The following is a 53,539-nucleotide window of genomic DNA, read 5'->3' on the forward strand; positions in this document are numbered from 1 at the left end:
TTTAAGCTTTTTTTATTTTTCTCTCTCTTCATGCCCACCCAAAATGGGCAACCATTGGCTATACTCTAAGTGTTTGATTAGTATAGGAGAAGTTGACCTTGGTGGTGGAAGAGTATCTTGAACTATGAAGACTTGAAGAGACCTTAGTGGAAAGTTAAACAAGATAGAAGAAGAGTTCTCTAACAAGAACTGAACTCCTTGACAGGAATGTTTCCTAACAGGAACTTGGAAGTTGTAAGCTGAAGAAAGTAAGTTCCATAAGGAACTTAGGCTGCGAAGTTCCAGTTGAGGACTGGAGATCAAGTGACAGCAGGAACTTGTTCATGGTCTGCGTAAAGCCCAAGTAATTCGAGTTTATAGAAACGCGGCACAACAATAGTAATTTAGTTAAGATTTTATTTCTAGATTTATTGTTAAATATGTTAAGTAGATATGCATGAAATCTATTAGAAGCGTGACAAGATAAATTGGCAAATTTGATAAAATCGGAAAAGGTAAAAAGATAGATTTTAGAAAAAGATTTTATTTTAATTTGTTTCTTAAAATCAATTTTGTTAAAAAGATATTATTCTTTTTAACTATATCTTTCTTTGTTTTCCGGAAAAGATTTTCTCCAAAGAAGATTTACTTAAACCGTGTTTTTAAGATAAGGCAAGTTAACCTCTTTATCTTTTAGAAAACCTACTTGCTATACAAGTTGTACTTGTATAAATAGTAGAGATCGAATTGTTTTAGGTTTTTGTGAGTTTATGCGTGAAGAAATCTTAAGAGCTTAATTCGTGTAAGTTTGTCAAGCTTTATCTTATCATATTAGTTTCGGATTTTATGCATTGCTTGCCTAACATATTCTAGGTGTTATATTTTCTGTAATTGGTTGGGTTATTGAGTGTGAGTGTATGAAATCTACATTGCATACAAGTGAGACAACTTTGTGTTCAAAGGCCGTGATTGTACTGTGAGGGTACGAGTGAATTTAAGTCAGGGGACTTGAATTGGGTAGGATAGAGTCCTACTGTGTAGCAAGTTCTAGTTGGAACTTGTGAGTAAAGGTCTGTCTTATAATAGGTTTGTAACTTGGTGTTTTCCCTATTATAGTGGATTGGTTTTTGTGTTGAAATCCCTTAGAAGGGTCGAGATTTTACTTCCAGTTGGGCCTTGGAAGGTTTCCTCGTAAAATCTTGTGTGCACTGCTAAGTTCCTTTTATGTTCTGTTTATAATTTGCAAAAGTAGTCACTAGGAACTCAACTACACACTAGTAGAAAAATACAAAAAGGCAACCCCCAAAAGGCACCGGTTCAGGCCAAATCGGTGCCAAAAACCTGCCTAAAAATGGGCGGAATTTCAGACCAAGAGCAATGGCACCGGTTCAGCTCAAACCGGTGCCAAAAATACAAAGGGCACCGGTTTGAACCGGTGCCACTAAACCGGTTCATCTATATAATTAAAAAAAACCCGCCCCATATAAACCCAAATAAAACCCTAACTCTCCCTCACTTCCTCAGCCGCTCCTCCTCTCTTTCTCTCTCCTCCTTCTATCTCTCTTCTCTGTTCGCCTTCTTTCTCCTTCTTGGCCATCAGTTTCCTTCGATCTCATCTCCTTCTCTCTCTCTTTCTCTTTCTCTTTCGTTCTTCGCAGATTATCCTCCCCTTCTCACTCGTTTCCACCACCAAAGGCCACCATCGAAGAGGCGAAGACCACCACCAAGACCAACACCCAAGACCACCAAGAACACCGATTCTAGATACATGCATGTGTTTTTTGGGTGTTTTTTTTTATTTTTCTTTATTTTGAGATTTCTGGGTTTAATTAATCGAGTTTTGGGTTTAATTGGATTTTTCCGGGTTTAATTAATCGATTTAAATCGATTTTTGGATTTTAATTCTATTGATCTGGGTTTCATTAATCGATTTAAATCTATTTTCGGATTTTATTTCGATTTTTCTTGGGTTAATTTTCGATTAAAATAATCGTTTTTTGGGCTAATTAATCGAGTTCTGGGTTAATTTTCGATTTTATTTTCGATTTTTGTTGGTTAATTAATCGAGTTATGGGTTATGGCTAGCATTTCAATTTTTCTTGGTTAATTTTCGATTAAAATAATCGTTTTTTTGGGTTCATGCATGCGTTTTTGGGGTTGTTTTCTGGGTTTTGTTTTTAGATTTTGAATTTTTTTTCGATTTCAAGTTTTTTTTCTGTGTTTTTTCGATTTCAATTTTTTCTGGGTTTGAATTTTTTTTTAATTTTTGGGATTAAATTCTGGGTTTTTTGTTCAAAGCTTAATTATATTAATGGATTTTTTTTAATTGGTGCAGGTATGTTATTTAGATCTGAAATCAAAGAAGCAAGATATAAGAATGAATGGGGTTTTTGTTTTTGTTTTTTTATTTATATTGTAATTTTTTTTAAAATTTATATTGTAATTTTTTTTTGTATTTATATGTTGTAATTTTTTTTTGATTATGTATTGCAAATTTTCGATGATATTGATGTTGCAAATTTTCGATGATATTGATGTTGTTTTAATCGATATTCGCTTTATGTTATGTTTTGATGTTTTTATGTATTTTAGTCTATTTAATTTTTAAGTGGAAAAAAAAAATTATATATTTTTTGGCAATTTTGGCATCGGTTAACCGGTGCCAAAAAATGAATCATAAAATTTTTTGGTACTTTTTGGCACCGGTTAACCGGTGCCAATTTCAAGTTTTGGCACCGGTTTGAACCGGTGCCTTTTTAAACCCCTTTTTGGCACCCCCCCACATTGGCACCGGTTCAAACCGGTGCCTTAGGCCGGGTTTGAACCGGTGCCAAATTCTTTTTTCACGTAGTGACAATTCACCCCCCCTCTTGTAGTGTTCGTTTCAACTAACAACTTGGAGATGCCCGACCCAATTGTAACCCGTAAATTATTAACCTGAACCGAACCCTACTTAAACCGAAATTGACTCAAAACCGTTTTAACCCGTCAAAATTAAACCCGAATTTAACCCGGCTTGTTACAAATCTGACCAGAATTCAACCCAATTCAACCCTTTCCTAACCCAACCCGAATTTAAACTAACCTGTTACAAACCCCACCCGAAATCAACCCGACTTGTTATTGACCTGACCCAAATTCAACCCGACTTGTTATTGACCCGACCTGAATTTTACCGGACCTATTACTAACCCAACCCAAAAATTCAACACGATCTGTAACTAACCCAACTCAAAATCAACACGACTTGTTATTGACTCAACCCAATTGTTCCCGACCCGATTTCAAATCACCCTAAATGCAATTTAGACCACCTTATCATTGTTGATCAAAACATTTTGTCTAGGGGGACCAAGTCAATCTAGGACAGCAAAAGAAAAGAGCATCATCCTCAAATTTAAGAGTTAAATATAGTATATATTTGTTGTATGGTCAAAGGAGATAATTATCTTCCTAAATTATAGACTATAGTTCCCTAGTATATTGTCATATACTTCGTATATTATAGTCAAAGGAAATAATTAGCTTAATAAAAATGATACTTATCTATTTATAATTAGTTGAACCCGAATATGACCTGACTTGGAAATAACCCGACCTGATTGTAACCTGCAAATTATGGACTTGAACATAACTCGACTTGAATCTCAGAATGACCCGACTTGGAAATGACCCAACCTGATTATAACCCGCAAATTATTGACTTGAACCGGACCCGACTAAAAACCCAAGAATGACTCGACTTGAAAATGACCTGACCTGATTATAACTCACAAATTATTGACTTGAATCAAACCCAACTCAAACCTGAGAATGACCCGACGTGATTATAACCCGCAAATTATTGACTTTAACCGAACCCGACTCAAACCCGAGAATTACCCTAACCCGTGAAAACCCGAATTAAACCCGACCTATTGTTCACCCGACCCGAATGTAAACCCACCTGTTATTAACCCGACCTATAAGCCCAACCCAAACCCGATAAGAAGTATCATCGACGTGACCCGACTCAAGCATGACCCAACCCAAACTCGACCCGCATTGGTTATGGAATTAATCCGAATTGAGCCGATCTGAGTTGACCTGACCCACTCTTACCGACCTAAACCTAACCCGTTTACCCGAATCGACAGCTTTACCCGAAACCTCCAAAATTTCTCAAAAAGCGTGGATATTGGCCTTCAATTTTGGGAAATTTTTGACTTATTTTCACCCGGAAATAAAAATTGCTGAAACGTTTACCATGATCCCTAATACCCTCCGGGAGTCCAATTGGCTGGGTGGAACCATCCAATTTGCCTTTAACCGAACAATTTAACAGTTTACAACTTGCACCGATTTATTATTAACTCACACCTACCACAAACATTTATAACAACATATAATGATCATATATGGTTCCAAACTGCATTATATGACCCCGAAATGTATCCCCTAAAATCATAATGCTTTTCGACACCGCGCCCCGAAACATTCGAAATTTCTCAAAAAGCATGGATATTAACCTTCAATTTTAGAATTTTTTGACTTTTTTTCATCCGGATATAAAAATTGCTAAAATGTTAATAAGGTCCCTAATACCCTCCAAGAGTCCAATTGGGTGGGTGGAACCATCCAATTTGCCTTTAAACGACCAATTTATCGGCTTACAACTTGCACCGATTTTATTAATTCAAGCCTACCACGAACATTTATGACAACAAATAATGATCATATATGGTTCCAAACTTCATTTGATGACCACGAGATTTATTCCCTAGAATTTCAAGACTTTTCGACACCTGGCCCCGAAAACTCCAAAATTTCTCAAAAAGCGTGGATATAGCCTTCAATTTATAAATTTATGACTTTTTTCGCCCGAAAATAAAAATTGCCGAAATGTTTACCATGGTCTCTAATAATACCCTCCGCGAGTCCAATTGGGTGGGTGGAACCATCTAATTTGCCTTTAAACGACCAATTTATCGGTTTACAACTTGCTTCGATTTCATTAATTCAAGTCTACCACAAACATTTATGACAACATATAATGATCATATATGGTTCCAAACGGAATTATATGACCCTGAGATGTATCTCCTATAATCTAAGGGTTTTCGACATCGGGCCCTGAAACCTCCAAAATTTTTAAAAGCATGGATATTAGCCTTTAATATTGGAATTTTTTGACTTTTTTCGCCCGGAAATAAAAATTTCCAAAATTTTTACCATGGTCCCTAATACCCTCCGGGAGTCCAATTGGGTGGGTGGAATCATCCAATTTGTCTTTAAACAGCCAATTTACCGATTTACAACTAACACCGATTTCATTAACTCAAGCCAACCACGAACATATATGACAACATATAATGATCATTTATGGTTCATAACGGAATTATATGACCCCAAGATGTATCCCCTAAAATCTTATTTCTTTTCGACACCGGGTCCCGAAACCTTTAAAATTTCTCAAAAACCATGGATATTAGCCTTCAATTTTAAAATTTTTTGACTTTTTTTCGCACGGAAATAAAAATTGTTGAAATGTTTATTATGGTCCCTATTACCCCCAGGGGGTCCAATTGGGTGGGTGGAACCACCGAACCATCCAATTTGTCTTTAAACAACCAATTTACCGGTTTACGACTTGCATCGATTTCATTAATTCAAGCCTACCACAAACATTTATGACAACAAATAATGATCATATATGGGTCCAAACAACATTATATGACCAGGAAAAGTATTCCCTAAAATTTCAAGACTTTTAGACACCATGCCCTAAGACACCAAAATTTCTCAAAAAGTGTGGATATTAGCCTTCAATTTTTGAATTTTTGGACTTTTTTTCGACCGAAAATAAAAATTGCCGAAATGTTTACCATGGTCCATAATATCATCCGGCAGTGCAACTGGGTAGGTGGAATCAACTAATTTGCCTTTAAACGGCCAATTTAGTGATTTACAACTTGCACCGATTTTATTAATTCAAGCCTACCATGAACATTTATGATGACATATAATGATTATATATGGTTCCAAATGGCATTATATGACCCCGAGATGTATCCCCTAAAATCTCAAGACTTTTCGTCAACGGGCCCCGAAACCTCCAAAATTTCTCAAAAAGCGTGGATATTAGACTTCAATTTTGGAATATTTTTACTTTTTTTCGCACGTAAATAAAAATTTCCGAAATGTTTCCCATGATCCCTAATACTGTCCGGGAATCCCATTGGGTGGGTGGAACCATCCAATTTGCCTTTAAACATCCAATTTACCGGTTTACAACTTGCACCAATTTCATTAATTCAAGCCTACCACGAACATGTATGACAATAAATAATGATCATAAATGGTTCCAAACGGCATTATATGACCCTGAGATGTATCCCCTAAAATTTCAAGATTTTTCGACACCGAACCTCCAAAATTTCTCAAAAAGCGTGGATATTAACCTTCAATTTTAGATTTTTTTGGCTTTTTTTCTTCCGAAAATAAAAATTGCCGAAATGTTTACCATTGTCCCTAATACCCTCAAGGAGTCCAATTGGGTTGGTAGAACTATCCAATTGGATTTTAAACGGCCAATTTACCGGTTTACAACTTGGACGAATTTCATAAACTCAAGCCTACAACGAACATTTACGACAACATATGATGATTATATATGGTTCTACACTGCATTATATGACCCTGAGATGTATCCCCTAAAATATCAAGAATTTTCTACACTGGGTCCCGAAACCTTCGAAATTTCTCAAAAAACGTGGATATTAGTCTTCAAATTTGAAATTTTTTGATTTTTTTCGCCCGGAAATATAATTGCCTAAATGTTTACCATGGTCCCTAATACCCTCTGGGAGTCCAATTGGATGGGTGGAACCGTGCAATTTTTCCTTTAAACAACCAATTTACCGGTTTACAACTTGCTCCGATTTCATTAACTCAAGCCTACCACGAACATTCATACAAATAATGATTACATATGGTTCTAAACGACATTATAGGACCCCGGGATGTATTCCTCAGAATTTCAAGACTATTAAAATCGGGCTCCGAAGACTCCAAAATTTCTCAAAAAGGTGGATATTAGCCTTCAATTTTTGAATTTTTTGACTTTTTTTTCACTTGAATATAAAAATTGCCGAAATGTTTATCATGGTCCCTAATATCCTCCGGGAGTCCAATTGGATGGATTGAACCATCTAATTTTCCTTTAAACGGCCAATTTACTGGTTTACAACTTGCACGGATTTCAATAACTCAAGTATATTACGAACATTTATGACAACATATAATGATCATATATATTGTGTCAAAAAAAAATTATAATGATCATATATGGTTCCAAAAAACATTATATGACCCCGAGATGTATCCCCTAAAATATCAAGACTTTTCTACACTGGACCCCGAAACCTCCTAAATTTTTCAAAAAACGAAGATATTTGCCTTCAATTTTGGAATTTTTTGACTTTTTTCGTACGCAAACAAAAATTGCCGAAATGTTTACCATTGTCCCTAATACCCTCCGGGAGTCCAATTAGGTGGGTGGAACAATTCAATTTGCCTTTAAACGACCAATTTACCGATTTACAGCTTGTACGGATTTTATTAACTCAAGCCTAATACGAACATCTATGACCACATATAATGATCATATATGGTTCCAAACGACATTATATGACCTCCAGATGTATTCCCTAAAATCTCAAGACTTTGCGACAACGGGCTCTGAAACCTCCAAAATTTCTCAAAAAGCGTGGATATTAGCCTTCAATTTAATTTTAAATAATTAGCTTGATAAAAATGATAATTATTTATTTATAGTTAGTTGAACCCGAATATGATCTGACTTGGAAATGACCCAACCTGATTTTAACCACCAAATTATTGACTTGAACATAACCCGCTTGGAAATGGCCCGACCTGATTTTAACCACCAAATTATTGACTTGAACATAACACGACTTGAATCCGAGAATGACCCGATTTGGAAATGACCCAACCTGATTATAACCCGCAAATTGTTGACTTGAACCGAACCCGACTTAAACCCGAAAAATGACCTTACCTATTTAAAATCTGCAAATTATTGACTTGAACCGAACCCGACTCAAACCCGAGAATCACCCGACCTGATTCTAACCTGTAAATCATTGACTTGAACCGAACCCGAGAATTACCTAACCCGTTTTAACCTGTGATAACCCGAATTAAACCCGACCTATTGTTCACCCGACTCGAATGTAAACCGACCTAAACCCGAACCAAACCCGATAAGAAGTATGACCCGACGTGACCCAACTCAAGCATGACCCAACCCAAACCCGACCCGTATAGGTTATGGAATTAATCCGAATTGACCCGACTCGACCCGAGTTGAGCCGAACCACTCTTACCGACCCAAAGCCGACCCATTTACCCAAATTGACAGCTCTATTTTAAGCTTCCTCTGTTTTTTTTTTAAGTTGCAACATTTTTTTTCACGCTTGTCGATGCATGTTTTAAATCGTTAATATCTTTAATTACCAATATGTAAAAATTATAAACTTTAGATCTTAAAATTATATAGATCGAGATGGATCTAACAAGATCCCACATGACTATATTTTTACTTAGGTATAAATCGTCAAAGTTAGTCTAAGTGAAACACATAAATAGTGTAAAAGTCAAACTGTTGTAACTATTAAAAAAACGGAGAAAGTATTTCGTAATATGCATTTATCTAACAATTGTCATTTTCAGCCTAAAAGTAAAAGAAAAGGTATTCGATTTCCACCAAGTACAAAATAGATAGAATATGAGAGAGACAAATTATAAGATGCACCATGGATTAGAATGAATAGGTTACACTATGGATAGATTTAGGTCGGCCCATGGGCTCAAACCGCAAGTCTAAAACCTTCATGGGTTCGACCCATAAGTCTAAAGGCGTCATTATATTATGTTAAAGGTGGTAATCCAAATTTTAATTTAGCGATCTTTATTATTCATATTGACCCGTATATTAATATTTTTATTTTTAAAAGTTTAACCTCTTACAAGCATCATAATTACACATTAACTTTTATTTTAACAAAGTGATTTTTTTTCTTAATAAAGTAATAATAGTGTTTTTAAGACTCTACGGTCCCGTTCACTTAACCTTACTGAACTGAATTTACCGAACATAAATTATTTTTACTGAACTAAAATTAATTTTATTGAATTAAAATTATATGAGCTAAAATTATTTTCACTGATTTTGTATTATATTTCTTTTTTATCTTAATTGAATTTATTTTTACAGAAATGAAATTATTTTTGCTGAAATGAAAGTATTTTAATTAAATATATATTTTTTTTAAAGTGAAGTGAATAGGGTCTAAGTGATTCACAATAAATGAATGTGAACTAGATCTGTCTAAGAGTTTGTAGCCACTATAGTTAGAAAATAAGCAAACGATTATGATGGGCAATGATAATGTTAGCAACAGGAGATATTCACCGGAAGATAGAGATATATGCACGCAATGAGATATTTTGTTCGTTGATATGCACCTTCCTTTCTTGTTTAAAAAAGAGATAATCTTTTTTGGTACCTTTTAAAATTTCTAAATTCTTATTACCAAATAAAAACAACGCTGCTTCTCTCTCTAAAACAGAAACACTCCTCCTTCTCTCTAAAAACAAAAACAGAGCCCCCTCAAACCACCCTTGCCGGCGGCGGCCAGAGCACCAGTGCTCAACCAAGGTCGTCGGCGATCATTTCTTGACGACCTAGGCGACTATTCAAGTGCGGTTCCTCCTAGCTAACCCAAACATTCTAACTTTCTTGGAGAAAAGTTAGGGTTAGGGTTTCAAATTTCGATTTTGGGGGAACTTTTTTCGATCTTCTACCTTTCCAGATCGAAGGACTAGTGATTGGTTGCAATACCACTGTTGTTCGGGGTGGTGTAGGTGCTGCTAACGGCGCATCTGACGGGGTTCTGCGGCTCTGCCAAGGTGTTCTTGATAATGGTCTCTCTGGTATGTCTTGTTTGGTTATGGAGAAGCTTGTTTTCTCTTTGTTTATCAGTTTGAACCTTAGTTTCTAGTTGTTTGGTATTTAAAGCTTGTCTTAGTTTTAAGTTTTTATGGAAAAGTTTGAAGAACTTAGGGGGATTTTGTGTATTGCTCATGTTGAAGAAGATGATATATCTTCACATAAACTAGAGCTTTTAGTTGGAAAGTTGGAGAATCCTTATGGTATTCTGGAATTTGTTAGGGGTTTGAAAGATGAAGGTAATGCCTTCTACAAACAGTGTAATATGGGATTAGCGCTTACTAAATACTCTCTTGCACTCAAGCTATTATCTTTTGTTACGGTGGGTAATGATGAAGATAAATAAGTTTTTTCGAGCCTAGCTGTGTCTCTTAATCTGAACTTGGGTGCTTGTTATGTCAAAGAGGAAAACTTTGACAAGGTGGGTCAGTTGTGTTCTGCAGTTTTGTGTTATGACACTTCTAATGTGAAAGCTTATTTTAGAAGGGCGGTGGCAGCTTTAGGGCTCAATAAACCCGAATTAGCTTTCATGGATCTTGCACAAGCAATTAGGATTGATCCGACCAACAAAGAGTTTCAACAAAAACTCAATGAGGTAATATCTTTATTGGGTTGGTCCTCAGATTTTGTTAATGAGGCACTTGCAATTACAAGAGAGGATAAAATGTTTAGAGATTATGCTAAAATTGGGAAAGAAGAAGAAAAGAGGAAGTTAGGGAAAAAAGGGAAAAGAAAGAAAAGAGATGGTAGTGGAGATGGTTGTTTTCGTAGGTGTATTGGTGTAAAAGATGTCACCAAAAAGGAAAAGGATGTTGCTGGCAAATCTTTGAATTCGGAGGAGGGTAAAGTTAACCCTATCGATCAAGATCGAAGGCCCAACATTATTGATAACAATTCTGATCTGAAGTCAACTTCAGAAACAAAAAACCCAAATCTTACAGGGTCAAGTTATCGGTTTTGTAACCGAAAACGTATTGATTCCTATTTGCATCTCACTCCAACAATGTATGGAGCGATTTCTAAAGGACGGACACTACACTACTATTGCTCTTCGAGGAAGGATTTTATTAGCATCCGAGTACTCGATCCTCCAAAGAAGATGGATTGTGTTGAAACTCAAGAAGTTTTTACACCGATGGAGATTAGTCCCCCCCCCTGTGAAAGGGCATGATAGGTGTGAAGCAACTCCAATTTTGGCACAAGATGATCCGACCATAGGTATGGTTGATCAAGTGTCATCGTGTGAAAGTACGTCGGTGCCCCTTCCAGTGGCGTTGAAGTCTGCTGCAAGCCCCAACAACTCCTCTTCTCAGAATTTGAAGTTATTGGTTTCTATTTGTCGTTCTAGAGCTAGAAGGAAAAGTCAATATCTAAGAAGTTTAACTTCTTCTATCTTTACTAACCCTTTGTTTTGCAGGATGAGTGGTTCGAAAAGGAAAGCGTCTTATCCCACAGAACTCCTATGGCTTCCGAATAGAAAGTTGTTATATGGTTCTACCCCTAATGTTCTAGTGTGTTCTTTAGTTTATGATTAATTTAGGGTTTTACTGTTGTCAAAAAAAAAAAAAAAAAAAAAATTCTAAATTCGATGCATATTGATCAACATCAGAAAAAACATAGTAGTACTACGTTATAAAAGAGAGTCTATTATCAATATGCAATTCTGCATTAAACTCTCTTATTACCTCCTATTGAGTATTTTTCTTTTCACGTGTATTACATTTTTCATATAAAAGTTTGGAAATGCAACTAAATGATTATCTTCACTTAAATGAAAAGTTTTAATGTTTAATTTGGTCTGGTTCAACATTTTATGAATTAATATGATCTGATTTGATATTCTGATTTAATATAATTGTGATTGTATTCCTACATTAATACAAAATTAAAGATTTTATTAGTACATAAACACATTGTGTGTTGAGCCTATGAACAAACTCATAAGCGAAAGTGTTGTCGCATATGAAACAAGTGATAAGAATTGAAAGTGTCTTTTATAAAACTAAGGAGCTAGATTTTGAGGTGACACCTCAAGAGATTTCATCTCATTTTATATTTTTATACGAAGTATCAATTATTTCCGTCTCTGTTCATTTATACTCCCTTCCTCCCTTGTTCACACTCAACTACCGAACAACAATACCAAAATTCTTTCCTACCATTACTATTGAATTATGACGTGTGAAGAAAAAGTGCAAGGAAAGTGATTGCCATGGGAAATAACCATCACACCTCAAACCAATTGACAAATGATAAATTAAAGAGAGGATAATCTTATCACTTGTTGAGGCACTTTTTGACTGAGTCAATACCCGGTTTGTTGTTTTTGTGAAAACATATTGGGGATTCAGCGTATAATTGTCGTTTTAATTAGAGGAGTTTTGATCTTACTTTTTTCTTTTTATTTGTAATAAAAGAGTATTTTATGTAATAAAAAAAAAGTATTTTAAAGACATAAAAAAAATCATTTGTAAATAGAAGAAACAAAGTTATTGAATATATGTATATAAAACTTTGAACTTAAAAATTCACCCAAAACTTTTAGTTTTACGATGGCCTGATGACAGAAACACTAATCTATATTAATATCACAAGGATACCTTGTGAAAATAAAAATCAACGAAAATATGATATAGATGATTAAAGTTAGTAACATAATTGCAAATTAAACTATCTAGGTTTACTTTCCCTCACTTTTCCAAAAATCCTAAAATGTATCAATTGAATTAAAAGGCCGGAATAAAGAAAATACTCTCGAGTCAAGCTCATATCCTAAAATGACCTCGCTAGCCTTAATTTAAATAAGGGACTCTGAGTCAAGCTCAAACAACAAAAAAACTAAAAAGAGCCAAGCTTGAACTATCAATTTAAATCTTGGTTAAGCTCGACTTGAATTGAGCTCAATCTCAGAAACTTCTTATCAAGCCCGCCGGCCTTAATAATTAGCTTATTTTCACATTATACAAATACATTTTTTTTTAAAAGCAAATAATGCTGATAAACGAGCATGGGTCACACTCGTCACAACTGTCCACTTTATACAACCTAGGAGGTTCCCCTTAGCCTTATAAAGTGGACACAACTTTCTTATATCTTAAATGTGGGATACACATCCCAATACAAACTCACTTATAAACTCAACAAATGTGGGACAACACACCACTCACATGTGGGTTTTCTCATGGAATCAACATATATTCTATCATATGCAAATCATAACAACTCATAACTTAACATGATTATCATAGCTTCACATATTCCTATCTTAACAACTTTGCATTTGAACTTTTTCATACAAAATTATAAACTTATTGGTTGGAACTTGAAATTGGACAAGTAAAATAGGACTAGTAGGAGTGATAATTTGGACTTACTACTGAATATATATATAATATATATTGTTTTCGGAAAAAAAAAATAATTGTTTTTCTCAATCGCACAACAAATTCTTACAAACCAATAAAATTCAATTGTAAAAATTAAGTCCTAAGTTAATAAATTAAAGCTTATATTTTGTTGCAATCAAGTAAGCATTATTAATTTCAACTATACAATACTGATCGTAACTGTCTGAGATATCCTTTTATCCATAAACCATTCCACAAGCTATCAAGTGGCACAACAAATTAAATTAAAACTCCAACTTAAATTTAAGCTTAACTCGACTCATTATCACCCATACAAGTAAAACATCTATTGGTTTAGAATAATTTTACGTGTGAAAAATTAAACGTATAGGATGATGAGTTTCAAACTTGATCATGACTTTTCCATATAGTGCAAAAAATAGGTCGAATCAATATTGAGTAACCTCATTTAGACCCCACGTGTCCACACCACATCCTATCATATAAGAGACTCTTAATCTAGCCAATAAATCTTACTATCCTAGGAATGAATTATGTTGCATTGAACATTTTACATGTGCCTGCAGATGTACTGGCTATTGTTGCAAGCAACTTGCCAAAGGTATCTTTCTAGTACTATAAATAACGTATGCCCACATTCCAAATGTATGTAACCAAAAACCTCTCATTCAACAATATAGTTGATCAACTTAGTTTGAAGAGAAAGAGAGAGAAAAAATAAAAAAATAAAAAAAGTATCTCTTTTTTTTTCCTAAAATGAGCAAAGTTTGTAGCCTTCAGTCTTCTATTCTTGTATCCAAAAATAAAATGTGTAACAATAAAAAAAAGGGAAGAAAAATGGTTAAATATGCTACTCCTTTTAACTCACTTAATTGTTCATTATCAATGAACTACACTAGTAGTACTGGAAAATTTGGGAAATTTGGTGGGAAATATGTGCCTGAACTTTTAGTAACATGCTTGAACGACCTTGAAGATGAATTCTACAAGGCCCTTAATGATGTCGAGTTTCAGGTTAGTTTTTCGTTTAATTGAATAAAAGGTGGTATGTACGTAATAATTACAACCATCGTTGGTATATACAAGTATATTTTAAACCGCCTTTATAACATCAACTGTTCAATACAAAATGACTGAATGATGATATTTTAGTTTTTCATTCCAATCCAAATTTAAAAATACTACGAATACGTTGTTAGCTTGTTACCAATATTTGTGCATTTAGATGTAACCTTTTTCTTTAATTTTTCGAGTGTTTGGCAATAATATTATTTCTTTCATTTCAGGAGGAGCTAAGGAGGGCTCTAAGGGACTATGTAGGACGCGAAACACCCTTGTACCACGCACAAAGGTTATCGGAACACTACAAGGACAAAGACGGGCGTGGACCGGAAATATACCTAAAAAGGGAGGATCTAAACCACGGAGGTGCTCACAAGATCAACAACGCCCTTGCGCAAGCCATGCTGGCTAAACGTATGGGACGTATGAGCATTGTCACGGCTACAGGTGCCGGGCAGCATGGTGTGGCCACTGCTGCCGTGTGCGCCAAGCTCGGTCTCTCTTGTACCATTATCATGGGTAGATTGGATATTGAGAGGCAACCATCTAATGTACGCCTTATGAAGCTTCTTGGGGCACAGGTAAATATTTCTCAATAACTTTGTTAAGTTTAATTTAGAATGCTCTATAGTTTTAGTCTTTAGTACTATGTATATTACTTACACGCACTATCTCATAGGATTGGAGATATTCATTCTTGATAAACTTTAACTTTTGATTATGTTCACATATTTCAAATTGATTTTTTTTTTTTTTTTTAATGAAATTAAAGAAGTTATTGATTGAAATTGTATATCAACAAATTATGATTATAACTCATTAACCATAAAAGAAGAAAACATTGTTTTGTACATGAAAATTTTGCAGTAATCATTCATAACACGACTGTCATTATGCTTAATTTCAAGTCGATTTGCTATACTTCATCCGTTTTTTTATTATTGCACCACTTGCCTTTTTAGGAAGTTTCACAAATATTGCACCATTTCCTCTTTAGGAAAAAAATTATTTGTGTTCACACTACAAATACCCAACATACCCTTGTTTTTTCACACTTACTTTTTAATTTATCAATATGTCACATGGACAATTTTGTATTTTAACCTTTCTCTCTCTTACTTTTTTCCACTACCAAAATATTTGTATCCAATCTATGGTGCAATAATAAAAAAAACGGAGGAAGTATATTGTTTTGTTAGTCAAACTTATTACAAACTAAACATATTTATTTTGTTCTTGTAAGAGAAAAAAAATAAAAAAAAAATAAAAATAAATTTCTTCTTTTTCTTAGAAATTAATTGTTTGAATGTTCGATTTTTTTTTTTTTTTTTTTTTTTAAGTTCCAGAAAAGTAAATTTTAATCATAGAAGCATCAATTTTATACAGGATAATTTTGTACCTTATTTTCTTTCACGAGCACAAAGGGAACAAGTAAAAGAACATTACAATCTGTGATAAATTAGAAGTTGACACTAACAGTTGTGGGGTAGCAAAACAATAACTTTTATGATGTCAACAAGATTAGTGTACGTGATGTCATGCACTCATGACTCATATTTGTATTTGTAATTGACTAATTATATTAACGATCTTGCTAACGAGCGTCCCGGGGCGTTAGATAAGGATAAATTATATTGGTTGAAATGGTATTAAGTTAGGAATTTATGACAGAATCACGCGTCGTTCGGTGTAATTAATGTTAATTTTACTCTAATATTTGCACTTTAATTCTCTTATCTAACGCCCCGGGGACGCTCATTAGCTTTTGCCATTATATTATTACAACCTAATTAATTGAGATAGCAAGTGACTAGTATCGCATCATAGATATTATTCGGTATGGAGTACTTTGTATTACAATAATAACATCAAATTTTTTACAATGTAAATCAATTATTGTTAGAGATATGAGATACCGGAAATATATACTACGTATTATTTTTACCGTCACATCATCAACCACATGATTCGAAGACATATTTTTAGTTGTCATCCGGCCCTATAGCATCTTTTTACCATGTCCTTGAGTTGATATGCTTATACTAATGAAAACATGTTGAATGAAGGTGAAATCGGTAGATGGGAACTACAAAAACGCAAGTTCAGAAGCAGTCCGAGAATGGGTGGCAAACTTAGAGACCAGTTATCACTTGCCAGGGTCGGTCATCGGGCCACACCCATGCCCAACGATGGTTCGAGAGTTTCAATCAGTCATAGGGAAGGAAGTGAGGAAACAAGCAATGGAGAAATGGGGTGGGAAACCGGACGTTCTGGTGGCGTGTGTAGGAGGTGGATCGAATGCAATGGGTTTGTTCCATGAATTCATAGAAGACGAAGGGGTGAGATTGGTTGGAGTAGAGGCTGCCGGATATGGATTAGAAAGTGGATGGCATTCAGCTACCTTATCTAAAGGAGAAGTAGGTGTTTATCATGGAGCTATGAGTTACTTGTTACAAGATGATGATGGTCAAATTGTAGGTCCGTATTCAATTGGTGTTGGGTGAGTATACATGCACTACTACATTTGAATCGATACTGTCGTTTATGGTTATGCATAAGTTTTTGGACAGACATTTCTCTCGGAAAAAGAGTGATAAACAATGACTGATCCTCAAGATGTATTGTACCCGAATGACAGATAATATGGAAAGAAAACAAGCTTGCTATCAAAACATTATAGTGGCAACATTAAGGAGGTTCAAATGTCAGCATCATTACAAGTTAAATAGACTAGACAACACTAATAGGGTGACTATTCCATAAACCTTGACAAACCTACAAATAATCTCATGATCTACTAAATAATCATTACATGCACATAGACTGGACAGACTAAATGAAGTACAAAGCTTTAATATAACTGAATTATGATTTCCTTGAACTTGCAGATTAGAGTGTCCAGGGGTTGGACCAGAGCTCAGCTACCTCAAGGACAGCGGACGAGCAGAGTTCCATGCAGTTAGAGATGAAGAGGCCCTACATGGTAAGCAACACATCAAAGCATAATGGGAAGGGAGGGACAATATTCTTGTTAATAGCTAGAGAGAGGACATGGCCCTCCTAGTTCCTCTCTTGCTTTGGACATCTGTATACTTTTCTTTCGTTTAACGAGTTCTGTAGCTTTCAGAACCCCAACTGTCTTTACTTTAGCTCATTCATCGTGATAAGGATATATATACATTTAGTGGACATGGAGTATTCCCTTTAATAAAATCTTCTCTCTTAAAATATTTTTCAAATTTAATAGACAGGCTTTGGATAAGACAGAGGGAATACTGCATGTACACTAAAAAGTATTATGGTCCCAATTGGCCTTTTCTAAGGAAATGGAAAGTTAATACAAATATACAATTTAAGAGGGTAGATCCTCTAACCTGAATTAAATAAGCTGTTTGTCTTGCAGCATACAAGAGGTTGTGCAGGTTTGAAGGAATTTTCCCGGCCCTGGAAGCCTCGCATGCAATTGCTGCCCTGGAGAAATTGTGCCCTACTCTGCCTCATGGCACCAAGGTTGTGGTCAACTGCAGTGGTCGTGGTGACAAGGATGCCGCCACTGTTCAGCAGCTTGACCAACTTCTCTTATTTAATGCTATGGTGGGAAAAAATGATACATCAAACAGCTCTAAACAGCCCTCACTATGCACTGACTGCAGCGATAATCCATCTGAAGAACGTATAAGTTTTGGCACAGAGATTACAAAGGTCTTGCACTAGAAGAAACGGCTACGCATATAGCCGGCATATATTAGAAAGAAAATTTTAGGCTGGTAACACTAACAGTCTAACACTAGCAGGTTAGCTAAATAATATCGTAGAAGAGGGTGTGGAGATTACCTGGAAGATAAGACTAGTTCAGTAGTTCTACCTCCTCTGTATATTTGTAATCAAGTCCACAACGACGGTCTTCTCTTTGCTGAAGCCATCATATACACAAAAATAAATAACAAATATTTAAATAGGCATAGTGGTGGTGAAAGAAAGTATAGACTAGAAGAGAAAGGTATTCTCGTAACTTAGTGTGGCTAGCTACTGTAATTCCAAAATATGCAATAAAATATATGCTGAAGAGGTGAGAATAACTCTAATTTTTCAGGCTAGCAAGTACAGTAATACATATTGAAGCCTTTTGCAGATAAATGACATGACACCGGGGATAGCTGTAACCAGCTGCTTCCCTTTCAAGACGGCAAATTCATATTTTGGGCAGTAGCCTTCTCTTCACATCAAAAAACTGATTAACGAGTTCAAAGGCCAACTCTTCATGGAATATTTATTTCATCTCAAATAACACCAAACTAATTGCAAGTTTACTTTATAATGGACCAACAAGCTTAATTAGTACTTGTATAATAACATTTGGCACTTAGAATCCAAAATTCAGAATCCATAGTTCCTTCAGCAGTTCAGCCTAGTATTCATCCACACAAGGCATATGCATGTGAAGAGAAGGCCCTATGTATGAGGCACTCAACCACGAATCTTCAGGGTTTGTTTCATTGCAAGACTGAAAATTTTCACAACATTTGGCAAATAGAATCCAAACATCAGCAGTTGAGAATCCAAAGTTCCTCCCACAAAATCAATAACATCTACATACCAATTACACATGTCTTGCAAGGAAAGCAGAGTCTCACGAACATTATAGATCATGCGGCAATGTTTAAGGCACTTGAGCACGAATATTTGGAATTTGTTTTATCGCAGGGAAGAAGTACTCACAGCCCATGTTGAGCAAAATATTTTAATACCATCAGCAAAAAAATAAAACACGGTGATCCCAATACCTTTGTGGCATTCAATAAATTTTTTTTTTAAAACCAACTTATAATAAAAAAAAAAAAAGCATTTACTAGTACTAAGGCTTCGTTCTTTTCACCTTAGAAGTATAAATTTACAAGAAACATAAGTCAAATTTGGGGCAATAAATTCAGATAAAAGCTATCACATTCAGTTTACAATTGAAATAATGTGTATCATTTCAGATAAGTTTCAGTAAAAGTCAATTACTAAGTTAAGGTGTGTTCAAGTAAAAAGAATGCAGCCTAAATCACTATTTTAGAACACGCAAAAAAGACAAAGCAGAACCTCATATGCCTAAAAAGCACCAAGTGTAAGGAAAGATAAAGTGCTTAGCAGGAAAATTTTGTTCTCAGTCAATTAGATTCTTAAACAACTTCTTTATGAAGGATATTGATGTGTTGCTTTGGAGTGAATCACTCACGACCCAATACTATAACTGATAAATAGATTAGCGAAGAAATAAAGGTTGCCTTATAAGAATCTTCCTGTCACCAATCACTTGTTTAAATTTAATCAGAGTTAAGTGTAAAGTGACTATAAATTCTGGTTTAATTAGATTTTGTTCAGGCCACAGAAGACAAAAATGTTACCAGTTGCCCCACTTATAAATGTAGAAACAAAAATAGGAAAAACTGACAGTAAAATGATTAGATTAGAGGAAATCAGATTATTAACACAGTACATTTCAGCCTAAAGACACATCCTGAGACTCATGATTATAGCCTGATGGCCCTATTACACAACAAAATACATGTACCTGTTTGGTAAGTAGGTGGTAATGGAAATAAATTTCAAAATTTGTAAATACATTTGAAATGAAACTTCTATGCCAATACCCATGAAAAAGTTAGATCACCCCAAAGTATCTCTTCATTCATAATTCATTACCATACATCACCAGTTAAGGGAGAGGTATTGGGTGGTAATAGATAATTATGAATAAATAAACACATGTTTGGGGATGAGGAAACATACTTACATTATCATGGTCATTTGCATGATAGATTCATTGCAAAATTACATATTAATTCATAATCCATAATCGCCCTTTATAACTTCCTACTAATGGGCTGTTTTTGGTATTCAAACACTGCCTAGATCCCAATAACCAGCTACGAGAGAAGTTCCAGAATTTACAAAACTATGAACTGCAGCCTATGCAAGTATTTAGTACTCCCTCCGGCTCAATTTACTTGCCCCATTTGACCTAAAAAACAGTCAAATGAGGCAAGCAAAATGAGATGAAGGGAGTATAAATTATACTTCGTATTAGCTACTAATAACAAATTAGTAAGTCAACAATATTGATCAAGGATGATTACTGTTTTAAAAGCAAAGAAAGTACGCAACCGTAAACATAACTATCATCTCAACTTCTCAAGTCATAAGCAAATTATACAAGCAACTATCAAGCTCTGTTACCTTAAGGACAGCGACTGTGTAGAATCTCCACATTGTCAGAAACATAATTCCAGCAGTAAGCAGCACACAAACTGTCAATTTAACAAAACAAAATATTAAATATCAGGCTAAGTACATAATAAAGGAACTAAGAAAGAGAAAACACTGATCCAAGAAACAAATTCTCTTATGGCATTCACAGCACAAGTTGGTACTAAATTACCTATGGACAGCTTCACTTAAATAAGCAATGGCTGGCTTACAACCGTATTATAGTTGTCTGGTAACAATTATAACAATTATCAAAGAGTGCCGACTATCTCAGGGAATACCAATGAGCAACAAAGTACTCAAAAAACAGCAAATTTTGCTTTCTCTCAACAGTTTTAATTCATCAAATTGAGGAATCAAGTTATGCACACAGCATCTTCATAGTCAGTAGACAAGATGTGAAAGAATGCCTCTTACCTCTTAACTTTGAATTTCTCAGACCCTTTCCAACAGTATCTCCATGAAATGCATCAAAGAAACAATATAGTTCCAGTAAATAAACTGGAATTTCATGATTGACAAATGTTATCAAATTCCGTCGAGAGAGAGAGAGAGATAGATTATTGAATGATAATGTAAATACCAAAAATAGCACCATATCATGTTAAAGCATGGTGGAAATGAGTTTGGGGTTTACAGTTCATTATTCCTCAATCTGCTCTTCAAAGAATCAAACACAAAGTATGTTGTATTACTTGTATTATATCTCACAACATTCCCTGTAACAAGTTTCATCAAAGATAATAAAATTTTCAGCTTGCCCTACAGAGATACAAGATAGACTACGTTAATATCAAAAAAACGGCAGAGAAGAATCTAGGGTACCTGACCCCTGGTTTTCTTCAGGAGAATCCTAACTAATGATCGGTTAGGTTCTCAATCCTCAACCAATATGACAATGCTTTTGTATAACCTTAGAGAGAAGTTGAATCAAGTAATTTCTCAAATAGTCACTCTGATACACAGTTACATAAGGGTAAAAATTTACTGATCACAAAAGTGTTCAATAATGTTCCTCTAAACACCACCAGCTGACAAATTGCAACACTACCACCAACCAGAATGGATGTTCCTCCACCTTATACAGTCATTTACCATTTGCTAAAAGTGTCTTCAATTCTTCATGATAGCTAGAGCCCAGAGCTACCACACCTTTCTGGCATGAATACTGTTTTGATGAAGCTTCTTATATTAGCCACCCTAGCTTGAAAATCAAACAGAAATTTTTATTTTTCTGTTCCACTCGTAGCTAGAAAGAATAGAGCAACATTTCTTCTTTGTATCTTCATCCCCTAAGCAAATGATGACAGCTCTTAAAGCAGGTCACTTGATCAGTCAAAATTCCCTCATCTAAGCAGTAGAAGTCCCTTTTACCCTACAAATATAAGCTCTACAGAGCTCAGGTAACTTATCTTTGTAGGGTAGCACAAACTTGTTTAAGAAAAAAGACTCGCAGCTGCATACAGCCGTCAACATTTCCACTTTAACAGTGACAAGTTTCCTCTCTTCCAAGACCTTTAATATAGTATAGCGCGGCAAAACCCTATCAGTCATACTATATGACATCACATACGAACGATTTGCTAAGTACCCTGGTTGGCATCCCAACTCATTGATGAAAAAATTCAACCGCTCACGAATTGTTTTCTCCGACAACACCAAACACCGCGGTGTCTTCCTCATCATAACCTTAATATCAGAATCAGTCCATCCAAAGCTCCTGAAAATCCCATACTTAGTTTCCAGGGTTTTCTCACTCAACGAAGCTAGCAATACAACAGCATCAGAAAACTGAATCAGCTTGGGAGGAATCCCAAACTCCTCATGGACCCTCTTTACAATCTCTTCAACCCTTTTAGGATCATGCCCAAATATCTCAGTATATTGAACTAAAAGAAACAGAATTCTTTCATTACTGAAACCATACTTTCTAAACAGCTCTATATTAGGCTGTAATCCTGCAGAAATATCAACACTCATCAACCAGTATGATCTCTTCAAAAGTTTGAAGAATTTTTTGTCATCACCCACAATTGATTTCACATAACTTATCATGGGTATAATCCGATTGGTAAAATCCCTTCTTAAAATTGTAGAATTTGAAGAAACAATATCAGCTAAATCAGAACCAGAAATACCCAATTCTTCTAAAGCTTTAAATTTAGGAATTAGGGTTCTATCAACACTACATTTCAGCAAAATTGGCAAAGAAAGTATAAGTCTTTTCATCTGGGTATTGCTAAATCCTCGTTGTTTCAAGCAATCAACAACTAAATAAGGGTTTTGAGTGGATTTAATGCGATTTGATTTACTAACCTTACTCCAGGAAATAGCTGCTTCTTCCCTTGAAAAACCCAGAGATTTAACCATGAAATCCACCATAGAAGAGGGAGAATTTTCAGTTGCAGAAGATGTTGAGTATAGAAACAAGCGATTGAGGTGGAGAGAGAGATGGGTCCGGAATTGGACGCCATTAGAGCACAGTTTCAGCATTGCATTTGCGATTCAAGTATTCAACCCATTAGGTTTGGTTGAGGTTTGTGTTTTGGGTGACCAAACCGTATCAAAAATAAAAGTTTGGGTACATAAATTGTTTGGGCAACGCCCTCACTGGACCTAACGAATGTCACACATAACATAATTTATCACCCAAAAATACTCTAAACGAGAATTTGATCTTAGACGTCCCTCTCATAGATGTGAAGTATCACCCCTAGGGTCACCCCTCATACAAGACACAACCAAAACTAAGCTCTTAAAATAAAAGTTTTACTAAAAATTTCATTTTGCTCATACAATTACAACAAACCTTACACAATATATAGTACACAAATTCATACTTGAACCACCAAGACTAGCTACCAAAGGATCATTGATCATGGAAATAAAAATTATTTACCACTGCACAGAATAGAAATGATGAACTAATCGGAACCATCGCGAATTCGCTCGTGCACCCACAACCACAACAAAGTTGAAGAACAACACCAAACTAAGGCAGGACTAGTCAGCAAGTAATCTTCACTCCAACCATCTCAATTTGACCATTATCACCAGTACTTACGCTTGTCTCTGTAGAAGTGATGCTATCTGTTAATTATTAACATATTATAATAAATGAGTGACAACCATATATGTAATTCTAATAAATTATCAACATATTTTTTTTTGTTTTGTTTTTTTTTTTTTTTTGACAAGAATTATCAATATATGTTGACATAAAGTGTGAATGAAAATGTCTAATCGTTGCAAATAATTTGAAAAATGAATGAATAAATAACGTACTGCACCTAGCTAAATAAAGCTTAGTGCAAGCATGCACATACCTTCAGTATTATTATTACTATTGTTGCAGCATTTCCAGACCTTATAAGCCACACAAATTAGCATGATGAACGACGATGGCCACACGATCTTCCCAACATTACTCCATTGTAGAACGACCAAGGTACCATCTTGACCATCTGTATTCTTCGCGGTCTTTGAATAACTTGGTGGTTCATCGCGAATAGCAAGCACCGAGGGAGAGACGATCAGTAGGATAACAACAAGAGAAATTGCATAGGACGGCTTTGACATTTTTGCTTAAGAAAGATAAAAGAAAGGAAGAGTTTATTTGAAATGCTAAGTTGTTAATGAACTTTTTAGCTTGATATGTGTATATATATACATATAGTCTTATTTGAAATGTTGGGAAATTAGTCAAATTACCGCCAATTCTACGTGCGTATTAAGTGCCTACATATAAATGAAACAAAATAATAATAAAAAAAAAAAAAAAAAAATTAATTAAAGTTTCTTGGACCTTGGAAGAATAATTGCCAAGGTCCATATGTATGCTGATTATAATGTAGACAACGTTATAAAATAGAAGCTTCATATGGAGAGGCATAACTAACTTCCAAATTTCTTCATTTGAAAAAAAATAATAAGTAAATCAAATGTTCTTTTGTTGCTCATTTTGTAACAAACAAATAAATATACTTCTTCCGTTTTTTTTTTATAGTTGCAACAGTTTTACTTTTACACTATTTACTTGTTTCACTTTGACTAGTTTTAACGATTTATGCGTAAGTAAAACTAAAATCATGTGGAATCTTGTTGGATTCGTGTCTATTTATACAATATTAATATTAAGTGTTTATAATTTTTACATACTGGTAAAAATATAAAAGATTAAAAATATGTATTGGCAAGCGTGAAAAGAAAAGTGTTAAAACTAATAAAAAAAATGGAGCAAGTATAAATTAACTTTTACAATCTTAAAGCTGCCACAAACTAATAAAATGAACTTGTAAATATGTCATGCATTACTACTGTAGTTGATATGATAAAGAAACAAGCCAATAATATTACACCATTGTTTCTCTCTCTTTCGACTGTTGTGGACCAACCTGTGACAACTCCGTAGCATAAGAAATTTTGTTCAATTTATAATTTTGACGAAATCAATTAATTAAAATTAAAAAAAAATTAAAGACAGAAAAAAGGGTCACAAACTCACAACTCACAACATTTAGAGGTTCAGGTCCATTTTTTATTTTATTTTGTTTTTTTGTTTTTTATAATAAACTATAAAGCGACAGATAAAGGAAGAATCTTACTAGTTGGTATCATCTTGAGTTCTTGACCCAATAACCGCACACATAATATTATGCAGCTAGGGTATTATGCTAGATTGCTAGGTTACTTTCATCAAATGTTGTTATTGTTCGCGTAGTTTCTTTGAAAAATACCATGGTGTGCTTATATCTTAGCTTTGTAATCCCAAATCCTACCTCTTGTTTAATGGCTATAATAGATGAGAATAACACCTAAACGTAAAGACTAAATGTTAAAACTTTATAGCTCGGGAAATACAAGAGAGTTTAGTATTCTCGCGTTTAAATGAATTACGCCTCATTTCTTACGGAGTATAAGTTTTTAAGAAGCAAAAAAGATAGAAAGGCAATGCCTTTAGTAATTTTTTTTTATTTTTATTTTTTATTTTTTTAACTACAGAGTATGAATTTATGAGTGTTGTTTAAAAGAAAAAGGGTCCCAGACATATTGATAATCAAAGGGGATTATAGATGTTGATAAAATGACTAGGAAGCTAGACTAACATAAAACCAAACTGGCACAAGAAGTCAATAACTAGGAAGTTAAACAAAAGTATAAATGAAACATTGCTTATAAAACAGACATTAAACTAAAATTAATAACAGCTTTAACCAATTTTAAAGCGAAGAATATTCAAGAATTCAAACATTGATATAGCATAATGTTTCAGAGTGACAGTAATTACAAGCCACAATATTTTGTAGAAAATTTTGCATGAATAACAGGGCACTCTTCCATTTCAGTAAGCTGCACATATCCTAGCAAGATGAGCTCTGAATACAATGGAGGAATCTGCTAAGAGCCCTGATTTCCATGAACCTTCCCTGCAATCGAGGTACAAGATAGTAGTATTTGCAGATAATTTGCGACGCACAAGATAATTTGCAGATAGTTCAACCTGAATAAGTGTAGAGAATGATAGGAAAAGAGAGGAGGGGAGAAACATTTTTTCAGAAGGGGTGGGGGTGGGGTGGGGAAGGGAGGGGGGTAAAAAATATCAGGGGTCTCCAAATATTCATCAGTAAAGCTGAAAAAGTACGCCAAAGATGTAAATTCTCGAGCCAATGCATTTTGCTGCAACTGCAGGGGACTATGGATGGTATATCTCCACTGTATGTACATAATTCTGGCATGATGTCACCACTTGAGCACCAAGGTAAAATAAGGGGGGAGGGGAAAAGTTAAATGTAAGATCTAACACTAACAAGAAGATACTCATATTAATGTTACAGGGAAAACAGAAAACTGGGTTGATGATTACTCCGCAATTGTTTCATTTGTCTAGCCTCCTCTATCCCTGCACAAAATGCAAAAAATGTATTCAAATACAAGGCACCTGGAGTATACATATTATGAGCAAGTTAATGCAAAGCGGCAACCTACTAGAACCAGGCCAAAGACACTGTACAAAAGAAGAGCTATAATCCAAACAGAGAATTCTATATACCTAGATAATTATACGAGAGTTAAGTCATTTACATCCCAAATCTACATTTCACCCATGCTAATTTACAAAATGAACGCAAGAAGTTAGTCCTACCATGCTCCATATGATTAAAATAATATTGACTCATACGTCGTAGTAACAAAGAACATAAAGCAATATCCATGACTAAATGTTTAAAACATGATTTTGAGCCAAGCTTCATAGTTCATATCTTGCTTCAGAGGTAGATGCATCCCCTATAGGGATAAATCTGAAAGGACTAACCAAGGCAAGATCTTGCAAGTCTCATGCAATCACAATTAAAGATCCATTAGTCATAATGCCATCATAGCGATAAGTGACCACAACAATATAAGATGAATACAATGAAAAAAGAGGCTTACCATAAAGCAAGATGCTTATCTGTTCTTCATGTCGGAGCAACACTAGAATCAGACCTACATTTTGCATGCACAATAGGGCCCAACTGTGATCTGTCCACACCTACAGTAGACCCAGAAGATGCATTCAAGTATACAGCCCCTCTATACATCCATTCTTCAGCTTCATCACTGTAAAAATCTTCAAAAGGCTCCCCACATAAAGCACATGTATTCTGATCCTCGTCTGCTGGAACTGCCATCTCTTCATCATCCTTCTTTTCGACAACACTCTCAGTTGGCAAAAATCCAGGAGCTGCATCAGTCCCCAATGCTTCTGCACCACTGAGCCACATATTCACATTGACAAACCATTTACGGGATGGGTTGTGCTTACGGTTCTTTGAAATTCTATTTTTAGTCACATGCCAATCCATGTGCTTACTGTGTTCATCTTGGGTCTTAAACCGAAGGCCACAGGTGGTGCACTGTCTGGGTAGATCCTCATACAAAGCCCTTATGGCTGACTCGTGACGCACTTTAAGAAGATCAGGGTTAAACTCTACTCCAAGAGAATCCTGATATATTACAAAAAGAAAATCAATACGGAGCAAGAGAAAAGGTAATAACTACACAAGGGAGACAGTTGCTGATATATTAATCATTAACAGCAATTCTACGAGATTCATAAATCTATAGGCAACCAAACTTGGCTTAATTAAGAATTACTGCTATCTTACCTGTACAGGGTTCTGTTTCAATGGGAATAAACCTTGAGCAACAAGAGAATTAAGTAAACCAGTATTGAGTAAACCAGCTATACCAGCAGTTGGTGGTTGGTTAGCAAGGGGACCAGAGCTCTGGGGAAGAGGTAAAAATTGAGGATGGGGACGAGGGGCTAAAGGAAGGGGTGCCATTGGTGTTTGGAAATGCATATAACCATTGGACATATTTTGGAAGGGTGGATAAGGATGAGAACCAGGTACTGGATTGTGCACATTATTAGTAGCAGCAACCCCATGACCTACTGGTGTATATACAAGACTAGATGGCAGTATTGTCTGCGGTGGCAATGATACCGCATTCTGCCGAGATTCTTGTGGTGGATGCAACTGCTGCAACGATCCTGGTTGTTGTGTGGGATATTGCAAAGGGGTGAAGCTAAGCTGAGGCCGTTGTCCTGGCTTCGCAGGAATCAGATTTCTTTTGTCATCAGTATCAAATTGTTGATTGCCTTGACCAAGAACACTGTAACTATGATTTCTATAATCAAAGGAAGCTCTAGGATGTTTTGGCTGCATATACAGAGGTGGTGAAGGCACCATATTATGTGAACTTGTAGAAGGCCATGAGCTAGTTGGCACTTGCCCCACAGCAGGTGAAGAAGCTCTTGCTTCAAAAGAATTAAAACCTGAAGAAACACCTCTAGACATAACATTCTGCATGGGGACTGCAGCATAGTGGTCTGCTGACATAGGCTTTCCATCAGACAATGATGATGGCACTCCATTCACAGGTAATGTCGACTGAGAACTATTCTCTCTTCCAGCAACAGGTACAGGCACAGAGAGACTGCCAGGCAACTTCCAAGCTCCTTGAGAATGATTCATCTCATTTCTAGAAAACTGCCTGTTGGATGATATATGAACAACCTGCAGCTTGATAGAAAGATGGATCAAAATTTGTTGTTTCTATAATAGAAAACAAAAAAAAAAAAACAAAAAAAAAAAAAAAAAAAAAAAACAAAAAAGAAAGAAAGAACAGAAAAGAAACAGGGAGATCGTGATCCCCTTTGTAATTTAAAATTGATGGCAAGCAATAGCAATACTGATGAGTAATAATACAAACACCTAAATTAAATAGGGAAAAAAAAAATGAGAGGCCAGGCTCCAGGGGAAGAAAGGATATGGTAATATATATGACTTGCTAAACTAGAAGTATATATATATATATATATATATATACACATATACAAAATAAATAAAAAGTGGCAAAAACAAGTGAGGATATAGGCACCAAAAAGGTAATAATGAATTCCTGCCATTTGGAATCATAGCACTCTGAGAACAAAAATACAAAAATAACCAGAGACAACAAAGAGTTGTAATTGGGTTGTGAGAACATACATCTTCAACAGGCTTTTGGGGATCAAAAGGTCTGGAGCCAACAGTACCAACACCAGGTATGGCTTTAAAGCCTCTGGATAGCAAAGAAGATGCAGTGACATTGCTGGACTTTCCATCAACTAACGTTGGGCTCATATCTTCCCAATCAAATTCCTCTTCCTCAGTATTTTGCCATGAGCTTTCAGCAAGTTTACTCACTGAACCATTTACAATTAGACGATCCATACCAGGAAGTTTGTCATTCAAAGGTCTTTGTCCATCATCATGTCCATACGCATCAATTAAAGCCCTTGGTCTGTCATGTTCAAAACCATTGACTAAACCATAGTTCACAGCATTTTCAAAACCACGATAGGAATCATCAGAGCGAAGTCTTTTCTGCCAGTCACCAGTCTCCTCATCTCTTCCTCTCCTACGTCCATAATTAAATCCTGGACGAGAAGGAGATGCCCCTTCAAATACCCTACCTGGTGAGTTGGACACCATAAACTCGTCAACTGATGGTGATAAGGGTCTAGCTGGACCACATGCAGATGGAAGCAACTTGTCTGTTGATAGTGGAAACGATGGACGTCCACCATAAGCAGAGGAGTTAAATCTTTGAGCATCAATGTGGGAGGCTGTGCTTTCACCTTGATATAAATCATATTCTTCATATCCAACAGAATGTTTCTGACCCAGTGACTTCAAGGTAGATGCTCCTCTCCCAAGTTGAATTTTCTGCATATGATAAACAAATTAATGCAACAATCAACCGCAGTGTCACACCATAAGAATGCACAATGCTTCTCTCGTTAGAAAGTTTTAGCCAAACACAAGCAAAGAAATTGAAAAACAACTAGAGCATGACCAAGCACCACTTCCCTCCAGCAATGAAAACTGGTAAGAGAAGAAAACTAATGGAACAAAAGAAGGGAGATCTAGCAAGCCCAATAGACAGGGGTAGAGAGAGAGAACAAGATGTGGAGGAGAAGGAATACATGTACCAGTAGCCTTATCAAATGATAATTAATATAATAGCATTATAAGCTAGTCTTGTTTATGGAACAATTGAGTTGCAAATTCAAATTGTGAAGGAAGAAAAGTACATGAAAAAGAGGAGGGGTGTGGAAAAGAAGGGGAATAATCAGCACTGAATTAAATGAGCATTATTTTAAACAAAAATAATTGGAGAATTCTCATAAATTTCAAAGAATATATATATATATATATATATATATATATATATATATATATATATAATTATCAAAATAATTTTCAAATGGGAAACTAAACTGTTAACAGCAAAATTAGAATATAGGTTAAATTTTTATTCTATATTTTGGTGGGGGCATAGATAGATAATTGAAAATGAAGTACATTATATCATACCCAGCGAAGTTTTTTACAGAAAAAACATTCACATGCTGATTCTTAAGGACTACCAGAGGCAACACAACATATACAGCTCTAGATACCTTAACAAATATGTAAGCCCCCCCCCCCCCCCCCCCCTCTCCTCTTCTCCTTAATTTCCCATATACTTAAAATAGACAAATAGGTTTCAAAGCAACTCCAAATCCCTTTCTATACAATATAGTGGATTCAATCCATTAGATGTGATTTTGAATTCTATCGCTTCAACACATGTAGAATTGAAGAGGACAAGGGAAATAACAGTCACATTGCATCATTTTGTTGTTTTCCAATAACTGAAAGTAGAAACTCTTCAAAAAAAAACTGCAACTCAACATATAGTGTAGGTTCATAAAATGACATCTTGTCAATCCTAGCATCGTTGACAAAGGCAAATAGAATACCCAGAGAAAGAAAGGGAAGAAAGGATGATTGCTCTGAAACTTACATTATAAAGTGATGAATTATCAAATTGTCGTCTGGCTTCCAAATACTTGGGATTGACGTGTATGCCATGAGAGGGTCGAGGGGATTCGGAAGCCCTCATACTGGCTAAGTTAGAAGATGGTTGGTTTGCCCTTGGAGAGAACTGCAATTCATCCTCGATCGTACTAAGAACCGATGATGGGAAGACGGTAGACCAGGTTCTAAACAGGTGGCGCATTGAAGGATACAAATTTGGAGGAACTTGTCTATAAACTTCACAGAACACCTTATACCGGAAATAGAATATGAAAATATATTTGTCAATGAAACACTCAAATCAGGGCTAACAGCTAAAGGCTCTATAATACATGAACCAATATAAAGCACATAACCATTGAAACATGTCATATTGTAACATTTTCCACAATATTTGCATCTTTTTGGCCGAATCTTGAGCACATATATATCAAATATTGAATACAGGGTCCTGGTCAAACGCTCCCACATCTCACAACTAAGGTGCTAACCAATTGGTTTTGGAAGTGTAATTACTAATTCGTCATGAGATGTGACAGCATTGGCCTTGACTCTTGAACTGTTGAACAATTCACTAATCAAACCCCCCCCTATTTCCCCCAAATCATGTTATAGCTGGAAAGTTCTCCACAAAGTTTGCATCTTTTAAGCCAAACCCAAATAATTACAAGCACACCAGATACTTCAGTATCAAAGACTACAACAATGAATGTATCCCCTCAAAATCGACCCGAATTAAAGCATAGCTCACCTCTGGCAAACGAGATGCAAAGTGCCTAGCGTATTCACGACCGATATTCTTGACAATGCTGTCCAATAAATACAAAGAGGGCATCTTTTGATCAACTGGAACCTGCATAAATATGCATAACCAGCAATGTAACACCACAAAATCAAAGCTCGGGAGCACTATTATAGCGTAAATTCGAGTACAAAACCTAACAAATAAGCAAAAAATCTTCAAAAGCATAACTAAATTAAAGAAGAGGAGAGATAATTGAAGTCCAAAATCTTGCTATGCACTAGTAAATTTTGATACACTGTACAAAATCAATCATCAACAACAACAAAAATTGAACTCAAAACTCAACTAAAATTGATTACACCTTACAAATTACAGTATCCCCTTATAAAACCCTAACCCTAAAAAAACTTCCGATTTGAATTTGGAGAGCGGTACCTCTAAAACCCTAGCACAAATAGCATCAGCAATACCCTCAGCATGTTCTCTCTGTTCACCAGCAATAATCGTAAGATCTGTAATAATTGGCTTCGAATTAAACGTTAATTCCGACAAAACATCCTCGTAGAAAGTCACAATCTCCGCCATAGAAGGCGGCGGAATACAAACGAGTTCATCTTCATCATCTTCGGAAACCCTAAATTGGGCTTCTCTTTCACTGAGAAGAAACCGAAATCGATCGAGAATCGGCGACGGAGCTGCCGGCTTTGGAACGACGTCGCTCGGCATGAGGTTTAAGCTGCGGTGGTGGAACGAATTAATCGATGAGAAAAAAACCCCAAATTGAGAAGTTAATTGAGAAAATTTAGGGATAGGGTTTTGCTTGAAACTCTCATCGTCTTCCATTGAAGAGGTTAGTTGCTCGCCATCGAACCACCATTGTGAGAGGAGAGAGAGAAGGGAAGTGTGAGATAGAGAGAGTATGAATGAATGAAAGGGGGGAAAAGGAAAACCAAGATTCTTCTTTTCTCGATTTTTTTTTTTTTTTTGTTTAAATTTTAACTTTTTTTAAAAAAAAATACAGTAATTTGGAAATTATTCAACCAATTTATACAGAGTACGGAGTATTATACTATCGATTATACATTGATATGGATTTGAATGTGTATATATAAAATCCGGACTAGGGGCCTGTTCATATTTACTTATTTTCAGTTCAGTTCAGCTCCAATCAGTTCAGCTCTTAATTTCCCTCTCTCATAAAATATTCATTTCAGCTTAGTTCAGTTCAGTTCCAATTAGTTCAGTTCAGTTCAGCTCCAATCAGTTCAATTCAATTCAGTTCAGCTCAGTTCAGTAAATACGAACAGGCCCTAGGTAAGGGTTACAGCCTGGTTGAGATTGAATATTGTATTTTAGGCAGTATTATGAATTTAGTTGAATAATATTGGTTTACAAACTAAATCTTTTGAGTATACAAAAAGGAAAGTTTAAAACTCACTTTGCAGTTTGCACTTTCAATTTGTGTATGCAAGCTATACTACTACTTATAGGTTAAAACTTTAAAGTATTAGAGGCGAGTGTTTGGTAGATGTTCATCTTTAACAATCTCATACAATAGATATTAGAGTTAAACTCCATTATACGGAGTAGTAATGCGGACAAGTTATCATAATAGTTAACACACATTGAAAATATGTTTTATTGTACCGATCCAAACTTGCATTTATCGATTTGCGTAAAGTATGCTCATTCGGTGATAAATCGTCAAATTTATAGAGGAGTGCTAAGAGAAAATACGTAAATAAGAGGAATCTAAAGGGAAATTTTTTTTCTTCCAATATTACAATGCATGATAAATACATGATACATAAGTTTCGATCTTGTGTCTTTGAACATATAGTATTAGAAATTTTTTATCATCCTTTCCCTCTTTTAGTTTGCCTTATTGAATTTCAATTTCAAGAGCTAATTTAATTTATGGTTAGATAGAGTTACAAAAGAAAATTAGTTTGCCCAAATGTCTTATACAACAACTAAGCCATTTTCTGTTTTCTGATCATTTTTTCATAAAAAGAAAACACACTCAGCCTAAGCCCAGGAATATGGGCATTTTACGCCAAACAATGGCCCAATAATCATAGGAAAAAAGCCATACAAATAAAACATAAAACTATAGCTCATGGTCCGATACTAAAATCTCATATTGCAAAATGCAATTAGCTCTGCTAAGTAGTTCACCAACTGGTGATTTTTGAGACGGTTTCGGAGGATCTTCGTACTCTTTTATTGGACGAGACGAGTGTTGTTTTGGCTAGGAAGATACCGGTGTTTGTTGAGCTGCTGGCATAGTGGCTATACTTTGCTAGCTTTGGTAGTTTCTTTAATGTCATTAGCTGTTTTTCTTTCTCGTGTGTTTGTTCTACTCTTTTATTTTTCTTTGGGACTCTGTCCTCTCTTGCACAAAAAAAAGTAACACTTTTACTGATCAAATTTATATTCGAACCACTCGTATATACATACATTTACTGTACGGATATAAGGTATTGATGTTTAAATGAATCGCTTTGGTTTAGTGATAAGATTGTCACCTTCCAACCTTGAGGTTGGGGGTTCAATCCCCACTTGAGACACTTTGGGGTGGGGATCCCTTACCCTTCTTCCTCACTCTTAAAATGTTTGACCCACAAATACCGGACAAAAAAAAAACCGTAAGGGTTGAGATACGTTAAATCAAGATGTAATTTGACATTAAATACACTGACTGACATGAACCCGTTTAGTAAAGTTTAATTATATTAACTGACATGAACCCAAATTAAGATATTTGTGGTGTCTATTAGTCTTTCTCTGAATTGAATTAGAGAGACTTTAAATTTTAATAGTTTTCCCTTAGATAGGGGGATTATGAATACTCGTGTACCTTCTTAAAAAAAAATTGACCGACGTCTAAGATATTTGAGGTGTAAACTCAATTCTGAAAATGAACCGACTAAACTACTATTATTAGTATCAATTATAGCAATTCCACGAACATCTATGCATCTCCGTAAATCATAACCAACAAATCGTAAGATCGTAATCAAACAAATATCGTTGCTCCCCACTCAAAAGGTACACATTTTATAACCGTGAAATATTCAATTGTGTATTTTTGTACATCGTTTTTTTTGAATCAATTAAAGCAACTGCCTAACACAAGAAACACGAGACTTAATTTTGGACCGTTATTTGCATTTCAAGTGGGGTTTACAATTCAATTATAAGTGTGATAGTTACTCGTACGTTGCTAGGAAACTCCTGCAGTCCTGTGCTCAACATATACCTAATGTTGTTCACTTGTTTGGCATGTTGATGAATGCTAATTTTATTAGTAACATTTTTCACGAAGGAGGCGCGAGTGCAAAGGTCCATTTTTGACTAGTAGCCGATTAAAATCAAACGACGAAAGTCTATTCTTTGTCTTTTGGCCGGATTAGCAAAGGTTTCTCTTTTACTTTCAGCGCGTTTAGGCAAAGCTTGCTTATTTGCCTTAAATTAGTTTAGGAGAAGTCGTTGTTGAAGTATAAACTCTAAAGAACACATGTAATAAGTGTTCCACACTGAGAAAAAAAGAGAGTTGAGGGTTAAAACACTTTATAAGTCTAAAGCCTAAAGGGTTACTCCACTTATTATCATATTATTTTTTAATGGTACGTTTTTTGTCTTGTAAAGTGGACTATCTTTTTTTATTGTGGGTGCGGCCCAGACTCGTATTTAACAGTTGGTTATTTGAATTTATATATTTACAAGACATGGATATCAGTTAATTTAGTTGGTGAAGGTTTAAAAGTGGTATTTAACTCAAAACTTAAATTGCATCAACTTTTGTTGAAACCCAGCCCTATTATAGTCTACTTGTGAGCTGTTTTACATTGGAAAAATTGAAGAGAATGTGTACCACTTGTGCTTTGTTTGTAAATCAAACTCTTCTCTACCTACAATCACCAATTGATCTTAATAAAAACTACTCCATTTTTTTTTTTTTTTCTCGAGACCTTTAGGACATAAAGAATTAATTTACGGTTCAAAACATGCACCCGATGTTCATGCATGGGCAGCCATGGCACAGCAATAATTGAAGAGATATACATATTTATATTCCTAGAAAAACATGAACAGAAAACCAAGGCATACCCTAAGAATCTAAGATCAATAATTTCACATACTTTGGCCTTTCTTGATCACCCTGGCTACGTAGTATGGGCTAAAGAAGAGGTGAATTTGGACCATCTGTTGTTGTTCTCAATATTATTGTCATTTCTCGGCCTATTTTATATATTTGCTATGCAAATCTCAAACATTGCATGATATTGTACGAGTATTTATTTAAAGGCAGATTATCATTAGCATAAAACACTTAAACACCACCTAGTGTAAGGCCATTACTATGACAAACCTCCTAAAAGTCCTAACCTATGTCAGCATATTTAGAACATTTATTGGAATCCATCCTCTACTAGATAATATTATACCCCGTAATTTATACTCCCTTTATTTTTATTTTTTAATTCCGAGCTACTAATTTTGCTATTGTCGAAAGCCATTAGTGAAATAAAGCAATAAATCATTTCTTTGTTCGAGTTTAATTCTGAGCTACAAATCTTATTATTTGTCAAAACCCATTAGTGAAATAATAAAATAAATCATTTCTTTGTACTTCCAAATTAAAAGAGAACAAAAAACCTTTTGTAGCAAAACTTGGCCATTTGGGTTCTTGTAGGACCCAAAACTTCATGCATGTTGTTGAACTAATGAAAATGACCTTAGCACTTAAAAATTGAATTCAAGCCGTCAATTTGTGATGCAAATATCAATGGGTCCATCATTCAACTACGAGGACACATAGGAGAAATAGAGGAGAAAGAGGGAAGCGAAGGACAGGGGTGAGGAGGTAGGTAGCTTAAGACTCTTAAGGATCTAGTTGGTACGCTCGTGTAGTTTAAGGTGTTGCCGTGTTGTCTGTCTACTAGCAAAATCGCGGTGGTTTGGTTTAATTAGTAAATTAGGTTAAACCACTATACATATAAATAGAGAAATTATTAAGCGCAATCGAACATTTATGTGCATAGTGAAATAGCTAGTGAATAGGTGCACCTAAGGCTGAGCGACTTTATGCTCATTTAAAGAATTAAAATGAAAATCCCATGAGCGTAATATAATTTGAGAAAATTTAAGGGTACAACTTGAGTAGTTAATGTGTTGTATTACTAAATATACTTCCTTTACATCTAAAATAACTGCATTGGTTTGCCTATTATACGTGTCAACATTGTTATGTGAATATAAATAGTGTAAAAGTCAGATTGATATTTATACCTATTCAAAAATAAAGTCGGAGTATGTATTATATAAATCAACATTTTATTTTAATAATACAACGTATTCTATTTCCATCTTCAGCAAATTGACTAGGCATAGGTTAACAACCCTTGGAACAATTGCTCTAGGTTGACATAATGACATATCATTACAATCAAAGAGCTTATCAAATCCCACTGCTTGTTACTCTGTTAGTAAAGATGTGACACATACATACATCACTTTATTCTATGGAGTACTAATGAATTAGTATTAACTAAACTTGATTCTCCATATATTACTCAAAAGTCAATGCCAATGTCTAATTAAATTATTCCTAGTGAAAGAAAATCCTATCATCAAAAGTTTTTAGAAGCAATTCCACCAATAAACCAATACAAAACAATTACCTTCAATCATACAAATTAAACGCTTACCATACTCATCATTTAATAATTCAATATACTTTTACATAACAACCACCCGCGTAATCTTTCGTTCCGTCCACCAAGTAAATCCAACTCATCTAAATCACAAAACTAAACACATCACCACATCTAACAAGTAGTAACACAAATGAACTCTATAACCCCAAAACTATCAAACAAACGTGTTAATATGAGTCATACATACGCACATACGTACATAGGTACATTACCAAAGAGTTTAGAGAATGTGACCTTAGATTTGGCTCAACAGCTGTTCTAATCGTCGACCTTTTCGAACCTTCGACGAGCCGACTTAAACCCCCCATATAATACGTCAAAAATACACTTATATTTTCCCTAATTTTCCACATTTCACCTATTTTTATCACTAATTTTCAAACCAAAATTCAATAGTCAAAAATTAACACTTACCCCCATAATTCCATCTATATAAACCCTCTTCCCTAAAATTCTTTCTCAAACCATTCTCAAAAACCAATCTTTTTTGAAAGAAATTAGAAAGAAAGAAAACCCCATCTCAAATTTGTTGAAAATTTCAGAAACCCACTAAAATTAACCCATTAATTCACCAAATTTTGAAACTTTATAGTTTATTATAGCTCAATTCTTTGATTCAAACTCAATTTTTGCAAAAAGTTAACTTAGTTTTTATTTCAAATTTAGATTGCACACAAGATGTTTGCTACATTGCGTCAACCAACTACACAATCTTCACTAATCACTTACTCTCCTAAAAAACCAGCATTTTCTAAAGCAGAGCAACTCCACTTTCTTCCATGTTTACCTTCTACAAAAAACCCAGAAATTCCCACCATTTTTTCAATAAAAAAACCTTTGCATGTCTCTTCAATTTCACAAAGAAAATCATTAGGAGTTGAATGTAAAGCATATGAAGCTAACCAATCTCAACCATTAGAGATTAATATTGAATTACCTAGTGCACAATCTGAGGCTGCTCAAAGGGTTAAAATTGGTATTTACTTTGCAACATGGTGGGCTTTAAATGTGGTTTTCAATATTTACAATAAGAAAGTGTTGAATGCTTTTCCTTACCCTTGGTTAACTTCTACACTCTCTCTTGCTGCTGGCTCTTTCATGATGTTGATTTCATGGGCTACCCGGGTTGCTGACCCGCCCAAAACTGATATGGAGTTTTGGAAGACTTTGCTCCCTGTAAGTTATAATTTTGTCTAGTATTCATATTTCATTGATGTTTTTGGATACTGAATTTTGATGGGTTGATGAAGTTTATAGTAAAAATTTGATGTTTTTTTAAAAAGTTTTGTTGTTGGGGTTTTAGTGCTAATATTGATATTTTGATTGGTTTTTTTTTGGTAGTGTTGTTGAATTAAGTGGTTTGATGGGTTAATGAGGTTTAGTTATAACAATGTGATATACTGATATTTTGGGTTTCAGTGCTTAATTATTTGGTGTATTAGTAAGTGAGCTTTATGTCCTTAGAATGTTGCTTTTTAACACTTTCAATGTTAATTTAGGCCGGTTTTTGGTTGTTTTTTTTTAATGGGTCAAATAAATCTAGTGTTTAGGTCTTGTGGGGTCATGTATACTCGAGTCATGAATCTCACGATGTATCATCTTGGATAGGGTCATACTTTTTGGTGTTGTTGATAGATGATTTCTATGTTAGTGAGAGTTTGATGGGTTTTTGGTTGATTTATGTGCCTTTATGAAGGTTTTATGGAATGAATTTGCATGTGTTATTAATTGATGGAGTTGCATGTGTTACTAATTGATGGACTCTATCCTAAATTTTAATGTGTTCTTGGTTGGTGATGTGTGTTATTGAAGAGTTATGTTAACAATTTGTATATTGTGTAAAGCTATCAATTTGAGTGTGCAGTTTGGTTTCAGTTTGGGTTTAGATTGGGTATAGTTGGGTCGGATCATTTTGGATTTGGGTCATACTAAATTTTTGTGTCCATGTGAGTCGATTTAGCTTCGGATCAATTTATCAGGTCCTTTCCGGTCTGCTCAGTTTTTGACCTTTTTGATATTGGGTTATGCAGGTTGCAGTGGCTCATACTATTGGGCATGTAGCAGCGACTGTTAGTATGTCTAAAGTTGCAGTTTCCTTCACCCACATAATCAAAAGTGGTGAACCAGCTTTCAGTGTGTTGGTTTCAAGGTTCTTGTTAGGAGAAACATTTCCCTTGCCAGTTTACTTGTCACTTCTTCCCATCATTGGTGGCTGCGCCCTTTCGGCTGTCACTGAGCTTAACTTTAATATGACTGGTGAGTTTAAAACTTCTTATCTCTGATTTTGGTTATATATTGTGCATTACTGTGAACTAGTTTGTTTATGTCTCATTGTTCATTTACAAAGTCAAATTCTGAGTTTTCTTGTTATAATGGTGATAGGGTTTATGGGAGCTATGATTTCGAATTTGGCATTCGTTTTTCGGAACATTTTCTCAAAGAAAGGGATGACTGGCAAGTCTGTTAGTGGGATGAATTACTATGCATGCCTTTCAATGTTGTCTCTTTTGCTCCTTACACCCTTTGCACTTGCTGTTGAGGGACCTCAAGTATGGGCTGTTGGTTGGCAGAATGCAGTTGCACAGATTGGACCAAACTTTGTATGGTATGTACAAAAATTCCAGCTTTCATAAATTGATTTGTACTGCATGATATGCATTTGTTTTCATTTGATGGTAAAATTCCAGATTGGACCATTGGTCATATATTCGTGTTGCTTACCGAAGTCTCCTTTTGTTTTTGAATAGGTGGGTAGCAGCTCAAAGCATATTCTACCATTTGTATAATCAAGTGTCATACATGTCTCTGGACCAAATCTCTCCCCTTACTTTCAGTGTCGGGAATACGTTGAAGAGGATATCGGTTATAGTCTCTTCCATAATCATTTTCCACACTCCTATTCAACCTGTCAATGCTCTAGGAGCTGCCATTGCAATCTTAGGAACTTTTATCTATTCACAGGTAATAAGAAACTCTCTCTCTTTCAAAGTTGAGATTATTGCTGCAAGCTTCAATGTTTTCCTATAATCTCGATAAGAGATTAAAACTCTCACTCAGCATATTTTGACATCAAATCGTATCAATCTTATTTCGTGGCAGGCAAAACTCTAAGGCAATAAGAAGGCACTCCAGTGAGAGTAGAATGTAAAGTGGTGAAAGTTGGATGAAGAGTTGGAAAAGGGTGAAGAACACATGCAGCAACAGAACGGCCTGGAAATCAAACTCTGATGAGTCTTTCGTGTGATGTGATGCGATGCAGAAACTGTTTCTTTAACCATTTCTTATAAGAGTAGATGCAATCCTTGAAGGGTGGAACTCGCGCAAGGGTAATCTTTTGCATAGAAATACATCTGATCAATAGTTCATCTCTTTTGCTCCATAACTAAGTTTCCAGCAATGCTTTGTGTACATGTAGCACTTGAAGCTGAGTTTTTTTTTTTTAACTTGTAGAAATGCAAATCACTTATAAAATGGCTCTAATCAATTTTGTGAAGTTATGAATAAAGTAGAGCTTCATATCATGACTAATGAGTTATATACCGATTTCAATCTTCTGTTCACGAACACAAATTCTAGCATTTTTGCTAGTCCTATTTTTGTTTTTCTGCATATCTTAGTACCATTTTGATGTAGGATCTATCAATCTCGCGCCTTCCTTTATATTAGAGATCTGATTCAGTAATTGAGTAATGGAAGAACTGATAAAAAGAGCAAAATTCCTGATTGATAGCCAGAAAAGTGGTTTATTAGCAGAATTTGAGTTTGTATTTGTGCAATCTCAAGCCGTTACTATATGAAATATTCCATATAATATTCCATATGATATGCTCTTATTCCTTATCTTAGGAATCAACCGAAATACAAGTTGGGAAAGTCACTACTCAGTCTCAGAGGCTGTCATTTTCACAAGTTCACCCAATTTTATTTTCATAAATGTTGCAGATTCTGCTAGTAAAAGTCCTTTTCCAATAGATTTATTTCATCATTTACCTCCCATTCTAGCAATTGTTTTGTTGCTCTGATTGTTACTGAACTTGACCTAGGATATCTCTGTAGGTCTCCTAGACGAAAAAAAAGATCATAGGTAATGCTATATGTCTAATACTTCGACAAGAAAAAGGGTACGAGTCAAGTTTGTCTAATTCGTACTTTGTATATGATAATGAGTATAAAACCCTCATCAAGCACAATCTTTATTGAACAAAACCCAACATTATAAAGATAAAAACCGAAAGAGTAATAGATAATCAACTAGAGATTTATATAAGAACACAGTGACTGTCTGACTGATGCAGATGATTGGCTGATCCCTAAGAGACTTTACCAGCATAGCTTAGCTCACAGTTGATGCGATTACTACTGAACTTGCACCAATATCTTGGTTGCTGCCATAACAATTGAGTCGCGGTTGATTAATTTATAAACAGTACACCAATGCGTCTCTGTGCCTCCTTGACCAAATTGGCGAAATTATCCAAGCCGCGTGCTATGTATCCAGGGTTCTGAGGAGGGGTTGCAATCTCTTCATTCTCTGATATAATAGATGCAGGTCCTGCATAATATATCACATGTATTCCATTGGGGTGATGATATCAGTCTATAGATATCTTTGTTAACATACTAAATTAATGAAGATTATCATAATTTTAGTACAAAAGATTACTTGGAATTATGACTTTGAATTTTCTTAAAGGTTATCACTTACGATTTTTTCCTGTTACTCTACTTCTGAAATAACTTCTTAGATTGCTGTTGGACTGTAAATTTGCACCCGATTCGTGTTTCTTCGTGCTGCATGAGAAAGTAAATATGTCAGTCTTTTGCTATTTACATTCTTAGCATTTGTTCTTGAGAAAATAAGTTCTGGTAATACCCTTTAAAAGAAACTATGTCTTCAGGTATATCAGCTTCTTCAAATACAAGATTACGAGTGTCATCCAAATTGAAGGATCTTCCTCTGAATTTAATTATTTTTGGATTTTCCCCAACTCTATGTATGACTGACGGCAAACTCCTGAGCTTGTCACAGTCCCACACAGAGAATCTGCGAAAGTCAGGCCACTCAAGTATCTGTCTGTCACCACATATGCTCTTCAATCGTGGCAAGTCGATCAAGACTAGTTCTTTTATTTTTGGAAGACAGCAGGAGACGATTGTATGTGAATCAGTAGTTGAGTTTGCAGTAGGCTTTATAATCCCCAGAAGTGACCAACAATGCCTTACAGAAATCTTTTCAAGGCTTCGAAGAGAGCTTATCATCTCAATAGAGAAAAGATAGGTGAAACCACTACAATCAAACAGATACAGGACCTTCAAGTTCTGAAAGTCAATACCTGTTATCTCCAGTGTGTTGCTGGGACTTAAGCTGCTAGACCTGCATGAACTCAAGTATAGCTCCATGGTTTCTTCAGGGAGTTGATGACCAACAGGGTAGCCATCGATGAATGCTATACTGTATTCACCTAAGTTTCCATTTGTTTTGAAGCCACCAACACAGAACTTAAAGCAAGGTGTACGTGGGCATGGCCTTGTTCTTGGAACGGCTTTTATGTATTCACTGAATACCTCTTTGTTGAAGAAATTGAGTTGTAGAATCATCAAGTCAATTAAGGAAGTGAGCTCCTCGACATAGGCTTCCCCTGGATTCAACCTCGTTTGTTCTGATCTCCAACTATAAGCCTCATCATCATTCATCATGAGAAGCAATTCTTGCAAGCTTTCTAGTGCACTCAGTAATCCTGCTTGGAATTTGGTCAGTTTGGAGTGGGAAAGGTCTAGACGCCTGAGTTTTTTCAACTTTTCTATCCCTGATGGTAGTTCTTTTAGAGGTGTTCCAAAAAGGTCTAGTACAATGAGTTCTTCAAGGTTGGACAGGCAAGGTAAGGATCTCAAATTGAGGCAGTGGCGTAAATGAAGCACTTGAAGGAATCTCAAGTTGCAAAATGATGATGGGAGGCTAAAGATAGAGGTGTTTGATAAATCTAGAAATTTGAGGTTTGGGATACCAGTGAAAAAGTTTTCTGAAATATGATTAAGTAGTTGGTTGTTCTGGAGTAGCAATGTGGACAAATTTGGACAATTGGGTTGTTTTATAAGTACTTCCAGTTTATTGTCCATGAAAGAGGCTTGTTGTATCTCACCATTCTTATCATCAATTGGCGGAAAGTCTGTGAGACCATTCCCTGAATCGATAAGCCATCCTCGTTTCAAACTCACTGCCATATCGTGTATAAAACTAAGCATCTTAACTGTCTCTCTGGTGCCATTGGAGTCTGCTTCCTCTAGGAGACGAGCAGTTTTGAGTTCAGTCAATATAATCATCCCTTGGTTTCTTTTCTCTTCTAGTGACAAAGTATACTCATCTAGCAACCCTTCCCATATCCAACTGTCTATTAACTGTTTTACATCGATTGGAGAACCTTTCGGATACAAGGCACAATACAGAAAGCAATTTTGATAGGCAACATTTTCTAGCTTCTTGTAGCTGCATACCAATCTCTTAAACTTATCAGTTGAAGATGCAGGCTTTGTTCGGCTACTCAACATTTCTTTGAGTTTCGAAGAAATCTCCTCTGAGCTCTGACAGAGCATTCCTCTCATATGAGATGCCAACATGATGATTTCTGATGGCAATCCCTGACAACCTTGTACTGCTTTCTTCATCAGTGCCAACATGATGATTTCTGATGGCAATCCCTTACAACCTTGTACTGCTTTCTTCATCAGCTCTTCTGCCTCGGCATCCAAAACAGGAAGAGGGCGGCCCAGACTATTCTTGAAAAATTCCCACCCATCAGTGATAGGTTCTACTTGAAAATATTCGTCTTTTGGGATCCTACTACACACAAGTCTTGACCTTGAAATCAATATAATCTTGCAAACTACTCCTGCCTGAGCTTCTTCCTCTGGAATCCCAATATCGCCTAGAGTGAAATTCTCCCAAAAGAAATCAATAAAGACCAAACACTTCTGCCTTCGAACAAACTCATCACGAATCTTTGTAGCTCTGTCTGTACTATCATCAGTAGCAATAATCTCAATGTTAAGACTCTTCATGATCTTCTCTTGGAAACTCTTGAGCTCAATTCCGTAGTCAGCTTCCACCCATATAACATAACCAAAAGTCTCATGCTCATCGTCGATAGCTTTGTTACAAACAGCTTGTGCAACAGCTGTCTTACCAACACCTGAAATTCCATGTATACAGACGACTTTGACATCATTCCTCTGGCTGATGCACTCCCATATCTTCTGCACATCATCAATTCTCGTCTTCAACACCATTTCATTGCGAGACCACTTATGTCCCTTTACCAAGGGCTTGAATCTTTCTATCAACGACTTATCAACCTTATCGATCTTTTGTATAATCGATTTCTTAGCAGCACGTCTGCGACAACAGTTAGGCATACAGCCACTCATACATGTGGCTTGTATGCTGTTTTCTAGCTCTCCTATCATTTTTTCTGCTTCTTCCAGAGTATCATTCGCTTCTTGCTTCCATTGTATCGCGTCTTTGTTAGGAACTGCGATCCCATTTACTTGTCGTTCTAATTTAGCTAGCTTTTCTTTCCCTGTTGTTAACTTCTCCTTCAGCTCATCCAGTTTCTTTTCTAGTACGTCGTAATCGAACGGAGCATATGCTTGTTCAACGTTAGGAGTAACAAATGCGTTACATAACGCAGCCAGTGGATTCCCCACATTTACTGTACAGAATCAATGTTACATAGTTACTTATCATGGAGGAAACAGAGCAAAGTTAGTACAGCATCACTCTGACATTATGCCTCAAATTTTGGTAAAACTATGATACACTTCTTATCAATGAACTTTGATCAAACTTCGATACTACCGCAAGCATCAAACATAAACCCTCCGTGTTTTTTTTAAACTGCCCTACAGTGACATGACACGCATGTTGATGCAAAAACTTTGACTGATAATATATTTAATTATCATTAACTATAAATTATAACACATGAATATTAATTATCTACTCATTGAGATTTGAGACAAAGAAAATCTAACAAATACCCATAAGACTATATATTGATATCCTATATCAACCAAATGTTGTTGATATAATGGCAAACTTGTAATATTTGTGAACTTTTTCTGAATTCCACAACTTCAGTAGTGGAAGTATGACGTGGACTCCGTATTTGCAATTGTTTAATATAAACTTATAACGGTACTGATATTTGACAGAAAGTTAACGCCATCTCTTCTAATTGAACAATTGAGTTCCCAGATGGATGAGGAGAGAGAATAACAGAGCTTGCTGCTCGTCATACGGGAGAAATATGTTTGTCGGTGGTGGATAATACTGTACCCATCGTCGCTCAAACACTAAAATAGCAACAGTATTTCGCTTGATACATGGAGTGCAGGAGAGAGATTATGCTAAATTTCGCCATGGAAGTGTAGCTGAACTTAGACCCGAAATATCAAGGTAAGTAATTACAGCTTTAATTTTGCGATATTTAACCCAGCAATTATTTATGAATCGAATAATAACCCCAGCAATTTGGGAATTTGTGAATCGAAAATACCCCCCTGCAATTTGTGAATCGAATAATACCACTTGCAATTTGTGAATCGATAAATACCTCCAGCAATATGTGAATCGCTCGATACCTCCATTATATAATCAAAGAAATTGTGAATCGGCAAATACCTTAATTTTGCGAATATAGAATAAAAGAAATTGGGAATCGGATAATACCTGACATTTGCGATCGGAGCCAACTTTCAACCCGTCGTTGAATTCCTGAAAAAACCCGAAACATGGTTGCTGTAGTGAGAGAATACCCCAAAGGCCCAAACATGGTATCGAAGAGAGAGAAAAAGACGTTAACCGAATTATCAAGGCAGTTAACCGATGTTAACGTTCCTCACACCCCAAAACGGAGGAAATATAACGGGTTAGCATCTCTATTCCAATTGTGCCCTTACTTTAATGACTATAATTGACGAGAAGGCCCTTATATCAACGCGGTTCGTTGATAGAGGATATCAATATGTATTTGCTCTTTTCTTATGTATAATTCACAAATATTGATCAAGCTATCAAAGTATATTTAGTGAATAGTGCTAATATCCCCAATATAATGGGACACTCAAAGAAAAGGAAGGAGTAATACATAACAAAATTTGATTTTACATTTATGGTTAAACTTAAATTTGATTTTACATTTATGGTTAAACTTAAATTTTGGATCGTAAGGGATGGAGGAGAAAGATTTATGTTGATGACCACACGGAATAATCAAATTTGGTTCATGTTAGTCGACCCCACTTTTGGGATTAAGGCTTTGATTGATTGATTGATTGATTGGTTAAACTTTGTGCATTTACGATTGTCAAAAGATCGTGTTAGTTATTCTGAAATAAAGGGAGAAACAAAAAATATGGTGAAAAGATAGTTTGACCGGACACCACTAAGTCACAACTTTGACTATGCAAATTGTAAAATTTTGACAAAAATTGATAATATGAAAGTATATATTTTTTTTACATATTACTTCACTATAAAAGTATTAAGTCAAAACTATTATGTGAATGGTGAAAAAAGCACGGTGGAAAACATCCTTCTAATGGTAGAAATACATATCCATAGTACAGTGGAATATGTCCTTCTAAAGCAACCCGTTAGACAAACCAACTAATGCTAGCAATTCTTCACAAATAATAGTCCTCCAACAATATAATTTCCAAAAATTTTCTCTCTCTAAAAAGAGAGCTTCTCTCTCTAGAAATCTAGAGCTCCTTCCCCAATTTTCATCACCGCTTCCACCGACTTCGATTATCATCAATTTTTCAAGCAGTTTCCATAGTCAAAAGTAGTAGTTTTCTTTGTCTCAAGTAATTCAGTGGTTTTCCTTCTGATTAGTGGTGGTATTTACCAATTTTGAATTCCTCAAGTTCTTCTCCCCTGCTTTTCTAAAAAAAAGGGTAACAAAATTATTCTCCCCTGCTCCAATTGAAATGTCAGAACAGCCGTATTTCGAAGAACCTGGCCGAAATTCGTACGTTGATATACTGCAAAACTCCAATCTCCATCTACATCTAGTTCTTGGCAAATTTGTAGACTATCGTCAATTTTCAATGCCTCGAATTCAAGACTGGGTGTCGTCCACCTGGATTAAATTTGGGGAAATTTCGGTCCAGAAGATCAACAACATTTTCCTGTTTCTCTGTGAAGATACTCGAGACAGAGACGCTATAATAGAGCAGGGATCCATGGCGTACCAAGCTGCATTAATAGTTTTCAAACCTTGGACTCCGGGTGTTTCGATCAGAGATATCTGTTTTGATGAGGCTGCTATATGGGTGCATCTTGAGGAGGTACCTCTAAATTTATGTGACATTAATGCTGTTAAACCAATGCTTTCTTTGGCCGGGAACATTTTGTGTACAGATGACACACCTCCAGGTTCCATTAAATGTCCGATTAGAGTAAAACTTCAAATACATGTGTTTGATTCGTTAGTTCCAGGTTTCTACTTGGATGTTGGAAATTCTCAGTTTAAGTGGATTAATATTAGATATGAGAATCTGTTTATTTTGTGCTCTAAGTGCAATAGAGTTGGCCATAAGAGGAATGCTTGTTTTAAGACTCCTTATATATCTACTTCTTTTGTGGCTGATAGTGGATTGTGTATGTCTGATGATCATTTTTCCCATAATCTCTCAAATTCAAACATTGGATTGAAAAGAATAGAAAGATTCAGAACAACAAGGGTGAATCTTCAAGGTTTATCTAATAAACCCCAGCACAACCACTCAATACAAAGACCCTTTATGTGTGTTCCTCCATTCCTGTCCCCTAACTCAGGGTCTTTTGCAAACTTTTTGGCTGAGGCTAGTTGTCTTTCTTCTCCGGTTGGTTCTGATGGTCCCGACTTAGTGTCGGAGCTGGTTTGTGAAAGTGAAGATGTGGTTCCCATGGATTGTACCCCACCATACTCCCCTCCTTTGATGGATTTTACGATTAGAGATACTCAGGTGGTTGAGGAGCAGTTAACTGATAAGGGTTCGCAGGCTAGGGTACCGCATATGTCTTCTATTTTGCGAGGTGCAAGTCCAGAGAAGGTGCATAAGAGGGTCAGATTTTGTTGCCCAGCCAAAAGTCCTGCTAGAGTGCATGTTCCTACGGTACCCCCTATTTTGGAGTTACAAGTACAGGAAAGCCAAGATTCTGGTTGTTTTTCCTGTTGGGTGCCAAATAAGAAACGAAAGGGAGTTTCTTGTGTGGTTTGTTCCAAGATGAGTTCAAATTCGAGTTCTGATAATTTAATGCTCTATTATGAGAGAAAACGATTGGAGGTTGTTGTTACTGGTTGTTTATCCTGTCTCCCTTTTAAGAAACGTAAAGGGATTGGTATTTCTTCTTCAACCCAAATGTCTTGTTTTGGATCTTCTTCTGAGGGCTCGGTGGCCGCCCGTTCAAGGCCACCAGGGGATAGATGAAGATTGTGGCTTGGAACTGTAGGGGTTTGGGTCAGGCGGACTCCCCTAAAGTTCCTTACATCGCGTCCTTAGTCCGCTCTTATGGTGTTGATATTGTGTTTTTAGCTGAAACTATGGTGTCTGTAAATTCTGTTTCGCATAAGGTTTCTTCCCTATCATGTTCAGTTTTAGTGGGTGTAGATTCGGTGGGTCTTAGTGGTGGGCTGTGTGTGTTTTGGTTTTCCCCAATTCTGGTTTATCCCATTGTGGTTTCTCCGCATGTAATATTGTGTCGAATTGTGGAGAATTTGGTAACAAAATATGTCCTCTTTCTGTACGGAGCGCCTCATGTTTCTGATCGATTATCTGTTTGGTCGGAACTAGCTAATATTGTTGCTCAATATCCAAATATTTTGTTAGTGGGTGATTTTAATCAGATTGAATTTTTATCAGATAAAGTAGGGGGTAGTACAGATATTCCAGGTCGTTTGGATTTCATGACTTGGAAATTAGATAATGGTTTGATTGATATTCCGTTCTCGGGACCTCAATTTACTTGGACTAACGGACGGGAGGGTGGTGATCCTACTTTTGAATGTCTAGACAGGGCCTATGCTACTTCCCAATGGCTTTTGGAAAGGCCTTCTACTTCTGTTGTCCATCAACCTATCTTGTTTTCAGATCATTCAGCCATTATTTTAAATGATGCTCATGTTTCATCCAGATGCAGGCGGCCGTACAGGATTGAGAACTGGTGTTTACATTCGCAAGAAGTGGCTTTAATGGTGCATACCATTTTTGCTGAACATATTCCAGGTTCTCTCATGTTTTCCTTATCCAGGAAGCTCCGTTCTCTTCGACACCGTTTACTTTCATGGTGTGTTACTCATACGAAAGCCTGGGGTATTGACTGGAAGGCTTTGGTTATGGATATCACTAATGCTTCTTTGTCACTCGACTCTCGTGGGGATCGTTGCTTATTTCTCACTTTCAGGAAAGAAAAGATTGCTGAGGCCCAAGCGGCTTATGAGTTTTGGAAACAACGAGCCAAGGTGAAGTGGGACACTTTTGGGGATGAACACTCCAAGTTACTCTTTTCTCTAGTCCAGGCGAGACGGAGAAGGAATTCAATTGCTAGCCTAAAAAATCTTGATAGTACCTGGATCTTGGATTCGGATCAGCTTCGTTCTCATGCTCGAGACTTCTATATTTCTCTGTATAGTAAACAATCAGGGTCGACTGAGGTTCCTGATTTTTGTTGGGAGTCACTGGCTCTTCCTTCTTTGTCGAATATTCATCGCCAGGCTCTTTTGGCCCCGTTTTCAGCTGACAAGATTAAGAAAGCCATGTTTAGTATTAATGAAAATAAATCTCCAGGTCCGGATGGTTTCTCTTCGGCTCTTTTCAGATCATATTGGCCTGTGATAGGAGGTCATGTGGTAAATGCAATTCAGTTTTTCTTTGCTCATGGGTATCTTCTCAAGGACTGGAACCGTACTTTCTTAGTTTTACTTCCTAAGGTGGATAATCCAGAACTCTTGTCTCAGTTTCGACCGATTGGCCTTTGTAATGTCATTTACAAATGTATTGCTAAATGTCTTGCTCAACGTTTGAAGACTGTGTTACCCGATCTGATCTCAGATTCCCAAAATGCTTTTGTGCCAGGACGATTAATTTCGGATAATTGCTTAATGGTTCATGAATTACTCTCTTTCATGAATGCTTCGAAGGCTAAGAAGCGATTCTTAGCTGCCCTGAAACTTGATATGAACAAAGCTTATGACAGGGTTGGGTGGGAATTTTTGGCCCAGGTCCTTCAGGTTTTTGGGTTCCCTCCTACCTGGATCCATTTGATTTTACAGTGTGTGACAACTGTCTCTTATCAGGTGCTGATTAATGGTGCTCCCACTGAAACGTTTAGGCCACATCGGGGTTTACGGCAAGGAGATCCCTTGTCTCCTTACTTGTTTGTGCTTTGTATGGAGGTTCTTTCTGCCATGCTTCGTAAGGCTGAATCAGAAGGGCTGTTTCAGGGTATTAAGATTGCTCGGGGTGCGCCGGCTATCTTTCATTTGTTTTTTGCTGATGACTCTCTTTTGTTTTTCCAAGTCTCCCCTTCTTCTTGTTCTCATGTAATGAAGGTGCTTTCGGACTTCTGTAGTCTTTCGGGTCAAATGATCAATTTACAAAAGTCTTTTGTTAAATTCAGTCCGAATACGCCGGAGGATTACCGTGAGTTCTTGTCGGGTTGTTTGAATCTTAGAAATGAGTCTAGACTAGGCACTTATTTAGGATTGCCTGTGGATTTGAGTCGTAGCAAGTGTTCTGATTTTGGTTTCCTCCTGGATAAGGTGGCTGCTCGACTGGAAGTATTCGCTGCTCTTCATTTGTCCCCTGCAACGAAACTTGTTATTATTAACTCCGTGCTTATAGCTTCGTTCAATCACATTTTATCGGTTTTCAAGGTTCCAGATTCCATTTGCTCCAGGATTGACAACTTGCTGGCAAGATTCTGGTGGAAATCTTCGAGCTCCAGTCGTGGAATAGCTCTACGTTCCTCTTCGCTGATTCACCTTCCGAAGGGCTTAGGGGGTTTAGGTATTCGCAGCATTGCTCCTTTTAACTCTGCCTTATTAGCTAAACAGAGTTGGCGTATAATTCAATCTCCACAGTTGCTTGTTTCCCGTCTCCTTTGTTCCAAGTATCCGGCCCTCCGGACACTTCGGTCGACTCAAGTTCTCCGCCCTTCATGGGGTTGTAGGAGTCTCCTTGCCGGTTTGTCTTCTTTATCCCAAGGCTTGGCATGGAAGGTTGGTTCGGGGTCTAAGGTTCGTATTATGGAAGATTGTTGGGTCCCAGGGGGCCCTGTGGTGTTCAAGGAACTTCATTCGGAGTCGCTTTGTCCGACTCTTGTTTCCTCTTTAATTGATCCGCGTTCTTACGCGTGGGATGCTTCTACTGTTCATGGCCTGTTTGATTCTGATACAGCGGTTAAAATTCTATCGCTGGACAGGCCGGTGCGTTTGATGGATGACTTTGTTTATTGGAAGTTTACTAGGGATGGTGTTTTCTCAACTAAATCTGCTCATGCTAATATTTGCGGGAATGGTTTTATGGGTAATGCGGATTCTCACTCTTTTCTTCCCTGGTGGAAAAATTTTTGGGCTATGCCAATTTTGCCTCGTTGGAAACTTTTTGGTTGGAAATTGTTATACAATGCTTTGCCTTTAGCAGCCATTCTCTCTACTCGAGGGCTTCCTATTGATCCTACATGTGCTTTTTGTCACTCTTCTGAAGAATCTCGTTCTCATCTATTTCGAGATTGTTCCGCTATCTGTGGTATTTGGAGATCTGGTGTCCTGGATATTAGATGGGATTTTATGCATCTTCCGCAGTTTGAAGACTGGGTAACTCGAACGGTGTCCCAATTGTCGAAGTTCCACAATTGGGATGGCATCTCTTCGTTCTTTGCTATATTGTGGGCTATTTGGGTTACTCGCAATCAGTTACGATTTCGTCAGGCTGTTTGGTCACCGGAATCCATTGTCCACTTAGCTACTGATTGGAGGACTCGTAGTAAGAGTGCTCAATGCTGGAAGGCTTCAGTATTATCTTCCAATGTGGTTCCTCCTGTGGCAAGTCAGTCAGGGCAGCTATTATCCTTACAGGGTTTACCTGCTATCGATCCCACTGTTTGTTTGGTTATAGATGGTGCTTGGGATTGTGTATCGAATAGAGCAGGTGCAGGTTGGATAATTCGGGAGATTGGTTCTTCACAGGTACTTGGGGGTGGATGCCGTGCTTTTTTTGCCGCCTCGGCGTTGCAAACGGAGTTACAGGCTTGTTTATGGGGTTTAGAGTATGCTCTGCGTAAGGGTTTTTTGAAAATTCGCATATACACGGATTGTGCTTCTCTGTTGGCTGTCCTTTCTCGTAAGGGGAGTATGGACATTTCGGTTTTCTGGCTCGTTCAGGATTTAAGGGTTTCTATTCAGAGTCTCCTGGTTTGTCAAGTCCGTAAGGTTCCTCGTTCCTGGGTGTCTCCAGCTCACTGGTTGGCGGGTTGTGCTCGTCGTTGTCAGTTACTGTATTTTGTGTTTTAGTTTTTGCCTAGGTTTCTTTGCTGTGTTTTTTTTTTTTTTTTAGCCCTGTTGTCAAAAAAAAAAAAAAAAAAACTAATGCTAGCATGAAGTATGCAACATTTTTGTATTACTGATAGGGTATAAAAACATATTCCTGACCTCAAGCATGAGATTAAGCTTTTGGTTGAGTTAGTGCTTTTAACATAGTATTGGAACCAAAGTAGGTCACAAGTTCGAATCTCATATACCGCTTTTGGTTGAGTTGGTACACACTAATTACCAATCAGGTTCATAGACATACAAGTTTGTGGGATTATCACTAAGGACATGTTCACATTTACTGAATTGAGCTAACTTAAAAGGATTATCGTACTTTTTTTTTTTTTTTTTTTTTTTGAACGGGAGGATTATCCTACTTCATATATTATCAATTGATTTTATAATGAAACTGTAATTAACTTGTGTGTGAAATAT

The 53,539-nt window shown here is 36.2% G+C and overlaps 7 protein-coding genes across 8 annotated transcripts; 3 read left to right on the plus strand and 4 right to left on the minus strand.

Moving 5' to 3' along the window:
- Window positions 1-14,026: 14,026 nt before the first annotated feature.
- Window positions 14,027-18,967, plus strand: LOC145636405 (tryptophan synthase beta chain 1-like). The gene is made up of 5 exons (XM_081687962.1): window positions 14,027-14,373; window positions 14,646-15,002; window positions 16,488-16,921; window positions 17,310-17,404; window positions 17,825-18,967. Exons 1-5 carry the CDS (start codon window positions 14,116-14,118, stop codon window positions 18,133-18,135), a joined length of 1,455 nt encoding a protein of 484 aa, XP_081544088.1. The 5' UTR covers window positions 14,027-14,115; the 3' UTR covers window positions 18,136-18,967.
- Window positions 17,066-21,271, minus strand: LOC145636407 (uncharacterized). 2 transcript variants are annotated; one of them, XM_081687965.1, is made up of 5 exons: window positions 21,091-21,271; window positions 20,644-20,714; window positions 18,256-18,334; window positions 17,796-18,085; window positions 17,066-17,397 (listed from the first exon to the last, which is right to left on the minus strand). In XM_081687965.1, the coding sequence occupies exons 1-3, from the start codon at window positions 21,269-21,271 to the stop codon at window positions 18,269-18,271; spliced, it is 318 nt and encodes a 105-aa protein (XP_081544091.1). In that variant the 3' UTR covers window positions 17,066-17,397; window positions 17,796-18,085; window positions 18,256-18,268. The 2 variants fall into 2 exon arrangements, with proteins under 2 accessions (XP_081544091.1, XP_081544092.1); XM_081687966.1 differs by having other exon boundaries at window positions 17,796-18,131.
- Window positions 21,272-21,334: 63 nt separating this feature from the next.
- LOC145636406 (transcription termination factor MTERF8, chloroplastic-like) lies at window positions 21,335-23,269 on the minus strand. Its single transcript, XM_081687964.1, has 2 exons — window positions 21,499-23,269; window positions 21,335-21,392 (listed from the first exon to the last, which is right to left on the minus strand). The coding sequence occupies exon 1, from the start codon at window positions 23,164-23,166 to the stop codon at window positions 22,024-22,026; it is 1,143 nt and encodes a 380-aa protein (XP_081544090.1). The 5' UTR covers window positions 23,167-23,269; the 3' UTR covers window positions 21,335-21,392; window positions 21,499-22,023.
- A 2,548-nt stretch (window positions 23,270-25,817) lies between these two features.
- On the minus strand, window positions 25,818-32,789 carry LOC145636408 (polyadenylation and cleavage factor homolog 4-like). The gene is made up of 7 exons (XM_081687967.1): window positions 32,245-32,789; window positions 31,816-31,917; window positions 31,051-31,314; window positions 29,208-29,927; window positions 27,822-28,733; window positions 27,106-27,659; window positions 25,818-26,572 (listed from the first exon to the last, which is right to left on the minus strand). The coding sequence occupies exons 1-6, from the start codon at window positions 32,650-32,652 to the stop codon at window positions 27,132-27,134; spliced, it is 2,934 nt and encodes a 977-aa protein (XP_081544093.1). The 5' UTR covers window positions 32,653-32,789; the 3' UTR covers window positions 25,818-26,572; window positions 27,106-27,131.
- A 5,116-nt stretch (window positions 32,790-37,905) lies between these two features.
- On the plus strand, window positions 37,906-41,053 carry LOC145636409 (glucose-6-phosphate/phosphate translocator 2, chloroplastic-like). The gene is made up of 5 exons (XM_081687968.1): window positions 37,906-38,708; window positions 39,563-39,788; window positions 39,915-40,137; window positions 40,280-40,493; window positions 40,632-41,053. Exons 1-5 carry the CDS (start codon window positions 38,211-38,213, stop codon window positions 40,641-40,643), a joined length of 1,173 nt encoding a protein of 390 aa, XP_081544094.1. The 5' UTR covers window positions 37,906-38,210; the 3' UTR covers window positions 40,644-41,053.
- A 584-nt stretch (window positions 41,054-41,637) lies between these two features.
- Window positions 41,638-46,421, minus strand: LOC145635374 (putative disease resistance protein At1g61300). Its single transcript, XM_081686654.1, has 4 exons — window positions 46,258-46,421; window positions 42,406-45,238; window positions 42,238-42,323; window positions 41,638-42,084 (listed from the first exon to the last, which is right to left on the minus strand). The coding sequence occupies exons 1-4, from the start codon at window positions 46,358-46,360 to the stop codon at window positions 41,945-41,947; spliced, it is 3,162 nt and encodes a 1,053-aa protein (XP_081542780.1). The 5' UTR covers window positions 46,361-46,421; the 3' UTR covers window positions 41,638-41,944.
- Window positions 46,422-49,000: 2,579 nt separating this feature from the next.
- LOC145637328 (uncharacterized) lies at window positions 49,001-53,086 on the plus strand. Its single transcript, XM_081688788.1, has one exon. It carries the CDS (start codon window positions 49,001-49,003, stop codon window positions 53,084-53,086), a length of 4,086 nt encoding a protein of 1,361 aa, XP_081544914.1.
- Window positions 53,087-53,539: the final 453 nt, after the last annotated feature.

Source organism: Chenopodium album, chromosome 6 (genome assembly GCF_948465745.1).
Source record: "Chenopodium album chromosome 6, dcCheAlbu1.1, whole genome shotgun sequence".
NCBI classification, from domain to species: Eukaryota; Viridiplantae; Streptophyta; class Magnoliopsida; order Caryophyllales; family Amaranthaceae; genus Chenopodium; species Chenopodium album.

Bases quoted from the DNA above. Each gene is read 5' to 3' on its own strand.
- LOC145636405 (XM_081687962.1), top strand. From the start codon at position 14,116: ATGAGCAAAGTTTGTAGCCTTCAGTCTTCTATTCTTGTATCCAAAAAT. The intron at 15,003-16,487 runs GTAAATATTTCT...TGTTGAATGAAG, and splicing joins TGAAGCTTCTTGGGGCACAG to GTGAAATCGGTAGATGGGAA. The intron at 16,922-17,309 runs GTGAGTATACAT...TTGAACTTGCAG, and splicing joins CCGTATTCAATTGGTGTTGG to ATTAGAGTGTCCAGGGGTTG.
- LOC145636407 (XM_081687965.1), bottom strand. From the start codon at position 21,271: ATGGTGCTATTTTTGGTATTTACATTATCATTCAATAATCTATCTCTC. The intron at 20,715-21,090 runs GTAAGAGGCATT...TTAAATTGACAG, and splicing joins GAGAAATTCAAAGTTAAGAG to TTTGTGTGCTGCTTACTGCT. The intron at 18,335-20,643 runs GTAACAGAGCTT...TGATGGCTTCAG, and splicing joins ACACAGTCGCTGTCCTTAAG to CAAAGAGAAGACCGTCGTTG.
- LOC145636406 (XM_081687964.1), bottom strand. From the start codon at position 23,166: ATGCTGAAACTGTGCTCTAATGGCGTCCAATTCCGGACCCATCTCTCT.
- LOC145636408 (XM_081687967.1), bottom strand. From the start codon at position 32,652: ATGGAAGACGATGAGAGTTTCAAGCAAAACCCTATCCCTAAATTTTCT. The intron at 29,928-31,050 runs GTAAGTTTCAGA...TATCATATGCAG, and splicing joins ATAATTCATCACTTTATAAT to AAAATTCAACTTGGGAGAGG. The intron at 27,660-27,821 runs GTAAGATAGCAG...GTAATATATCAG, and splicing joins TGAAACAGAACCCTGTACAG to GATTCTCTTGGAGTAGAGTT.
- LOC145636409 (XM_081687968.1), top strand. From the start codon at position 38,211: ATGTTTGCTACATTGCGTCAACCAACTACACAATCTTCACTAATCACT. The intron at 39,789-39,914 runs GTGAGTTTAAAA...TAATGGTGATAG, and splicing joins GCTTAACTTTAATATGACTG to GGTTTATGGGAGCTATGATT. The intron at 40,138-40,279 runs GTATGTACAAAA...GTTTTTGAATAG, and splicing joins ATTGGACCAAACTTTGTATG to GTGGGTAGCAGCTCAAAGCA.
- LOC145635374 (XM_081686654.1), bottom strand. From the start codon at position 46,360: ATGTTTGGGCCTTTGGGGTATTCTCTCACTACAGCAACCATGTTTCGG. The intron at 45,239-46,257 runs GTATTATCCGAT...GATTCTGTACAG, and splicing joins GCTCCGATCGCAAATGTCAG to TAAATGTGGGGAATCCACTG. The intron at 42,324-42,405 runs GTATTACCAGAA...TTTCTCATGCAG, and splicing joins GACATAGTTTCTTTTAAAGG to CACGAAGAAACACGAATCGG.
- LOC145637328 (XM_081688788.1), top strand. From the start codon at position 49,001: ATGAAGATTGTGGCTTGGAACTGTAGGGGTTTGGGTCAGGCGGACTCC.